This window comes from Bubalus bubalis, chromosome X (genome assembly GCF_019923935.1).
Source record: "Bubalus bubalis isolate 160015118507 breed Murrah chromosome X, NDDB_SH_1, whole genome shotgun sequence".
Lineage (NCBI taxonomy): Eukaryota > Metazoa > Chordata > Mammalia > Artiodactyla > Bovidae > Bubalus > Bubalus bubalis.
In genome coordinates this window covers 128,490,950-128,562,501 of record NC_059181.1, presented here as the reverse complement: position 1 = coordinate 128,562,501, position 71,552 = coordinate 128,490,950, and the positions used below count along the sequence as shown (strand labels likewise).

General features: G+C 39.1%; 3 protein-coding genes and 1 long non-coding RNA gene across 13 annotated transcripts in view; 1 reads left to right on the top strand and 3 right to left on the bottom strand.

Moving 5' to 3' along the window:
* MCTS1 (MCTS1 re-initiation and release factor) overlaps positions 1-3,240 on the bottom strand; it is a 7,300-nt gene extending 4,060 nt beyond the window's left edge. Inside the window, exons 1-4 of one of the 5 annotated variants that reach the window (XM_044936737.2) lie at positions 2,874-3,240; positions 2,226-2,330; positions 1,525-1,716; positions 890-987 (exon numbers count right to left, since the gene is read on the bottom strand). In XM_044936737.2, coding sequence (XP_044792672.1) covers positions 890-987; positions 1,525-1,716; positions 2,226-2,239 — 304 coding nt within the window. In that variant the 5' untranslated portion in view covers positions 2,240-2,330; positions 2,874-3,240. The remainder of the gene's footprint in view (positions 1-889; positions 988-1,524; positions 1,717-2,225; positions 2,331-2,873) is intronic. The other 4 variants (XM_044936738.2, XM_006048807.4, XM_044936739.2 and 1 more) reach the window with 4 other exon arrangements.
* A 14,952-nt stretch (positions 3,241-18,192) lies between these two features.
* On the bottom strand, positions 18,193-19,043 carry LOC102395693 (insulin-like growth factor-binding protein 3 receptor). Its single transcript, XM_044937526.2, has one exon. The coding sequence runs from the start codon at positions 19,026-19,028 to the stop codon at positions 18,309-18,311; it is 720 nt and encodes a 239-aa protein (XP_044793461.1). The 5' UTR covers positions 19,029-19,043; the 3' UTR covers positions 18,193-18,308.
* Positions 18,430-70,554, top strand: CUL4B (cullin 4B). 6 transcript variants are annotated; one of them, XM_045164436.1, is made up of 22 exons: positions 18,430-18,447; positions 23,489-23,583; positions 38,743-39,285; positions 41,346-41,461; positions 50,578-50,681; positions 51,336-51,405; positions 52,141-52,214; positions 53,020-53,182; positions 53,464-53,553; positions 53,794-53,876; positions 54,497-54,564; positions 56,008-56,126; positions 56,727-56,919; positions 57,980-58,084; positions 58,609-58,719; positions 59,177-59,268; positions 61,017-61,124; positions 61,913-62,026; positions 62,746-62,851; positions 63,820-63,992; positions 66,056-66,208; positions 68,160-70,554. In XM_045164436.1, the coding sequence occupies exons 2-22, from the start codon at positions 23,505-23,507 to the stop codon at positions 68,253-68,255; spliced, it is 2,760 nt and encodes a 919-aa protein (XP_045020371.1). In that variant the 5' UTR covers positions 18,430-18,447; positions 23,489-23,504; the 3' UTR covers positions 68,256-70,554. The 6 variants fall into 6 exon arrangements, with proteins under 6 accessions (XP_045020371.1, XP_044793459.1, XP_006048866.1 ...); XM_044937524.2 differs by lacking the exon at positions 18,430-18,447 and adding an exon at positions 23,037-23,151; XM_006048804.4 differs by lacking the exon at positions 18,430-18,447 and adding an exon at positions 23,047-23,198 and having other exon boundaries at positions 59,177-59,262.
* Positions 36,987-38,044, bottom strand: LOC123332035. The gene is made up of 2 exons (XR_006548875.2): positions 37,937-38,044; positions 36,987-37,433 (listed from the first exon to the last, which is right to left on the bottom strand). It is a non-coding gene; the product is annotated as an uncharacterized LOC123332035 (long non-coding RNA).
* Positions 70,555-71,552: the final 998 nt, after the last annotated feature.

Here is a 71,552-nt window from a genome sequence, read left to right as displayed (position 1 = left end):
ATGCACTGGAGAAGGAAATGGCAGCCCACTCCAGTGTTCTTGCCTGGAGAACCCCAGGGACAGGGGAGCCTGGTGGGCTGCCATCTATGGAATCAAGAGTCGGACACGACTGAAGTGACTTAGCAGCAGCAGCAGCAACAAACATTATTTTGTTTCTTAACACCTGGCCTTGACAGTACTAAGAACTGGGACTCCATGCTTTCCCTTATATAGAATTCTCTATGAAGCAAATCTGGATGCAGATGTAAAAGAAAATGTTTACAGCACTTATTACACAGTTTGTGAATATATATGTGTGTAATTATCTAACTGTTGTCTATTCTCCTCACTAGACTGTTAGCTTCCTAGGGACAGGGACCATGTCTATCTTTGCTTCCTATCACATTCTCAATACCTTGCTCAGTGCCTGGCACAGAATAAGTTCAAAAACTATAAATATTTTTTAAATGAATGAATGAATGCTCTTTCTTGGGCTTTCGGAATGCATAATGAGAGAATATGCATTTTTCAGATTTACCACAAGATGGAGAAGAGGAAATCTTTTTAGTTTTATATTCCATATAACCTAGTTCTAGTAAGTTAACTGTGGGAGTCCCTGGTGGCTCAGAGTGTAAAGAGTTTGCCAGCAATGCAGGAGACCTGAGTTCGATCCCTGGGTCGGGAAGATCCCCTGGAGAAGAAAATGGCAACCCACTCCAGTATTCTTGTCTGGAAAATCCCATGGACAGAGGAGCCTGGCGGGCTACAGTCCATAGGGTTGCAGAGAGTCAGACACGATTCAGTGACTTCATTTTCACTTTTCTTTCAATAAGTTAACTACCAGAAGTCACTTTCAACTCCTTTTGTGTCTTTTCATATCCCCAAATACATATTTTCTAACAAGACTTACATTTGTGAAGTAATCTTAGGGTTGGATAAAAAGGCCCTTCTCTTTGTCTAAAAAATAGTAACTCTCCATTTACTGTCAGGATTTCTATATGTTCATGGCTGTAAAACAAACATCACAAAGTACCAAGTTAGATATTTTCTTTCAAAAATGAATATGCCAAACATCCTTTAAACAATGTATAATATGAAGTATGCATATATAGAAATACAGTAAGGTTTAAAAAAAATTTTTCAGTAAAGATCCAGGCCCCAAAAAAACCCCACAAAACACTATTTAAATTAACACCAGTCCAGTAGAGAAAAATATGATCTGCTACAATTTTATTTCACATTTTATTACATATTTTAATTTCCTTGGTAGATAATTAATAAAACAAATCTCTAAAGCACAAGCTGAAATAAATCTGACTCTGAATAAAAACATTTAATTAAGTCTTTAATAAAACAATCAGTACACAATGCCACATTTTTCACATAGAAAAGCATGTGAAAATATAAATATTGATGTTTTAGGGTTACTCATTTAGAGTAGATAAATAGTTAATATAAAGATAATCACAGTTATTATGAGTGCAGTCTAATCATATTATATTCAGCTTCTCTGAGTTTTACATGGAAAAAAAAACAAAGACTTACCAGCGCACTATTTTGACAGGATCTTTCTTAGGCATGATTTGATTAAGCCATGGTTCAATACCTGGAAACTGTTCTATCAATTGATTCTTAATACCCTTTATAACTGAGGTTTTCAACTGGATGCAATTGGACACATTTTCTTTTTCGTCAAATCTGCCAAATGATTTTTGCAAAGAAAAACAAAAAGCATTTCTAAAAAGACATAACAGAATAGCTAAAGGTATTTTTTAAATTATTTACCTATTCCCAAGCAAATATTTAGATGTCTAAAATAATTATGGAAGAAATTGCTTTTTAAAATACAATTTCCCTTTTATTCTGTCCAGCACAAAACCAGTGTCTTAATACAATATTAAACTGTCATATACACACAATTAGCTGGAGAGGGGCAGGGAAGGGGAAAGGATATGAGGCATATATAACACAATAAACTGTAATCAGCTACACAAATGCCTTTCCTGGAAAATCTTACTCAGTTCTACCCAGAAAGAAACAGATTCCCACCTATAACAAAATCTGTGAAAAACAAAACAAAATGAAAATACCCTCAAGCATTAGGATACAAATGACCAACCCAAACATTAACACAGAAAAGCAGCCCCTCCTATGCTATGTAATCTGTTGAGATTTTTTTGAAGTAATAATGACGGTATTTAACATCCTTAATTATTTTTGCTCAAAATGTCATGCACAAAACCCACCTTCCTTTGCCCATGTTCCCCCTTTGCTTTTTGCGTCTACCAAATCTGCAAGGCAAAGCCACTAGGTGCGTTGCAAAGAATTTTTTTCTTCCTCAACTGAATAGCCTATGGAGCAATCACGTTATTTTCAAGACAAGGTTAATCTGGCAGCTAGGCAATAGGTATGACAGTCCGCTAGCTTCCTGTCACCCAGACTCCTTCACTCCCATGACCCAGGAAGTCAAGCCTTCCCTTGTTCAGTTCCTAACTAGTAACCACATGGCAGAGAGCGCAGGGCTGTCCTCTTGCTAAAGAGGGTATGTCCCTAAATCACAGTGCAAGGATGTGATTGGTAGAATCCTAGGAATGGAGCTAGGACTGGGAAAGGGGGCAAATGAGAAAGACGGGTAACGAGATAGAAAATGAGAGTGGGAGGACCCAACCTGATTGAGGATTAGGGGCGAAAAGCTTAAAAAAATGTTGCAAGCATAGTACTGAGACATACAGAGACATATAGTGTTGAAAGCATGGTACTACAGAAAAACCTTAAAGAGTAAGGATGGCAGGGGTGGGGGAGAGAGAAAGAGAATCTTTGCTCTTGTCCTCTTCCCCACCACCCACCCCCACCACCTTCGTGAGCAGCCGAGGGGGGCCACGGCATGTCCTTACTTCTTGAACATGATCCAAGGTGAAGGGGGCGACGATAGGGAAGGGCCCGGAATGGGGAAGAAAAACTGAATTAGCAAGGGTCCGGCAGATCCCCTTACGGAGGAAGGCCGGCACTGAGTCGGAACTGTTGTCTTTATCCGGAAAGGGAGACAGCCAACTGCACTGTACGGTGTTCAGAGACATTTGACTACTTCCGCTCCTCTAAACACGTCGGCGCTTTTGCTGGCCCTTTCTGGGTCACCGATCCCCATCCAGAGCCGGTAGCTGAAAGGGCGGGACTAGAGAAGGAAGACGAGATAGAGCCATCATTCCAGTAGCAGAAAGAGAAGAACGGAGCACATGGGGCAATCAATCAAAGCCGTGGTTAAGGCCGGTGTGTCACTACGGGTTCCTCAAAGGGTCAAGATTCTTCCGAGTTTCATTGCTACCTGCTGTTTACTTTTTAGTGGGAAGGGGTTTTGTTCCCTGAAACAACCGAATGGATTGGTGCTTACTGACCAGCTTGAACCCGGGCAAAACGCTTGACATTGTGTTAACGTACTCGTGGCCTTGCCAAATTTAGCAAATAAAAATACAGGACGCCCTGTACAGGACATTTGGATTTCAGATAAACGATGAATACATTTTGGTTGGGGTTTTGTTTTTTTTTGTTTTTGTTTTTTTGTTTTTTGAGGTTTAGCTATACCTCATCCATATTTAACACTAAAAAAAAAAAAAAAAAAACAAACCTTGCTATCTGAATTTAATTTGGCGTCCTGTATTTTAATCTGGCAACCGTGTTCACTGACCACAGTGAGGTGCCCCCAAAGAATTGTTCACGAGGTTACTGTCCCCTGCCTCACCCTCATAGGAGTTGAGCTATAAACCTAAAGAGGTACCTCCCTTGAATGGTAGAATGGCCTCTAGGCGATCAATACTAGACTAATCTGATTGAAGAGATAACAGATAAACACGTTTTACCTGTAATTTTAAAAAGGAGAGCAAATCAAGGGTTTTGATCAGCAGAGAAAGCATGCGTGCGTTAGCCACTCAGCCGAGTCTGCGACCCCATGGACTGTAGCCCTCGGGGCTTCTCTTCCACGGAATTCTTCAAGCAAGAATACGGGAGTGGGTTGCCATTTTCTTCTCCAAGAGAAAGCATAGAAAAATACAAAACCTGAATAAGCACTACCCAGGCGGTGGGGTAGGGTGCATTGATCTGTAAAACAAATATAGCAGTCTCTTCCAGGAGCAAATACTCTGCTGGGGAAATGGACGCTTGGAGCAATCACAGCAAATAGCATTATGTGTTTGAATTGTACAACTAACAACTCACCTTGCCTTGATTCTATGGTAGCAACAATCTTCTGATTATAATTTAGCTTCCCATGAAGCTCTGCCCAGAAGGAACTCTGTTTTCAAATCATATCCGCATGAACAACTGTAAATTAATAAATTGTCATTCGGTTTATACCTCAGTTTCTTGTAAATGTCTTTAGCATTAATCTGCTTTCCCAGCATTAGTCGACTCTCTAACATTGAAAATAATTGTTTAGGAACATGCAAAACTGAAGCCCAGACCCCAACTGTGGTTAGTGCTATACTGCTAAGACTTCTTACAAAGCAGGAGAATATTACTGGCAACTCTCACATCATCCTAGAAGCCTGCCATGGAACAGCTAATACATCATAACAGCCATACACAGTTATTATTAAGCAGTTTGAGGTGGGAGAAAACAGATATTTTGCATCCAATCTAAACATGGTAACACCATAGTAATAACAATGTATTTCGCTAGCAAATAAATTTTAACTTGATGAACTCCCAAACTAAAAACTTCCCAGGTGGTGTTAGTGGTAAAGAACCCGCCTGCTAATGCAGATTAGACATAAGAGACACCAGTTCCAACCATGGGTCGGGAAGATCGCCTGGAGGAGGGCATGGCAAACCACTCCAGTATACTTGCCTGGAGAATCCCATGGACAGAGAAGCCTGGCGGGCTACAGTCCATGGGGTCACACAGAGTCGGACAGGACTGAAGCCACTTAGTACACAGCACAAACTAGTAACACCTTGATGAAGTTCCTAATTTCTTGAACTTCTTAATTTCTTTTAATTTTACTTTTTGGCTGCTGCACAGCTGTTCCTGAACCATTGGTGGAACCCGTGCCCCCCGCCTTGGAAGTTCAGAGTCTTAACCACTGGACAGCCAGAAACTAATTTTAGACTTATTAAAAAGTATTATGCTGAGTATTTGCAGTGCTAGAAATAATAGCCAACGTTTAATTCTATAAAAATTATACATACTCTAGGGGACTTCTCCTGGTGGTCCAGCTGTTAAGATTCAGAGTTTCCACTGCAGGGGGTTGCAGGTCCGATTTCTGGTTAGGGAACTAAGATCCTGCTTGCCGCCAGTCACAGCCAGAAAGTAAAAAAGGAAAAAGAAATTATACATACTCTAAATTATAACAAATCCCACATGCATGCAATAGACATATAGCTATATGTGCATACATATTTTAATCCACTTTCATATACTCTGATAATCACAGAGACCGAATCTGAAGTATTAATATGACAAACGCCAAGTTAGGTCATTAGTATTAATGAGGGAGGTATTTAGTTCTGTGTGCGTGCATGAACACCTTTATTCATAACCCACCTACACAGATACATAAGCAGGGTCCACTTTTCACTGCAGTGTGTTTCTGGTTTTGCGTTGTTCAGAGGATCATTGTAAAGTGGCTTCTGTTTTTCCAAGACTACAATTGGGGGTTTACTCCTGACAGAACTCATCTTCAAAATAAATCACTGCTACAACAAACAGCGTGTCATAAAAGAAGAAATATCTCAAAATAAACCTCTTCAGAAACCGAAACAATGAACTTCATTTATTCACACAATAGTTGTAAAGGACCTTAATGTTTTAGACATATATGCTGTCTCTACTATATTTGATGCAGAAATGTTCTACGCAGTTTATTTTACAAGAGACCTCAATGTACATGCAGCACAGGACACAGAAAACCCAACTCTAGCATACATTTTACTAAAACAAGTAACCTAGCTATAATAAGCTTTAAACATTGCACGATTGTATTTGTCGTCTTAGAATTTTGAAAGAATTTTGTAGGGTCATCTTGACATGAGGCTCAAAAATGCTGCCCAAGGAAGCTTACAGCAAGGCCTTCTTTTCTTCTTCAACTTCCTCAAGCAACAAGCAAGGCACCAAAACCCTTCAGTGAGTGCAAGTCACTCAGTCGTGTCTGATTCTTTGCGACCCCATGATGGTCTGTACAGTCCATGAAATTTTCCAGGCCAGAATACTGGAGTGGGTAGCCTATCCCTTCTCAAGGGGATCTTCCCAACCCAGGGTTCGAACCCAGGTCTCCCGCATTGCAGGTGGATTCTTTACCAGCCGAGTCACCAGGAAACCCTTCAGAATGTCCAGTAAAAAATGGTTTCTTTAGGAGGTGGGCCATAGATTTAAACACTGTGGGAGGTACTTTCAATGCAAGAAAGAATTGGGCCACTGGATCTCTCATCTCAGAAACTACAGCCTGTGTAGTCTTCCCTTAAGGTCACTTTTCCCACAAACTGCCCCTCAGCCTTATACTTTAGAGCCCCCTGCAGCCTGGCTTTATATCCCCCACAAGATCAAGACATACCTAAGAATCACACCACTACCCCCACCTGTCAATCACTCTGCAGACCACAAGTGAGAAAATACACTGGCCCAGCCACTGTCTGGATCTTTCCATACAGAACAATATAAGGAACACCAACAAAACAGCCTCTCCTACCTCCAGTCCCAAATACAGTTAAATCTGGGGAGAGCTGAGAGACCCCTGTTTATCAGAACTGTCAGAACTAATCATCTTGCCAAATTTATAGTAAGCCAAACCCACTGTGCCTCACTCACATCCCTTATCTCTTTTGTCATTGTCCAAGGGGCTTCCCTGATAGCTCAGTTGGTAAAGAATTCGCCTGCACTACAGGAGATTTCAGTTTGATTCCTGGGTGGGGAAGATCTGCTGGAGAAGGGAAAGGCTACCCACTCCAGTAGTCTGGCCTGGAAAATTCCATGGACTGTATAGTCCATGGGTTTGCAAAGAGTCGGACACAACTGAGCAACTTTCACTTTCACTTTCAATATGTAAGCACCCAGTTCAGTCTATTTGCTATGTGATCTTGGGCAAGTGGCTGGAACTCTTGTGCCTTTCTTCTCAGCTGCAAAATAAAGGCTCTACTTTCTGAGGCTGTTATGAGGATTAAATGAGAGAATCCATGCAAAGCATTGTTAAATTATTTGTATTGTAGTTATTAAACTACTGTTGTTGTTATTCTGCTTCTCTAACTTCATTCCTACATTCCTCTGTGCTTCTCCTCCTGCCACCTGAGCTCTCATTTCTACCTTAACTTCCAGGTGCTTCCGACGCCTCCCTGGAACACCATCCCAAGATTAACAAACTCTCCTACCCATCCTCCAACTCATCCCTGAGTGTCCACTGATATTCCTGGCTTTCCCCTGAGGTTGGAAATTCCCTTTCAGCCCTTTCCAGTGAAAGTGATTCTCATCAAGACACTGCATTTACTGGGGAGTCAGGAGGTGACCTGGCATCCTCTTCCAGCCACACTACAACTTCCAGACGATTCCTCCTTCACCCTCAGGTAAAACACACAACACAACCCTGATTCTGCTTCCTCTAAGCTTCAGACCATTTGGTTACATCTCGACTTCCTCTGTGTTGTCCTCTACTCACGGTTCGTTGAGGGCTTCTCCTGTGCCTCAGCCGTAAAGAATCCGCCTGCAATGCAGGAGATGAAGGTCCAATCCCTGGGTCAGGAAGTTCCCCTGGAGGAGTGCATGGCAGCCCACTCCAGTATTTTTGCCTGGAGAATCCCCATGGACAGAGGAGCCTGGCAGGCTAGAGTCCATAGGATCGTAAAGAGTCAGACACGACTGAAGCAACTGAGCATACACACACGCATTCGTTCATTGAAGATCCTGGTTCATTTCATTTTCTACTACTCTTAATCTTCTACTCTACTACTCTTAAGTCTCTTAAGTCTCCTTCTCTTAATCTTCCCCAATTACACTGACCACCATGCTATTTTCCAACACACCACATCCTAGGGTTTTTGCATTGTTTGCTCACATGTTAGGTCTTCTCACTGGTTGGTCCTTCCACCTGGAAGCTGTCTGTGTCTGCATGCATGCTCTGTCATGTCTGACTCTATGCAACCCTATGAACTGAAGCCCACCCAGTTCCTCATTTCCTCCTCCAGGGGATTATCCCAACTCAGGGATCAAACTCACATCTCCTGTGTCTGCTGCATGGCAGGCGGAGTCTTTACTGCTGAGCCATCTGGTCTACCTGGAAAATTCAACCTCAGATCACCATATAATCCTCACCTCCTTCAGACTTTGGCTCAAATGTTACCTTCTCAGTAAAGTATTTCCCTAATCTTTACATTTAAAAATGTCATCCACTCACCCCCCATCCCTTTCCTTAGTTCAATTTTTCCATAGCATGTCTCACTTTCTAACATACTATAAAACTAATTATATTATTATATATTATGTTCTCTGCTAAATTGTAAGCTCCACAAAGACAAGGATTTGTCTATTTTTTTGTTCACTTTTATATCCAAGTTCTTGGCACAAGGTAGACATTCAATAAATACTCATTGAATAAGCAAATGAAATGCCACTCTGGCTACCATGAAATTTCACTGTTCCTCATTATGGCAACAATCTTTGATTAAGTTGCCTCTACTCACCATCTCTAATTCATCTCCTCCTATTTTTTCCTGAGCCTGCTCCACTCAGGCTTTTGTCACCACTATGCCACTGAAACACCTCTCATAGATCAAGGTTACCAATGACCTCTATCTTGCCAAAACCACACATCATTCCCAGTTCTGATTTTGCCCAAACTCTCAGTAGTACTTGAGTTGACTATGATCTCCTTTTTGAAACAGTTTGGTACCTTAACTTCCTTAACACAACCCTCTCCTGATTCTATTTATCCCACAATGGTTCAGTTCAGTCGCTCAGTCCTGACTCTTTGCAACCCCAAGAACTGCAGCACACCAAGCCTCCCTGTCCATCACCAACTCCCGGAGTTCACTCAAACTCATCTCCATTGAGTTGGTGATGCCATCCAACCATCATCCACTGTAGTCCCCTTCTCCTCCTGCCCTCAATCTTTCCCAGCATCAGGGTCTTTTCAAATGAGTCAGCTCTTCGAATCAGGTGGCCAAAGTATTGGAGTTTCAGCTTCAGCATTAGTCCTTACAATGAACATTCAGGACTGATTTCCTTTAGAATGGACTGGTTGGATCTCCTTGCAGTCCAAGGGACTCTCAAGAGTCTTCCCCAACACCACAGTTCAAAAGCATCAAATCTTCGGTGCTCAGATTTCTTTATAGTCCAAATCTCACATCCATACATGACTACTGAAAAAACCATAGCCTTGACTAGATGAACCTTTGTTGGCAAAGGAATGTCTCTGCTTTTTAATATGCTGTCTGGGTTGGTCATAACTTTCCTTCTAAGGAGTAACCCTTGTTTTATTTCATGGCTGCAATCACCATCTGCAGTGATTTTGGAGCCCCCAAAAATAAAGTCTGTCACTGTTTCCACTGTTTCTCTATCTATTTGCCATGAAATGATGGAACCGGATACCATGATCTTTGTTTTCTGAATGTTGAGCTTTAAGCCAACTTTTTCCCTCTCCTCTTTCACTTTCATCAAGAGGTTCTTTAGTTCTTCTTCCCTTTCTGCCATAAGGGTGGTGTCATCTGCATATCTGAGGTTATTGGTATTTCTCCTGGCAATCTTGATTCCAGCCTGTGCTTCATCCAGCCCACCATTTCTCATGATGTACTCTTCATATAAATTAAATAAGCAGGGTGACAATATACAGCCTTGAGGTACTCCTTTTCCTATTTGGAACCAGTCTGTTGTTCCATGTCCAGTTCTAACTGTTGCTTCCTGACCTGCATACAGATTTCTCAAGAGGCAGGTCAGGTGGTCTGGTATTCTCATCTCTTTAAGAATTTTCCAGTTTATTGTGATCCACACAGTCAAAGGCTTTGCCATAGTCAATAAAGCAGAAGTAGATGTTTTTCTGGAACTCTCTTGCTTTTTTGATGATCCAGCGGATGTTGGCAATTTGATCTCTGGTTCCTCCGCCTTTTCTAAAACCAGCTTGAACATCTGGAAGTACATGGTACACGTATTGTTGAAGCCTGGCTTGGAGAATTTTGAGCATTACTTTACTAGTGTGTGAGATGGGTGCAGTTGTGCAGTAGTTTGAGCATTCTTTGGCATTGCCTTTTTTAGGGACTGGAATGAAAACTGACCTTTTCCAGTCCTGTGGCCACTGCTGAGTTTTCCAAATTTGCTGGCATACTGAGTGCAGCACTTTCACAGCATCATCTTTTAGGATTTGAAATAGCTCAACTAGAATTTCATCACCTCCACTAGCTTTGTTCGTAGTGATGCTTCCTAAGGCCCACTTGACTTCACATTCCAGGATGTCTGGCTCTAGGTCAGTGATCACACCATTGTGATTATCTGGGTCGTGAAGATCTTTTTTGTACAGTTCTTCTGTGTATTCTTGCCACCTCTTCTTAATATCTTCTGCTTCTGTTAGGTCCATACCATTTCTGTCCTTTATCTAGCCCATCTTTGCATGAAATGTTCCCTTGGTATCTCTAATTTTCTTGAAGAGATCTCTAGTCTTTCCCATTCTATTGTTTTCCTCTATTTCTTTGCATTGATCGCTGAGGAAGGCTTTCTTATCTCTCCTTGCTATTCTTTGGAACTCTGTATTCAAATGGGTAGATCTTTCCTTTTCTCCTTTGCTTTTCACTTCTCTTCTTTTCACAGCTATTTGTAAGGCCTCCCCAGACAGCCATTTTGCTTTTTTGCATTTCTTTTTCTTGGGGATGGTCTTGCTCTCTGTCTCCTGTACAATGTCATTAACCTCTGTCCATAGTTCATCAGGCACTCTTTATATCAGATATAGTCCCTTAAGTCTATTTCTCACTTCCACTGTATAATCATCAGGGATTTGATTTAGGTCATACCTGAATGGTCCAGTGGTTTTCCCTACCTTCTTCAATTTCAGTCTGAATTTGGCAATAAGGAGTTCATGGTCTGAACCACAGTCAGTGCCTGGTCTTGTTTTTGCTGACTGTATAGAGCTTCTCCATCTTTGGCTGCAAAGAATATAATCAATTTGATTTCAGTGTTGACCATCTGGTGATGTCCATGTGTAGAGTCTTCTCTTGTGTTGTTGGAAGAGGGTGTTTGCTATGACCAGTGCGTTCTCTTGGCAAAACTCTTTTAGCCTTTGCCCTGCTTCATTCCGTATTCCAAGGCCAAATTTTCCTGTTACTCCAGGTGTTTCTTGACTCCTTACTTTTGCATTCCAGTCCCCTATAGTGAAAAGGACATCTTTTTGGTTGTTAATTCTTCTCCTCTATTCAGCATTTTCTTATTGGATTGCTCTAGGACTCAGTCAGTGACTCTCTTGTCCATGTTTTTTCCCTTGGTTACACTAAAAGCCAGTTTCATACCTATAAATACCATCTGTATACCTTTTATGTCCAGTTTTAAATCTCCAATCTGGAAATCTCCTCTACACTTCAGACTATCCGAAGTTAATATCTCCACTTGAATAACAGACGTTGGAAAACAATTCATATCCAAAATAGAATTCTTAATTTCAGCCCCTTCCCCAACATGCAGTCATCCTCATCTCAATAAATGGGAGTTCTATCCATATATTTTCTTGTGTCAAATATCCAGGAAGCCCTCTCTTTCTCACACATCCTTCACTTAGTCCATCACAAAATACTATCTCTATCAAATATTTCTACTTTCAAAATATATCCAAAATCTGATCACTTCTCACATACCTCCAACAGTATGACTTTAGTCAAAATCACTGTCGTCTGTCACCTTGCCTATCATACTTGTCTCTTACTTGTTTTGCCTTTTTGCTTTCATTTCTCATGCCTGCCCCCTTACAATCTATTTTTTACACAGTAGGTAGGATGAACCTTTTAAAACATAAGTCAGATCCTCTGACTCTCTTGCTCAAAACCTCCAGTGGCTTCCCATCTCAGTTATAACAAGATCCAAGGTCCTCCTGCCCTGAAAGCCGTACACAGTTCAGCCCCCTCCACCCCTCCATCTACTATTACTCTCCCCTTCCCTCCCTCTGCTCCAGCCACACTGGTTTTTTTGCTACTTCACAAGTATGCCAAGTATGGTCCCTTGCTTCTCAGAGTCTTATTTTTTTTCCATTGGGCTTTGGATGAATAGAAATAAATTAATCATAATCATTTATTGATGGCACATTCTCTTATTTTTTTAATATAAATTTATTTTTTTTAACTGGAGGTTAATTACTTTACAATATTGTATTGGTTTTGTCATACATCAACATGAATCCGCCACAGGTATACACGTGTTCCCCATCCTGAACCCCCTCCCTCCACCCTCCCCGTAACATCCCTCTGGGTCATCCCAGTGCACCAGCCCCAAGCATCCAGTATCATGCATGGAACCTGGACTGGCAACTCGTTTCATATATGATATTATACATGTTTCAATGCCATTCTCCCAAATCATCCCACCCTCTCCCTCTCCCACAGAGTCCAAAAGACTGTTCTATATTTCTGTGTCTCTTTTGCTGTCTCGCTTACATTCTCTTATTAATCCAAGCATATTCACTTTTAGTTAGTTGTTTTTAATAATGTAACAAGCATCCTTGAACTTAATAACTAAATCTGACTGTATGGCCCCCAATCGCATTTGTCTGCCTCCCCTCAGCCCCTGGCAAAGGATCATCATCCTGAATCTTGTGTTCATCATTTTGTGGTGCTCTATTTAATACAGTTTTACTTTATACATACATGTTGTTGTTGTTTAGTCGCTAAGTTCTGTCTGACTCTTTGTGACCCCATGGACTGTAGCCTGCCAGGCTCCCCTGTCCATGGGATTCTCCAGACAAGAATACTGGAGTGGGTTGCCATTCCCTTTTCCAGGAGATCTTCCCTACCCAGGGATCAAACCTGCATCTTCTGCACTGCAGGCGTATTCTTTACCACTGAGCCAGGGAAGCCCACACATATATTCACACACATATATGATATATATATATATATATGCATATATATAAAACATAAATATATGTTATATATGTGTGTGTATACATACATATGTGGATATGAGTCTTTCTTTCTTAAAGTATATATATATACTTTATATATACAAGTATATATTTTTATATTATATATATTTATATATATATAAGTATATATATATATAAGTATATATATATATATATAAATTTTTGGTGGCATGGTACAGCATGTGAAATCTTAGTTCCCCCACCAGGGATTGAATCTGAGCCCTCTGTGTTGGAAGTGCACAAACTTAACCATTGGACCTCCAGGGAAGCTCATCTTAAAGTATATTATTTATTATAACTTATTTTAACTTTATAGAAAGGTTATTAGGTTGTAGCTGTATGTACTCTTTCAGAACCTAATTTTTCCTCCTTAATATTTACTTTTCTAAGATTCATCTGTGTATCTTTGCATATTACTATAGTTCATTCATTTTGATTGATGTATAATATTTCATTGTGTGAATAACACTTTGGGGTCTTGCCACTTTTCCCCTTTGCCTAGAATGACTTCTCTTAGATATCTACTTGTCTCTCTCCCTACCTTCACTCATGCCATTATTCAAAGGCCACCTCATCCTGGTCCTGCTGCTGCTAAGTCGCTTCAGTCGTGTCCGACTCTGTGCAACCCCATAGACGGCAGCCTGCCAGGCTCCGCCGTCCCTGGGGTTCTCCAGGCAAGAACACTGGAGTGGGTTGCCATTTCCTTCTCCAATGCATGAGAGTGAAAAGTGAAAGTGAAGTCGCTCAGTCGTGTCCGACTCTTTGCGATCCCATGGACTGCAGCCTACCAGGCTCCTCCGTCCATGGGATTTTCCAAGCAAGGGTACTGGAGTGAGGTGCCATTGCCTTCTCCGCACCTCATCCTAACACTATCTAAAAGAGTGCCCCATTTTACACTCTCTCTTTTACTCTTCTTTACCTTTCCCCATAGTACTATCACCCCTTCCCTGAATATTCTTGCTTTGCCTATCCGTATCCACTTTCCCCCTTTCCACCCTGCTCTGTGCCCTGCAGTAGATTTTAATGATTAAATCCTTATCAATCCTTCATTTTAAATGTACCTCTCTTTTCTGCCAGTACCCTGACTGACAGGACTGCCTGATGTTACTTATCTATCTTTTTGTTGATTGTTTCCCCCACTAAATGGTAAACGCCAAGAATCCCTGCTATATTACCAAGGCCTAGATTGGTGCTGAACTCATAATCAGCGTGCAATAAATATTTAAGTGAATTGCTCATACACAGAATATCACATTTTAAATGCTTACACACAAAAATTGCCTGCATATATCCCTTTCAAACAAATGCCAATATTTCTTTGAGCTATATACCTAGTAGAATAGTAAAGTTGAGGCCTAAGTGGATATTTAATTTAGTAGATAGCACCAAATTGTCTCCGTTCTCCAATAGAAGGAGCCAGGGCTCCGTGGAAAAATGGCTGACTCTAAGACTGGGGCAGGGAAAATATAAAATGAGCCAAGAGCAGGAGCACTGTAAATTTTTTTTATTATATAAAACTGAACAAGCAGATAAACAAAAAAAAACCCCTTTATAGACGTATGTCAAAGGGATACAGGAGGCAACTGAAAGAGCTTTCAATGGCCAAATTTGAAACAATTTGAGTAACAAAATTAAATATCATTGGATTATAATTCAAAGTATAGAATAAATATTAACAAATCCATACTGATATTAACAAATGATCAAATAAATAAATAAAAGGAGAGTAGATAAATCTCCTGTACAGAAGAATTCCAAATAATTTATGTAGATACTTTCTCAAGCCGGGGAGCATAACTGCCCACTCCTTAAGTGTAGGATGTGCATAATAACTTCCTTATAAATAGTGGAGTTTGGAAAAAGAGAAAAAGAGGAGTGTTGCAATAGAAAAACAAGCCAAACACTGCCTCAGCCATGCACTCAAGGTTCACTCATGAATGATAAGTCATGTTGAGAACATGTACCCTTGCTGTGATGTATAATTATGGAAAATGCATTAGACAAACATAAACTGAAGGATATTCTACAAAATATCTGACCAGACTCCTTAGAACTGTCAAGGTCGTCAAAAACAAGGAAGGTCTAAGAAATGGTCACAGCCAAGAACAGCCGTAAGTGATATGATCACTAAAGATAATGTGGATTTTGGGTGGGGTCCTGAAAGAGAAAAGGAGGCATTTTGGTAAAAACTAAGGAAAACTGAAAAAAAATATGGACATATAGTTAATAATAGTGTATTAATATTAGCTCATTATTGGACGGCATCACTGACTCAATGGACATGAGTTTGAGCAAACTCCGGGAGATGGTGAAGGACAGGGAGGCCTGGTGTGCTGCAGTCCATGGGGTCACAAAGTGTCAGACATGACTGAGCAAGTGAACAACAACATGAGTTAACAAGTTGTGATAAATGTATCATAGTAATATTAACAATAGAAAAAACTGGATACAGGGTATATATATGAGCTCTCTGCAATATTCTTATGTCTTTTCTGTCAATCTGAAACTATACTAAAAAAGTTTGTTAAATGTTTAGAAAATACCCTATCAGGATGGCTATAATTAAAAATACAAAAAATATCATGTGTTGGCAAGGATATGGAGACACTGGCACCCTCACACATCACTGTGGGGAGACAAAATAGTACAACTTTGGAAAACAATTTAGCTGTTCCACGTAGTGTTAATTAGTTAAAAAGTGTTAGTCGCTCAGTCGTGTCCAACTCTTTATGACCCCATGGACCATAGCCTGCCAGGCTCCTCTGTCCATGGCATTCTCTAAGGAAGAACACTGGAGTGGGTTGCCATTCCCTTCTCCAGGGGAGCTTCCCCACCCAGGGATCAAACCTGGGTCTCCTGCACTTGAGGCAGATTCTTTATCATCTGAGCCACCATGGAAGCCCAATGTTAACTATGGAGTTACCAAATGGTCCAGCAATTCCACTCCTAGGCATCTACCCAAGAAATGAAAACATAGCCCCACACAAAAGCTTGTACATGAATGTTCATAGCAACATTATTCATAATAGCTAAAAAGTAGAAACAACCCAAATATCCTTCAGCTGGTGAAATAAACAAATCTGACTTACCCATACAATGGAATATGATTCAGCCATAAAAAGGAAGAATTCTGAGACATGTTACTACATGGATGAGCTTTGAAAATATTAGGCTAAGTAAGAGAAGCCAATCACAAAAGCCACATATTATATAGCTCCATTATATGAAATGTCCAGAATAGGCAAGTACATAGAGACAGAAAGTAGATCAGTGGTTGCCAGGGTATGGGGAAAGGTGGAAATAGGATGTGTCAGCTAATGCATACAGGAGTCTTTTTTTTGCCTGCAGCAAAGAGCTCAGTTTTTTATTAAACATGTTACCAAAAAGGTTTAGTCAAAAAAGCCAAAGCCCGTGTCATCAAGAGACTCTTCCGATTCTTCTTTCTTTGCTTCTACTTTTTTCTCCTCAGCTGGGGCAACAGTGGGGGAGGGGACAAGACCTCCTGCCACGGCAGATCCACCAGCCCCCACATTGCAGATGAGGCTTCAGATGTTGACATTGGCCAAAGCCTTTGCAAACAAGCCTGGGCAGAAAAGCTCAACATTTACACCGGCTGCTTTAATGAGGGCATCGATCTTATCCTCCGGGACTGTCACTTCACTGCTGAGCAGGATGAAGGCCAAGCAGATGCAGGTGAGCTCAGAGGCCATGCTGCAGGTGAATGCTAAGCAGGGGCTGCCTGAAATGGTTATAGTGGCTGGATGAAGTCAGGGCCTCACCTCAACACTGCCTTAGCTTCCTCAGAAGGACCGATCACTTTAGAGGCAGCTGAGGAAAGGGACAGGATGTCTTTATGGGGTGGTGACTGTGTTCTAAAATTAGAATGTGACAATGGTTGCACAACTCTGTAAATACACTAAAACCATTGAATTGTCCGCTTTAAAAGGGTGAATTTTATGGCCTATAAATTCTATCTGGAGAAAGCTGTTATCCAAGGGACTTGAACCAGAAAAGAATTCTAAAGTGTGTTAATTCAGGGGGCCCTTTTTCTGTTTTTAATTTCTAATGTTATTGTACTGTGATCAGAGAATGTCATTCCTATGATTTCTGAATTTTTGCAGACTAATAAATGAGTTATTTCTGAAAATGTTCTTATGGGTATTTGCAAAAATAAATGCATTTTATATTTGTACAAGGTAATCTCATATATTGTGGAAAATTCTGAAAGAGATGGAAATATCAGACCACCTGACCTGCCTAAACTGAACTGAACTGAACTGAATCTCATATATATATATATATATACACACATATATATACTCAACCTTGTTAAGTAGTGGTATAAGCTTCTCTATATCCTTACTTATTCACATGATCTGATGATTTCTTAGAGAAATACCTCATTTCAAATATGTCTCAATGTCTGCCCAGCAACCCCAGTACTTATGTCTTATTAAGTTATTCTGAACTATTTCAAACCTTCTCCATGTTTCTCAAAGTTTTGCCACCCTTCCCCTAACCATCACATCCTACTTTATATATAAGATACAAAGGAAGATTGGATTGCCTTCATCTGCCTGGTACCAAACATACAACTTACAACTGTCTACCCTCATCCCGTTCCATTTAACCTTTTTTTTTTTTACTGTTTCTTTGCTCACCGCTATTTCTATTTCACATCATCCTCTTTTTCAGATTCATTTATTTCATTTTACTGTAATTGGGCTTCCGTGTTGGCTCAGACAGTAAAGAATCTGCCTTCAGTGCAGGAGACACAAGTTCAATCCCTGGGTGGGGAAGAGTCTCTGGAGAAGGGAATGGCAACCCACTCTAGTATTCTTGCCAGGAGAATCCCATGGACAGAGGGGCCTGGTGGGCTACAGTCCATGGGGTTGCAAAGTGTCGGACACGACTCAGCGACTAACACTTTCACTTGCTATAATACTTACCTGAGTAATTCATAAAGGTTCTGAATATGCCTACAATGTGTTCTGAATATATCAAAAAATTAGAATCTGCAAATTGGAGCTTTGTTCCTTGTATTACTTCACTCCTCATCCTTCCCCACTCAGGGACAGTCATTCTATTTTTTATTTATTTATTTATTTTTTGAGCAAAAATGTCTTTTATTTCCTCCCACATTCCAGCTCTTCACTTTTTGTAACATCTCTTCCAACTCAGAATCAAGGCCCAAGAAGTTGATCCACACCTGAGAGTGAGACGGGAACTAGGCCAGAGCCCTCAGAGCCGGGTTCTAGACCAGTGGGACTCCCGGTGCGGATGGAAGCACGCTGCAGTGAGACAGCAGAGGCCACAGAATAGAATCAGGGAGAAGCCCAAAACCAACAGCCGAGAGCCACACAGAATCAGCTCCTCCGAGGTAAGCAACTTGATGAGCACGAGACCTTCGTGGCTCCAGACACTGACACACTCCTCAGCCATTCTAGGGCTCAGGGTGGCATTTCCTGCTCCCTCCTCTGAGCAGGGTATCGGTGGCTGGCTGGAGGGCAGGATTTCTGGAGTAGCACTAAAATACAGGCAGATTCCTGGGGTCCTTTCTGTGGTCACCCTGGCCATAACGAGCACCAGCTTTCCTGCAAAAGATCCTTTCAATCCCATCCGGCTACCCTGGACCTGGGCTTGGAATTTCTGGGTCTTGTTCCTGTCTGGACCATCTCCAAAGTTCAAGGTGGCCAGTAAGCCCACAACATGAGACCCACGGCCCTTCTTTGTGACTGTCCCATTCACCGGGCACAGGGCCAGCTGGCCAAAAGATCTCAAGAAGGAGACCCAGTCCTGGGAGATGTCAGGGCTGTGCAGGTCAGTTCTGTGGGTGAGGAGGAAGCCACCAAGACCCAGGCCAGAAAGGCCAAGAAGCAGCAGGATCAAAGTGGCACAGACCAGAGGTGGGTGGTGGGCCAGGCAGAGATGCAGGTAGTGCCCTGCCTGGCAGATGCCCATGGAGAGCAGAGGGGTCTGAGCCTTCAGAGCCTGCGCTTGCAGCCGGTCTGAGGCCGGTGCCCCCCGAGACATCACGCGTGGAGTCGCGAAGGGGCGGGGTCTGTGCTCCCACCCAGTCGCCCCACCCAGCCTCTCAGTCATTCTATTTATAGTCATCCCTCAGGATCCACAGAGGATTGGTTCCAGGACCCCAGTGGATGCCAAAATCCTCAGATGCTCAACTCTCCTATAAAATGGCATGGTATTTGCATATAACCTATGCACATCCTTCCCTGTACTTTATTATTATATTTTGGAGTGTATTTATTTTTATTGAGGTAATGTTGATTTATAATATTAAATAAGCTTCATATGTATATTATATTTCTACTTCTGTATACCCTACAACATGCTCACCACCAAAAATTTAGTTTCCATCCATAACCTTACAGTTGATCTCCATTTCATCCTCCCCACCTTCTTCTGGTAACCACTAGTCTATTCTCTGTGTCTATGTCTTTGTTTTGGTTTGATTTGTTCATTTATATTGTTGCAATGGAATATACTCAGCCATAAAAGAGAAATCTTGCCATTTTGCAACAACATGGATGAACTTTGAGGTTTTTATGCTAAGTGAAACAAGTTAAATGGGAGAAAGACAAATACTGTATGATTCGTACTCATGTGCAGAATATAAAAAACAAATAAACAAAAATCAAAAAAAAATAAACTTAAAAAAAAACTGAAGCATGGTTGATTTACAGTATTATATGTTACAGGTATACAATACAGTGATTCACATTTTTAAAGGTTATATACCATTTAGAGTTATTATTAAAACTCCCATGATACTTTAAATCATCTCTGGTTACTGATAATACCTAATACATGTCAATGCTATGTAAATAGTTGTAAATACAATGTAAATGCTATATATATAGTTGCCAGCTCTGCAAATTCATGTTTTGCTTTTTAGAACTTTCTGGATTATTTTCTATCGAAGGCCTTGGTTCTTCTTTTTATGTTGTCTGTGCATATTAGTGAATAAGGGACAAATTGATTAGCAAAGGTAGGTTGCCTGGGTTCCCTCTGCAGCTGTGTGTCTCTGTCCCCTCTCCTTAGCAGAAGGACTTTGTATAAGTGGGTTGTGTATGTTGAACTGTCAGGCTCCCCTTTAAGGTAAGTGCTTCTGCCAGAGTCAGAAAGGGCCATTCTCCTTACTCCCTGCAAATTGCCAAAACAGTTTTACTCTGGCAGTGGAGAACTGTAGTGTATTTCTCTCCTGTCCAAAGTTGCTTCTCTCTTTTTGTTTTTCCATATATCTTGTGGAAGTCCAGATTACACCAAGGTCTGCTCTGTTGTTTTTTTTTTTTTTTCCTGCTGCTGCTGCTAAGTCGCTTCAGTCGTGTCTGAGTCTGTGCAACCCCATAGACGGCAGCCCACCAGGCTCCTCTGTCCCTGGGATTCTCCAGGCAAGAACACTGGAGTGGGTTGCCATTTCCTTCTCCAATGCATGAAAGTGAAAAGTGAAAGTTAAGTCGTTCAGTCGTGCCCAACTCTTAGAGACCCCATGGACTGGAGCCTACCAGGCTCCTCCGTCCATGGGATTTTCCACTAGCAAATTTTTGGAAGCAAATAGCTTACTTTCTTTAGTGTGAAATTTTAGGCTTTAACCTTGGAATGGGTTGGGGAAGGGGGTGTAGGACTGATCACAAGGGGGCCCAACTGATCCTTCTTTCCTGAATGCAATTCTTTAATTGACAGGAGAGCCTCCCCTCCTCTTTGCATTTATTCATTCTGAAATTTTATTTTCTCTGGATTTAATCCAGTAATTTTCCCTTGCAGGTTTTGAACTGGACTCCTCCTTCTCTTTTATCACTATGATCATATTCAATTTCTATCCTCAAGGGATCTTCACAATTTCTGAACTGCTGATGGAACAGTTTGCTTTAATTATACCAGTCTTTGTCCTTTTGCTATTCTGATGTTTTAAGAGATTTGGAGAAGAGAGGATGGAGAGAAAGTTACAAGCACTTAGGCCGCCATCTTGATCTAATCTGAACAAAGTCATTTTCTTCTGTCAATTTGACTGAGGCAATGATAGTGGCTCACTCTGAGAGACCAGGGGAAAAGGCCTGTTCCAGTTCTGGCTTCTGATTAGTCAAGACTTCTAATAAGGGTGCATTAAGATTGAGAAATCCAGTTATCTGCATGTCAGTGCTTCTGAGAGTACCAAGGTGACAAATAGCAGGCATGATCTCAGAGAAACTGTACACAAAAAAAGTGCCCCCTTTCGGTGAGCTGATTAGAAAAAGGCACTCCTTTGGGTTGTTGTTGTTGTTTAGTCTATAAGTCATGTCTGACTCTTTGCGACCCCATGGACTATAGACTTCCAGGCTCCTCCTGGGATTTTCCAGGCAAGGATACTAGATTGGGTTGCCATTTCCTTCTTCAGGGAATCTTCCCACCCACAGGATGCAGAGGTAGAGGGGACAATACCTTAAGGGTATGAGGTGTCTTTCATGGGTTTCAGAAATGTTCTGAAACTGACTAGTAATGGTTACATGTATGTGGAATTCGCTAAAATCATTGAATTTTACACCTTGAAGGTGTAAATTGTACGGTATGTGCATGCCTGCTCAGCTGCATCTGACTCTTTTGTGACCTGATAGGCTGTAGCCCACCAAGCTCCTCTGTCTACGGAATTCTCCAGGAAAGAATACTGGAGTGGGTTGCCATTTCCTCCTCCAGGGGATCTTCCCACCACAAGGATAGAAACCAAGTCTTTTTTGTCTCCTGCATCAGCAGGCAGGTTCTTTACCATTAGCATCGCCTGGGAAACCCTTTAAACACATAGAAAAGTGTAATGAATTTCACAATAAACACCAATATACTCCCCAGGTAGATTGTACAATTAACATTCTATTATTATATTCCAATAGCTTTATTGTATTCTAACAGTACTAGAAATAGAAACAGGAAAAAGAAGTATCCCATTCACAATAGTGGAAAAGGTATGTGTTAAACATCAACCAGCAAGACAAATAAGGACTCCCCAAATTCAGCTGTCCCTAGACAAAGGATCAGGAAAGGAGCAACCTAGCAAGACAGAACATTTTAGGAAAACTGATGTACTCTAGCCAAATGCCACAGAAAAACTGCGTCCCAGCCCTCAACCATGCCACCCTGGGCAGGCTACCTTGAGGCTGCCATCTCATTTCTTCCACCCGACGCTCAGTGGAGACCATGTGAAGAGCCTGCCGCCCCTCCCTCTCCACTGGGATGGTGTGCAAGGAGACCCTGAGGGGAGTCAGAACTTTCCCACTCATTAGTGTTAGTTCAGGAAGTGCACTGGTCTTGAAATAGAGCAACTTTGGTTGACCTGCCAATGTCCCATAGGTATTATTATAAAAGTGAATAACTCAGACTTTGGGAAATAAACATATCCATCGACAGTAGATCTTTTGAGGTGTTCCTTTTTTGGCGCTCACTAGCCAAGAGGGGTTTCCCCTGAAGGGATAGGTCAGATTTGTTGTCAATTATCCTTGAAACCCAATAAGTCCACGGGAAATCCAACCTTGGTAGGCAGGACTTAACTCGAAGGTTGGGCACTTGCCGCTTAGCGCGACCTTGTGAGCCCTGAGGTTTTGAGATAGAAGTAGACAAAACAACAAACAACAACCAATCCTGTACGTGCCCCTAGGACAGTGAGTGAAGTGACTCCTTTGAGATTGGGTAACGCGGGGAGGGTTTCATGTCTGAATGTACTGACATGGACCTACTTTTTCGGCCAAGAGACCCTAAGTGGTGCCACATCTTTGGTCAAGTTTTCAATTATTCTATATGTTGTTCTTTCGTTCGTTACTCTCAAACTTTTAGAAGAGGGAGATTATAGAGTTACAGCTTTTATTAACATGCAGGATGGAGAATTAAAGGCAAAGTATGTTAGAAAGTATCTGTTAGAAAACTGCCTCCCATAGGTCGGTAGCCCTGATGAGGTCACAATAGACTCTTTAGAGACCTGGCTCAAATCACTAGTGAGCTCACAGTTTGGAGAGCCCTCAAGAGAGATGCCGGGACAGTTGGAGAGGAGCCTAGTCCTATACATTCAAGCCAGCGGGGGCTCAAGCCATAGGGAAAAAAGGTTTTTTTTTTTACCTTCCCGCTTTCACTAAGCCGTCGTAATTTGAGGTAGGATTTGAAGGGCTACGTCAGACTTCCAGTTGAAGATGTTTGAACAGATGTGTTTTTTCTCCCCCAAACTAGCTTTCAATGAATGAAGAGAAATAAGAATAGATCCATAGCCATAGGGAATCACAAGGGAAGGGTATGAATAGTGGGTGGAAATTGTGAGGATTTTCTTGAAGATAGGAAACGAATATGGTAAAATTAGTTGGGAAGCCAGAGTCATTGAATCCATAAAGCCATAGAGATATGGGAGAGGGCAGCTGTAAAACTGAATTCTCTGTTCTTTAACCTAGCTCCGAAGTATAGACGATGTCTCAGTCACCTGGATCATTGGATGAAAGTGACGATGAAGCCGTCCCAGAAGGCAGTAAAGGTGAAGCATTTACTGGTGAGTAAATGAACTTGTAACACTTTAAGTCCAAATAATTGTTAAGAATATGTCTAGGAAGCTTGAGTCAATTACCAAGTTATTCCTGAGAAGATCAAGTATAATGAAACCTTTAATAAAAAATTATTATTTTTTTATTAAAGGTGGAAATTAGTTTCCCCTAGAGGGATCAGGGGAGAAGGCAATGGCACCCCACTCCAGTACTCTTGCCTGGAAAATCCCATGGACGGAGAAGCCTGGAGGGCTGCAGTCCATGGGGTCGCTAAGAGTCAGACAGGACTGAGCGACTTCACTTTCACTTTTCCCTTTCCTGCATTGGAGAAGGAAATGGCAACCCACTCCAGTGTTCTTGCCTGGAGAATCTCAGGGACGGGGGAGCCTGGTGGGCTGCTGTCTATGGGGTCGCATAGAGTCGGACACGACATAAGCGACTTAGCAGTAGCAGCAGCAGCAGAGGGATCAGGTGGGGAAGGCAATGGCAACCCACTCCAGTACTCTTGCCTAGAAAATCCCATGGATGGAGGAGCCTGGTAGGCTGCAGCCCATGGGGATGCACAGAGTCGGACACGACTGAAGCGACTTAGCAGCAGCAGCGGGATCAGGGGATGGTGATCAAGTGGGCATTTCTGGTTTTACTTTGTTGTGGTTGTTTTAGTGAGAATGAACTCATGTAATTTTACAAAAACTTTATAATAAAGTTTGATCATATTTAGTGTTGCTAATGCTGTGCACAATCAGTGGTCATTCTGATGGTGGCTGTGTATCTGCAACATTCCTTAACACTAATATAGCTGTCTATCAAAATTTAAATATACCTTTTGTCTGACCCAATTCTATTTCTAATATATCCTCAGAAATACTTCTACACAGACACAAAGGTCTGTGTTACAAGATATTCATTGTTTGTTGTAGCAACAATTGGAAGTAACCAAATGTTCCAAAATAGGGGAATGGTTACATAAAATGTGGTATGTTTTTATTACAAAATAGCACGCAGCCCTTAAAAAGAATTAGATAGACCTTCATGTACTGTCATGAAAAGATCTCCAGTGTATATGAGGCTTAAAAAGCAAATTGTAGAGCTATACATATAGTAATGATACCATTTTAAAAAAACACTAAAGCTTTCTATTTGTATAAATATATATATATATATATATATATACACATAAATACTGAGGAAAGCTATACACAACACTTAGTGAACAGACACTTCCACTTTTTATCCTATATTCTTCTATACTTTGTATTTACAAAATGTGTGTCATTTGTATAAATAAACAAAACTGAAAGATAAGCATCAATAGAATAGAAATAGTTCATAGAACTTCCCAACCACTAATAGCTAAAAAAAAAAAAGGAAAAAGGAAATTCAGTCAGTCCAGCAAAAGTAAGGAAAGGGGAAAAAGAAACAATGAAGTGTGATGATTAGAATTTTTTTCTTAAATGACAGGAATATGTACATCCATAAACAGTTGTGCCTTGGTATCCACTGGGGATTGGTTCCACGATCCTGTCTCTGCACCCCCTCCCTCCCCTACCCACTACCTCTGGAATCCCCAGATGTTCAAGTCTCTTATTAAAATTGTGTAAGTCTCATGTAAAATGTTGTAGTACAGTCTGAACTCCACATATGCTAATGTGAACTGGCAGATACGGAGGGCTGAATGTACTACGCTGCCCATAAAAAGGGTAAGGTGAATTCTATGAGTACTGACACAAAAAATGTCCATGGTGTAATATTAAGTGACATAAATAGTCACAGAACAATTCACACAGTGTGATCTATTTTTTTAAAAAGTAAAAACTCTGTAAATAGCTAAATATATCGAAAAAGATATTTAATTAGAAAACCGTTAACTGAAGTTACCTTTGGGGATTGGAAGAAGGTGTCACCTTTTTTTGTAGTCAAAGATTGTTGAGACTTGGACATCTCTAAATGTACAACTGATCGTATTACTCTCTTCCCTGCTTGAAGCCCTTCAGTGGGTTACCCATGACCTAATGGATTGAATCCAAATCCTGGAGCATGATGTACAAAGTTCACCGTAATCCGAACCCTACCTGATTGTCTTCATCTCCTACCATCCTATTGCATGCCAGTTGCACAGCATGTCATGCTTGCATTTGCTTAAATGCACCATGCTTTTCCTCATACTTCCATGTCTTTGTACGCATTGTTGCCTTTTTCAGTTAACCTGTAGGTTTCTAGATGGTTTCTAGATGTGCCATCCTGATATCACAAATTAAGTGCAGATTTGTATAATAACAATTCCAAGTCCCCATCTTGTGGACTATGGAAAGTCTATTCTTCCAGCAGGTTGGAGGGCAATTCCTCAAGCTCTGGAGTAATTTTGGGGAATTTGCCAGTAATGCATAAATATTAAAAAAATCAGTCCTAGTTGTCATTTGCCATCTCTGCCAGGTATTCATTCTCTAAACTGCTATGCTAGCATTCAACTGATCACCGCTTGCTGTCTTTATACTTTTTAAAACTTTTTATATATAATTTTAATATATACAAAAGAATATGTGTGACATGTAATTTATGGAGTGTAATAAAACAAACATCCAAGAACCCATCATCAGCTTAAGAACTAGAACACTACCACTGCTTTTTTTTTTTAAACAGGACTTTTTTTAAAATAAATATTTATTTTTGGCTGTGCTGGGTCTTTGTTGCTGAGTCTGGGTTTTCTCTAGTTGAGGAGAACTGGGGCTACTTTCTAGTTGAGGGGCATGGGCTTCTCACCACAGTGGCTTCTCTTGTTGCAGGGCACAGGCTCTAGGGCCCTCGGGTTTCAGTAGTTGTGGCTTGGGGACTCCAGACCAGACTCAGTAATTGTGGAAATCTTAACCACTAGACAGCCTGGGAAGTTCTTACTAGAACATTACCAATGCTTTTGAATCTACCTAGATTCTCCGCCCTCTTGCTTCCCCTAAAGCAATCCCCTATCATGGATTTTATGTTTATTATTTCCTTTCCATATTTTATTTTTATCAATTATATATCCATGAGTTTTCTTATTTTTGAACTTTAAAAAAAGGATCAAATTGTATGTATGTGATTTGCTTCTTTTCGTGTAACATTCCTGTGATTTATGGATGTAGCTACAATTTATTTTTTAACACTGTAGTATTTTCTTGTGTGAATATACCACATTTAGTCACTTTCTTGAAGAATATTCCCTTGCCATTCTTTGAAATCTGTGTCACAGGTGATACAGACTAGGAACAGAAAATCCTTAGCATGTTTTAAATCATTTTGTTCTTTGTGCCACCACTAAACATTCTCCATATGCCTCTTTTTTAGTACTTAGCATATTTAGGAGCAAGGGTCAGCAATTTTTTTTTTCTGTAAAGGACTAGGTAGGAAATATTTCAGGCTCTGCGGGCCATATGGTCTGTTGCAGCTACTGAACTCTGTAGTTTTAGCATAAAAGCAGCCACAGAAAATATGTAGATGAATGAGTATGGCAGTGTTCCAATAAAACGTTCTTTATAAAGACAGGCAGCTGGCTGAGTTTGGTCCACTGGCCATCATTTCCCAAACCCTGCTCAAGTTCATCTGAATTCCTGTAGCATTGTCCACTATCAGGTCATAATGTGCATCTGTATCATCTCATTTCTTTTTCATTATCTTATTTCCCATGCCACATCACACCCTCATCCTGCCCTTTGTGATTCTGAGCTCCTGTAGCTAATGATTAGGCCAACTTTTAAGTCCAATTCCAAAATGAGTGTGACTCAAAGCAAGAATTATTATCAATAGCCACAGCTGCAACAGCAAGTAGGGTACAGAAGTAAGGTCCAGTACTAAGAAGCCTAGGAATTGCTATACCAAATCTGAGGCTGGGATGCTGCCTTGATTTCTCTCCTGAGCATTCTGGGGTTTCCAGTTAGGACTAAAGCTATTCCCTGAAAACTAGTTTCCTTGCAATTTCCTGAATATGCCTTATTCTCTCTCACCTTCAGGATTTAAAGTGAAAGTGAAAGTTGCTCAGTTGTGTCTGACTCTTTGCCATCCCATGGACTATCCATGGAATTCTTCAGGCCAGAATGCAGAAGTGGGTAGCCTTTCCCTTCTCCAGGGGATCTTCCCAACCCAGGGATCGAACTCAGGTCTCCTGCATTGCAGGCAGATTCTTTACCAGCTGAGCCATGAGGGAAGCCCAGTGTGCTCCCTATTTTCCTTCTCTATGCCCCCTGCTCATTCACACTCCCCTTTCCTGGCTAATTCCCACTTCCCTCTGAGATTTACTTTCTCTGAAAGCTATTCTTAACTCCCCAGCCCAACCCTTTCTCCACCCCACCACACCCTACCTTCCTAAGCTGTGCAGAGGTCTCTCCTCTGTGTTCCTATTCCAGTTCAGTCCCTCAGTCATGTCCAAAACTTTGCGACCCCATGGACTGCAGCACACCAGGCTTCTGTGTCCATCACCAACTCCTGGAGTTTGCTCAAACTCATGTCCATCGAGTTGGTGATGCCATCCAACCATATCATCCTCTGTCGCCCCCCTCTCCTCTTGCCTTCAATCTTTCCCAGCATCAGGGTCTCTTCCAGTGAGTCAATTCTTCACATCAGGTGGCCAAAGTACTGGAGCTTCAGCTTCTGCAGCAGTTCTTCCAATGAATAATCCGGATTGATTTCCTTTAGAGTGACTACTTTGATCCCCTTGCTGTCGAAGGGACTCTGAAGAGTCTTCTCCAACACCACAGTTCAAAAGCATCAATTCTTCGGCACTCAGCTTTCTTTACTGTCCAACTCTCACTTCCGTATGTGACTACTAGAAAAACCATAGCTTTGACTAGGTGGACCTCTCTCAGCAAAGTAACTTCTCTGCTGTATAATATGCTATCTAGGTTGGTCATAGCTTTTCTTCCAAAGAGGAAGCGTCTTTTCATTTCATGGCTGCAGTCACCATCTGCAGTGATTTTGGGAGCTCAAGAAAATGAAGTATGTCACTGTTTCCATTGTTGCCCCATCTATTTGCCATGAAGTGATGGGACCAGATGCCATGATCTTTGTTTTTTGAATGTTGAATTTTAAGCCAGCTGTTTCACTCTCCTCTTTCACTTTCATCAAGAGGCCCTTTCGTCCCTCTTTGTTTTCTACCATAAGGGTGGTATCATCTGCATATCTGAGGTTATTGATATTTCTCCTGGCAGTCTTTATTCCAGCTTGTGCTTCATCCAGTCCAGCGTTTCTCATGATGTACTCTGCATACAAGTTAAATAAGCAAGGTGATAATATACGTCCTTGACGTACTCCTTTCCTAATTTGGAACCAGTCCGTTGTTCCATGCCCAGTTCTAACTGTTGCTTCTTGACCTCATACAGATTTCTCAGAAGGCAGGTCAGTTGGTCTGGTATTCCCATCTCTTTAAGAATTTTCCAGTTTGTTGTGATCCACCCAGTCAAAGGCTTTAACATAGTCAATAAAGGAGAAGTAGATGTTTTTCTGGAATTCTCTTGCTTTTTCTCTGATCCAATGGATGTTGGCAATTTGATCTCTGGTTCTTCTGCCTTTTCTAAAACCAGCTTGAACATCTGGAAGTTCTTGGTTCATGTACTGGTGAAGCCTAGATTGGAGAATTCTGAGCATTACCTTGCTAGAGTGTTCGATGAATGCAGTTGTGCAGTAGTTTGAACATTCTTTGGCATTGCCTTTCTTTGGGATTGGAATGAACACTGATGTTTTCCAGTCCTGTGGCCAATGCTGAATTTTCCAAATTTTGCTGGCATATTGAGTGCAGCACTTTAACAGTATCATCTTTTGCTCATCTCACTTTTCACTTTCATGCATTGGAGAAGAAAATGGCAACCCACTCCAGTGTTCTTGTCTGGAGAATCCCAGGGACGGGGGAGCCTGGTGGGTTGCTGTCTCTGGGGTTGCACAGATTCAGACACAACTGAAGCGACTTAGCAGCAGCAGCTCAGCTGGAATTCCATCACCTCCACTAGCTTTGTTTGCAGTGATGCTTTCTAAGGCCCACTTGACTTCACATTCCAGGATGTCTGGCTCTAGGTGAGTGATCACACCATCGTGGTTATCTGGGTCATGAAGATCTTTATTGTACAATTCTTCTGTGTATTCTTGCCACCTCTTCTTAATATCTTCTGCTTCTGTTAGGTCCATATCATTTCTGTCCTTTATTGTGCCCATGTTTGCATGAAATGTTCCCTTGGTATCTCTAATTTTCTTGAAGAGATCTCTAGTCTTTCCCAATCTATTGTTTCCCTCTGTTTCTTTGCATTGATCACTTAGGAAGGCTTTCTTATCTCTCCTTGCTATTCTTTGGAACTCTGCATTCAGATGGATATATCTTTCCTTTTCTCCTTGCCTTTTGCTTCTCTTGTTTTCTCAGCTATTTGTAAGGCCTCCTCAGACAACCATTTTGCCTTTTTGCATTTCTTTTTCTTGGGGATGGTTTTGATCACTGCCTCCTGTACAGTGTCACAAACCTCCGTCCATATTTTTTCAGGGACTCTATCAGATCTAATCCCTTGAATTTTTGTCACTTCCACTGTATAATTGTACGGGACTGTGTTCCTATTACCAGCCTTTATCCACTCTGTCCTATAATCATCTTCCTCACCCACTAGGGCAGTTGAGAACTGTTTGAGGGCAAGGGTTGTCTTTGTATACTCAGTGACTGGATCATAACCGGTCCTGAGACAAGGTTTGTTCAGTGTTTGCCTGGATTTGACTAGGAGAAGGAGCCAGATTCACCCTCCAGTGAAGATCACCACTGGCTGAGGGTCCAGACAGGGGATGGACTGACTTTCTACAGCCAAATTGCCACTCTCTCCTTGAATGTGCACTGCTTGCTGCTGTGTCCTGTGTACTTGATGATAGCCTGCACTAAATCCAAGAAGCTTGTTCTCCTTTTGGATTTGGCTCATCTCAGTAAAGGCGTTGTTTCATTACTCCTCATTTTTTTCTCCTGGTGAGTGGGGCTCTGGACATTTTCTCCTAACTTGTCTATACTTGAAACAATTTTACGGCATATCTCCTTACTAAATTGTAAACTATGGGAAGTACTGTATTTGGAGTTAGAGAAAAGCTGGATTTGGTTAAGTCTATGCTTTTTTGGGCTTCCCTGGTGGCTCAGATGGTAAAGAAGCCACCTGCAGTACGGGAGACCTGGGTTGGATCCCTGGGTTGAGAAGATCAGCTGGAGAAGAGAATGGTTCCCACTCCAGTATTCTTGCCTGGAGAATTCCATGGACAGAGGAACCTGGTAGGCTATAGTCCATGGGGTCACAAAGAGTCACACATGACTGAGAGACTTAAATGTCAGTATTCAAATGTTTGTGACTTTGGCAAGTCATTTTAACCTCCTTCCACAAGCCTGTTTCTCATCTGTAAAATTCGGATGGCACTTGACCTATCTCACAGTGTGGTTATGAGGATAAAATAAGATTGTGTGTGAAAGTGCTTTGGAAAACTGTAAAATCAACTGCAAATGGAATTTTGTATTAGTTCTGTATTCCCTTCTGACATCTAGCACCATGCCTTGCCCAGAGTAGTTTGCTCAATACATTTTTGTTGAATGACCAAATGAATTGGCAAGAGAGATGATGCTATCTGTGGGAATAAAGGACATTTAATAGAATCAGGGAAAACAGATCATTTGGCAATAGAAACATCCATATGGTGAGTGATAATTCAGAAGTTGGGCATTTATGGATAGCTCCAAACCCACATTCCCAATGTCTGCTCTTTGTTTTGCTTATTTAAAAAAGATGAATTTTCTTCTAACAAGACTTTGGCAGCTGAGATAAGCTGTTAATTTTCACTTGACGCTAAATATGCAGTCCTTTCAAAGCAGGGTTGGCCCCAGGCAATACTGTGAGGTCAGCAAAATGTACTCTCAGAAATCTTTCCTCCCTTGATGGTAACTTTTCCTCCTACTCACACTGCAGGGCCTGGACAAAGTTCTGTTTACCTCCAAGCACTGAAGACTTTTGTATTATCCTTTGTTTCTAAGAAGCATTCACCTAAAAGGGTCAGGAAAGAAGTCTCTCTGGTTAATTTGCATTTGAAAGAAGGATTCCTAGAGATGGCGACTATTTTTATCAAAAGGAATGAATAAATAGTTGTGAAATTTCAGGCATTAAAAGAAATATAAAGGGTTATCAGCCTCATTCAGATCACCATGGTACTTATTTCACCTACTGCTGTGGTCTCAATCCTGGAGTTACTCAGAATCACCCAGAGAACTTCTTTTGTGTGTGTGTGTGTATGTGTGTGTGTGTGTGTGTTTTCCATTGTCCTGCTGTTTTATTTTTAAAAATACTAATAATTGAGATTTAATTCCATTGGACTAGGTTCAGTCAGTCCAGTTGCTCAGTTGTGTCTGACTCTTTGCAACCCCATGGATTGTAGCACACCAGGCCTCCCTGTCCATCACCAACTCCCAGAACTTGCTCAAACTCATGTCCATTGAGTCAGCAATGCCAACCAACCATCTCATTGTCTGTGGTCCCCTTCTCCTCCTGCTTTCAATCTTTCCCAGCTTCAGGGTCTTTTCCAGTGAGTCACTTTTTCACATCACGTAGCCAAAGTATTGGAGCTTCAGCTTCAGCATCAGTCCTTCCAATGAAATTTCAGGATTGATTGCCTTTAGGATTGACTGGTTTGATCTCCTTGCAGTCCAATGGACTCTCAAGAGTCTTCTCCAACACCACAGTTCAAAAGCATCAATTCTTCTGCACTCAGCTTTCTTTATGGTCCAACTCTCACATCCAAACATGAAAAGTGAAAGTGAAAGTCACTCAGTTGTGTCCGACTCTTTGCAACCCCATGGACTACACAGTCCATGGAATTCTCCAGGCCAGAATACTGGACTGGGTAGCCTTTCCTTTCTCCAGGGGATCTTCCCAACCCAGGGATCGAACCCAGGTCTCCCGCATTGCAGGCGGATTCTTTACCAGCTGAGCCACCACATGACTACTGGAAAAATCATAGCTTTGATTAGACAGACCTTTGTCAGCAAAGGAATGTCTCTGCTTTTTAATATGCTATCTAGGTTGGTCATAGCTTTTCTTCCAAGGAGCAAGCGTCTTTTCATTTCATGGCTGCAGTCACCATCTGCAGTGATTTTGGAGCCCAAGAAAATAAAGTATGTCACTGTTTTCCATTGTTGCCCCATCTATTTGCCATGAAGTGATGGGACCAGATGCCATATCTTCGTTTTTTGAATGTTGAATTTTAAGCCAGCTGTTTCACTCTCCTCTTTCACTTTCATCAAGAGGCCCTTTTGTCCCTCTTTGTTTTCTACCATAAGGGTGGTATCATCTGCATATCTGAGGTTATTGATATTTCTCCTGGCAGTCTTGATTCCAGCTTGTGCTTCATCCAGCCTGGCATTTTGCATGATGTACTCTGCATACAAGTTAAATAAGCAGGGTGACAATATACAGCCTCGATGTACTGCTTTCCCAATTTGGAGCCAGTCCATTGTTCCATGTCCAGTTCTAACTGTTGCTTCTTGACCTCATACAGATGTATCAGGAGGCAGGTCAGGTGGTCTGGTATGCCCATCTCTTTCAGAATTTTCCACAGTTTGTTGTGATCCACACAGTCAAAGGCTTTAACATAGTCAATAAAGCAGAAGTAGATGTTTGTCTGGAATTCTCTTGCTTTTTCAAAGATCCAATGGATGTTTGCAATTTGATCTCTGGTTCCTCTGCCTTTTCTAAATCCAGCTTGAACATCTGGAATTTCTTGGTTCACATACTGTTAAAGCCTGTCTTGGAGAATTTTGAGCATTACTTTGCTAGCATGTGAGATAAGTGTAATTGTGCAGTAGTTTGAACATTCTTTGGCATTGCCTTTCTTTGGGATTTGAATGAAAACTGACCTTTTTCAGTCCTGTGGCCATTGCTGAGTTTTCCAAATTTACTGGCATATTGAGTACTGCACTTTAACAGCATCATCTTTTAGGATTTTCAATAGCTCAGCTGGAGTTCCATCAACTCCACTAACTTTGTTCATAGTGATGCTTCCTAAGGACTAGGTTCAGACCTGGGCATAGGTGTTTTTTGGGAACCTCTGATTTAAACCTAAATTGGCCCTGCTTTTGAGAGAAGGAAAAGCTGAATGCCATTGGAAGATTAAACCTTAAAGTAGGATGGAGGTAGAAAGACTCAACTCCATAATAAGCAAGTGTCTGGTAGCATCAGAGGAAGAAGTAGTCTGTGACTGATTTTCCCCCACTCCCAAACCCCCAGGGGAAACTGCCTGGCCCTGTTAGTCCTTAAATCTGCTTTCCAGATGGTTCACAGGTAGGACAGTACATAAAATTTCTGAAACAAGGGGATAAATACTCTAATGGTTGCTATACCCAAGTCAGTAAATCTTCAGTTGATAACTTTAGAAATGATATAACATAGAAATGATCTTGTTTTTAAAAATGAGATCTGTGTCATTTATTTACATTTTACTGGACATCATAGATTCAGCATTTGTAATTAAGTTCCTTGCTTTATAAAGCAATTTCAGGATGGGCAAAGGGTGAATACACAATGTATAGTTGGAGCATCATTGCTTAAGCTTTGGCCTCCTCAGTCATCCCCCAGCAGTCCCTTGTTCCTGATAGCATAACAAAGCCCTTATTATGAGAAAATTTTTACTGTGTCACCACTGCTTGGTTTGACGCATTTCTATTTCTCTCCTTCAAAGATCGTCCTTCAGAAAAATAGATAGAGAACATGCACCACCTTTTCCCCAGAAGTTGTCTTTTCTGGACACATTCTTAAACAAGGCTTGCTGCAGAAACATGTTTCTGAGCAAGCACTGTCTGCTGTTTTTAAGGAAAATCCCATCCATGAATAACAAGGCTTCAAAGAGTGACTATTCACTGACAAGCCCCTCCTCAGAGATGTCTAGAGAAGAACCAAACCAAGCACCCTGGGGAATCCCCATGATCAAAAAAGGAAAACTGCTTACACTCTGCCTTTTTAGAGAGATGCCTACAGAGAAAGAGGGATGGACATTAGATAGTCCTGTCTTTATTTGTATCTCTTCCTTTATGCATATATTTACCTTTATAAATAGCTACAGATTTATTTATTTACTTGATTAAAAGAAGGCCAGTAATAACTATACTTCATCTGGCGGTATTAAGTTTAATTAATGTTTCTAAGGTATGAGCTGAACTCACAAGTTGAAAGATTCTGTGAATGGAATATGTGTACAGTGCCCACTTGGGTTTAATCTGATAATGCCATAAATGTATGGTGTCTACATTGCACAACTTTATTATTGTGGTTTCATTGAGTTAACCATGAAAAATGTATTTTACTGCTGAGAATGTCTTTAATATTTGTTGACAAACATTTCAGTAGACACCCAGGTGGCGCTAGAGGTAAAGAATCCACCTGCCAATACAGGTGACACAGGTGACAAGGGTTTGAGCCCTGGGTCGGGAAGATCCCCTGGAGGAGGAAATGGCAACGCACTCCAGTATTCTTGCTTGGGAAGTCCCATGGACAGAGGAGCCTGGTGGGCTGCAGTCCATTAGAGTCACAAAGAGTTGGACACGACTGAACATGCACGCATGATTGTATGTTTTGGTTAGCCCCAATTAGTTGATTCTTGACGTCAAAGATGTTTACAAAGCAACGTGGGTTTTTCTTCCTTTTAAATTGGTCCAAAGTTCCAAAAAGACACAAAGTTCTAGTCTTCATACATTACATAGTAATATCTAAGTTGGTTTGTGCCACAAAATGTAAATGTTAAATTTTTAAAATTACATAGATTACATATCCATAATAAGATGTGCTAAATATGTAAGAATTGACCTGGACAAAATAAATTAAGGTTGTAAAATGTCAAAAGGAAGATTTTTATTAATCAAAAAGAAAAAATATTTTCTTCTAAATCTCACTTAAAGATATTTCACAGAAAACTTAACTAGTAGGTTAGCTACTGGGTCATTCAAAGTGAGCCTAGAGCTCAAGAGCCAAGTATCTGTGCTTTTAGAGCTAACATGTAACACGGAAGACTGAAGGGCTTAGAAAACCACATCAGATTGGGAGCTATTATTACAGCCACATAGTTGAATATTAACAGGACTCAGCTATCCTGTATGTTAGCATAAAAGTTTATCTTTGTATGGCACTAAGATTTGTAATTTTTTAAATAGCTAGCACTTCCATACATCCTTCTAAGGAATATAATTACATGAATTGGAACATAGCCTATTTTTTTTTTTTTTTGGTTTTGAAAGGTCCCTGGTTAAACTGCAAATCCTCCTAGAAAGGGTACTACTTTGAGCTATTATCAGTTGGCCCATCCATATAACCTTCTAAGGAATATAACTACATAAATGAGAATGACCTTTATCATTAAGTCCTGAAAATTGGCCAGTTAATCTTCCCTTATGAAGACATGGTGTTATTTTATTCTCATTCAATGAAATATTCAACTCAATAAGTATTTACTCTGCGTTTACAGTTGTTCATCACCGTGTGAAATGTGAGACACAATAAGGGAGGGTTTAATATTTTGGGACACCTTCCCTGGCCTTAAGAGCTTACAAGTCTCATATTGGGCAAGAAGAACAACATGGCACATTCAAAACAAATAGGAGCCCATCTTTCCCCTTTGAGGCCTCTTATCTCTCTTCTCTGTGGCCCTGGGCCCTAAGTTCCATTAGAGCCTTGCTTTCAGCCTGTTGTCATCAAACCGCACATAGCTGGATAGTGGCCCAAGGTGGTACCTTTTCTAGGAGGATTTGCTTTTTAATGAAGGACTTTTTAAGACAATAAATAAAAAGTGGAACTGTGTAAACAAAATTAGAAAACTGATTTATTCTTAGGATTCTGATTTGTCTATCTCACACTATACAATACAAACTGCTTTTATTCCTCACAATCCCGTTACTACCCTGCTTTTAAAAGCCCAGTTTGGTCTCCATACTGTCTACTTTGGCCTGCAGGGTAGACTCCAAAATTTACTTCACCTGCCAGGCATCCTTGAGCCTCATCTTTCTTACTTCCAACCAGACATACTACTTTCCAGCCTCACTGCATTTTTCATATTTCCATAAACAGGCCAGGTCCTTTCACAACTGCCTGCTTTGCCCGTTTCCACTGCCCAGGGTGCCTTTCAGTCCTCTCCCCTCGTCTTTTTGGCAACTCCCTCTTTGAGACCCAGCATAAACTTCAATTCCTCTGTGAAGCTCAAACTATTCTCGACTTGTCTCAAATGTCTTTCACCTGTTCCCACAGAACTTTGTCCGTTGGTTATAGTACTGTTATAGAAACTAATTTTGAAACTCTTCTCCCACTGCTTCTCAGTGACAGGACCTGGTATTGTGTCTGGCATACAAAGTGTTTCAGCACACGCTCCTTGAATGTTTCTGCGGTTAGGAAGAGCAACAGGTTGGCAAATTTAGTTTTGTTTGCCAGGTTCTCCTACCTCCCCTTCCGCAATACTCTCGGGTTAAATAAAAACTTCCAACAGGGGATTTACATGGCTTATTGTTGTTAATGTAACCAAATTTAAAGGTTTGTTTTTAGGATTAATGTTTTAAAATTTGGGTTTGTGTACTATATTGGTAGAAAACATTGACTTTTACCGATATTGTTCTCTTAAAATGTCTGGAGAAATAACATGAACCAGGATTTCATAAAAAGAAGTGGCTTTGTTTAGTCTGTAAATTACCGGGTTAACGGCTGATGGGAGTTGGAGCTGGGATTGGCCCTAGGAATTGTGCTAGAGGGACGTGTTAGTTACCTTCCTGTTTCTTGGCCTTAGAATGCACCCTTTTTAACTCTAGCCAGCCATCTTAGAGAATGCTTCCGGCAGGAAGGTAACAGGATTTGCATCTAGGTTACTGAGAAAAGTATCAAAACTCAGTATTGAGTCAGCGCTGTCCTTGACATGAAAGAGAAACAATGAATAGCTCAACTGAATGAAAAACTCATTTGTCTTCTTTGTATCTAAGCTCTTTTCCTGTCCTATCTTAACATCATACCATCCTCCCTAGCATCAGGCATAATGGCATGACTATGTTTTCCTCCATTTCGAGTTACTCCTCTCGCCTTGCAACCCCTCCTTATTCCTTTATCTCTTTCAAAGTTTCTATTCTCCGTTCCTTTACTTTTACTCCCTCCCTCCCTCTTATTTTCCCAGCAAGCTCACCCCGCCCCTCACCGTCACCACCTTCCCTCCCCTGCAGACTCCTTCCCGCTCCTTCTCCCGCCACCACCCCTCCCTGCCCGCCTCGCATTCAGGAAGCTCCAATCCGGAGCTCCGAAGGTGTCTCGAAGGCCCGCCCCCTCCTTCCTTTCCCCTTCTCTGCCCCCCCTTCTCCGCCCCCCCCCAAGTCCTGCAGACCTGGGGGCTTCGGGATCTGGGCGCTATGAAAAGTGTCTGCCCAGTCACTTCCGGTAAGGGCGTTGCGGTGCGAAGCTTCCCGCGGGACCTTTTAGGAGAGGGTGGGAGTTATCGGTGGGCCGGAGGAGGAGAGTGCTGCCTAGGAAGGGGAGCTGGAGAGGGAGGGGTAGGGAGAGCGAGCGCGAGGGCAGAAGCGCGAGCGTCTCCGGCGTCTCAGTGGCCCCTTTCCCACCGCCTCCCCCGACTCCAGCTCCCCCGCCCCGCGGAAGACTGCAGTGTTGCTCTCCACCCCCCCTTTCGCAGACTGACGCCGCTCCTCCCTCGGCGCCGCGTGACCGGAAGTGGCGCCATCTTTAGCCTCCTGTGCTATTGACAATAACAAGCTCCGGTTCTCTCCCCCTCCCCCCCTCCCCTCAAGCACTGCATCTCCCCTCCCAGAGAGAGGGAGAAAAGGAGGAGGAGCTGCAGCCTCTCAGACTTACTGAGTCGCTCCTGCAGAAAGGGGGGAGAGAGACTGAAAACCAGGGGAGGGGGACGGCACGGCCGTTTACCTGTCTGCCTCCTCATTCGCTCTCCCCCCTTGTTCTGCTCACTCCTGGTGTCAGCCTATCCTCCTTCCCAAACCCTCCCATTCCCCGGGTGGAGCCCCCCCTTCACTTTCCTTCTCGTCCTCTGTGTTTCTCCTCTCTTTATTCCCTTCCCCCTCTAGCATTGCCACCTTCTCTCCTACACGCACGCAGGCATATAAACGTAGGTTTTTGATGCTCGTCTGCCTGTTGACCCCGCTATTTTCATGTTTCCAACAGGTTTTTCTTCCCCCAATCCCTCAGCTGCTGCTGCTGCTCAAGAGGTCAGATCAGCCACTGATGGTAATACCAGCACCACTCCGCCCACCTCTGCCAAGAAGAGAAAGTTAAACAGCAGCAGCAGTAGCGGCAGTAACAGTAGTAACGAGAGAGAAGACTTTGATTCCACCTCTTCCTCCTCTTCCACTCCTCCTTTACAACCCAGGGATTCGGCATCCCCTTCAACCTCGTCCTTCTCGTGCCTGGGGGTCCCAGTGACTGCTCCCAGCCACGTACCGATACAGAAGAAGCTACGTTTTGAAGAAAACCTGGAGTTTGTAGGGTTTGATGCGAAGATGGCTGAGGAATCTTCGTCCTCGTCCTCATCTTCACCAACTGCTGCAACATCTCAGCAGCAGCAACTTAAAAATAAGAGTATATTAATCTCTACTGTGGCTTCGGTGCATCACGCAAACGGCCTGGCCAAATCTTCCACTACCGTCTCTAGCTTTGCTAACAGCAAGCCTGGCTCTGCTAAGAAGTTAGTGATCAAGAACTTTAAAGGTAACCAGGGCTAAAATCCATGATCACGTACTCAGGATTTGACACTTGAGTGGTCACGTGCTCTATTTATGCTAATATGTTAAACAGTATAGAGGTGGCCTAATGTTTTATGCATAATCAATGAGGAGGAGGGAGGTCCTTTTTGGGTGGAGGGTTCATTTTCCGGGGGTGGTTAGTATCCTTCTGCTGAAGCATACGCCAGGTATTTCTGTGCAGTATTTTGAGGTCTGTCTCAGCCTATTGTATCTGATCTGTTATTCTTCATAACATTGACAATCGGTATGATTGATCCGGATTTTACAGGTGAGAAATTTGTACTCTAAAAATGTTTAATTATTTCAGGTGCATACTGAACCTTGGCACTGCTGGGATTTTTATTTTTATGCTTCAGTAGGCCATATTATCTAGTCCCTAGAAATTCAGGTAGCAATAGTGATCTTTCCATGTTTCAAGAAGACTTTTGGTTAGATGTATAATGTTGAATACTACATTCTTGAAACTCATGGAAGCAGTAGTTGGAGAAAAGTATTTATGATCTGTGCATTTCTTTCCAAAGGTAGGGTTTGGAAGTGAAAAATAATGTATATACACAGAAGTAGTAATTCTAGTAGTAACTTACCTATTTTTTTTTTATCACTGAAATGGGTTTTAAAGTACTGACCTGCAGCTTTTAAGAGAATTTGTTCAAGTTTTTGAGGTATGTGATTGAGAGTATTGTGAATGCATTGATGCAAATATAAAATCAGCAATTTTGCATAATGTAATTGAGCTGAGTTACTTTTTAATCTATTGAGTGTGTTTCGGTTTCTCTGCCTGACTTTTTCAACACCCTAACTGGCAACTAATGGTAAAATGTTTATTAAGTGGAGAAGTCAAATGAATGAACTAAAGCAATATTGACCAGATCAGTGCCTTGTGACTAAATATTAGTATTGAGAAATTTAGATTCCCCATGCTTGTATTTTCACCATTAGTGTAGAAATCAGGAATATGCTCTATTTTGTCTCAAGCAGAGGGTTGTTTATTTTTAACCTTTTCTTTTCCTCACTCCACTCCCACCTCCAGGCTCTCAAGTGTTGTAATCTTTCTGATTCAATAGTAGACCTTTCTGAAGTAAATATGAATTGTAATTGACTAGTTTGTTCACTGTTTTACTTTAAATGTATCAATTTAATAGCCAAGGATTTTTAAAGAGATGAGCTATGACCCTAATTGTATTTGTATACTGGTTTCAGAGATTTTGCTTGGGTTTTTGTTTCTCCCCCTCCTAAAATGGAAACACATTATTAAGGTATCTAGATGTTCTAATAAAAAAAACAATTGCTGGTCAAGGAAGTTTAAATTAAAGCCTGGATTAAGATGTTCCTGTTCATTCTGAAAGTGCTACATAGGTTCTGGAGTTATAAGGATGTTTTGATTTTTTTATATTTCATTCTGCTCATAAATGTAGTTTAAATTAAAACATGAATTAAGATGTTTCTCTCCACTTCTGTAGATGGTACATAAATATGGGAGTCAAACAGACCTGAATTAGAATCCCAGTTTTGCCATTGACCATCTGTGGTGACCTTGGGCAAACTTTAGTAAATGAGTCTTCCAGCCTCAGTTTCTTTAGTTGCAAAATAAGGATAATAATACCATCCTTAGGACATTATTAGGAAGATTAAGATGTTTATAAAGTACTTTGTATATAGCAAGCACTCAGTATTTTAAATCTCAGGTACAAAATTCATGTTGACTTAGGTTTTACACATGATAGAATAGGATCAGGATTAGTTTTATCTGTCATTTTCAGATTTTTATCTTTTGAAGCAATTCAGACAATAGAAAAAACTCTCACCTTCAGTTTTAGTAGGTGAGATAAAATGACTTACACAGTGTTCTGGCATTTGAAATTTTATTACTAAGCCTAAATATAATGGTTACTTTAATAATTAGGTATGATAATTATAAACACCACAATTAACATTTGGATAGCAATAATACTAGTAGTTTAAGGATCCTTTTGTTAGTATATCTTGCATGTTATTCTGATTATCAACCTTTTATATATCATCTAGATAAGCCTAAATTACCAGAGAACTACACAGATGAAACATGGCAGAAGCTGAAAGAAGCAGTGGAAGCTATCCAGAATAGTACTTCGATTAAGTACAATTTAGAAGAACTCTATCAGGTATGTATACATGTGGATAACCAGATTTGGTTAGCGTAAATTGAGGTGCAGTGCATATGGAGTTTATTTTCCGAAATGGGTGCTTATGTAGATTTTTGGTTCCCTTGATTAATTATTAATGCATTATCTTGATTAATGCATGCACTGTTTTATACACAGACCATATATTCCTGCATCAACTGTGGCTACAGTCTGATTGGTATAAATTGGGCTTATCTTGGACCCTTCTAATTAGGATTTACAGTTAAGAGTACCTTGGTATAGTAAGTTTTACCTGTAATAGAAACCCATAGCTTTGATCCCAAAAATAATTTCTGGTGACATTTTCTGTTGTGATACTAAATGCTAAGTGGTGTTACCTATAGGAAAGGCCTCAAGAAATGCCGTATACTTTATTCTACCTCTTTCCTGTTAACATGCTTTTGTCATTTGTTTCTCTTCTTCATGTTTGTCTTATCTCTTGGCCTACAGGACACACCTTAGCCCCAAAAATGAGCAGCAGGTTATTCATCAACTTGGTCTGAGGTTCAGATTTGTTTCTTTTGCTTAACAAATGGATCTGTCATTGAAATGTTTAACTTAAAAATACAGTTACTGATTTAGACTTCTTGTTACCAAGATACTTTGCCCTACTGTATTTTTGCCACAACCAATTCAAGAAGTTACTTTCCATTCTAGTGTCAACAGTTTCATATTTTTAAAAAGTGCTGCACAGTCCAATGGCTTGCGTTTTTGTATTGATGAGTATACCTTGTAAGAAATTATGTTGGTCCAGTTTATCAAAATTTGTAGTTTTCATCTATTCATTTTAGTTGTAGAAGTAGTATGGTGATGGACAAATAGTGGATCAGGAGTCAAAAGACAAAGGGATCTAGTTTTGGCTGTATTAGCCTGCGATCTTGGGCAAGGTATTAAACCTCTCTCAGCTTCTGTTTCCTCCTATGTAAACAGGGGGAAGAACTGCTGCATCTATTTCACCAAGTTGCCCATAAGACTCAAATAAGATGTTTGTGAAAAATACCATGAAGCACTATGATAGAAATATAAGTTGATGTTATCACTAGTTATTTCATAAGCCACAGTATGATTTTTTTACTTACAGTGTGTCAATTGAGATCACCAGTTTCTGTTGCTATTTAAATAAAATATATCAGTACATGCCAAACTCTCAGAATGGTGCCCACTGCATAGTAATAATGCTGAATGGTACACACAAGTGTCAGGTAATAGTAGTAGTACTAAGGTATTACTAAGGATAAGCCCACCTCATTTGGCTGTGTTGGTACATTATACATGTAGATCCTGAGTTGTACAATAATAAAGGTAGAATTGCAGTTAGACTTGAAGCAGTTAATGTGGTCCAGTGTCTTTTCTTCATATAGTGTCTGTAATAGCCTACCAAGTAGGGTTATCTCGTTTAAGCATTATAGAAATACTTTGTGAACTAGATAAGGTAGTAGTTATTATCCCCACTCGATGAGGTGGAGAGCATATTGGCAGAGCAGGGGACTTAAACTGAGATGCCCAAATTTTTAGTCCAGTGCATGCACTCCACATGCCTCTGTAGTGCAGTGTTTGAAGCAAATAAATAGTCTTACTTTAGGGGAAAAAAACTCTGTCATCAGAGAAGGTAATTTTTGTTCATACATGCATGTATATGGTGTTTCTTTGGATATGCTGGCATACAGCTTTAATGTCAGTAATGTGTTATATATTTCATGTTTATAACATTTAGTTTCTAGTTTTTTAATTTTATTTTTTAATTGGTGGAAAATTGCTTTACAGGGTCGTGTTGGTTTTTGCTGTACAGCACAAATCAGTCATAATTATATGTCCATGTGTATATACACAGAAGCCCAGACAGGGCTCACCGTATTATGTAGTAACTTCCCACTATCTGTCTGTTTTACACATGATAGTGTACATATGTCAGTGCTACTTTCCCAGTTCATCCTGCCCTCGCCTTCCCCTGCTGTGTCCACAGGTCCTTCTCTGCTAGGTTCATCCACTACCATTTTTCTAGGTTCTACATAAGTGCCTTAATATACAATGCTTGTTTTTATCTTTGTGATGATTGTAGTTGTTAATGAACTCTATTTACTTTACTTTGAATATTTTTCTGCAGCTTGTGGGTTAAAAACTATTTTTCCTGATAATTTCTTTTTTGGCCATGCAATGTGGTTTGTGGGATCTTAGTTCCCTGACTAGGGATCAAACCTGCACCCCCTACAGTGGAAGCATGGAGTCTTAACCCCTGGACTGCCATGGAAGTCCCTTTTCCTGATAAATTGTTTCTGTTAAATCTCTTTATGTTTCAGGAGCTCATAGCTCACATTTTTTTGTGTTTTTCCTTTCTTATACTTCAGAATTTCTATCTGGTGTTGTTCAGTTGCATTTCTTTAGACTAAAATCAGTTACAACTTTTCACTATTAGCATTTTTAATAATACTTTACTACTTCTGCTATAATAAATTTAAAAGCATTTGTTTTTAGCTCTTTTGTTGTTTTCCATCTTAATTTTGTAAATGCTCCTTTGGATTGTTCTCAGATTATATTGAGATGTTCAAGTTCAAAAAAGAGGATAAAAAAGTTAAATTATTTCATACCATCTGGATTTCAGGTGCTTGTTTGATTTTTTAGTGGTTGAAATGTAATTTAAAAGTACTCTCCTAAAATTGGAACAATATAGAAATATGTAACATACCAAACAAAAGTTCTCCACACTCATTCCCCACCTCTCTCTCTATCCTTGATGTAAATACTTATTTGGCATATGTCTATGCAGAACTTTTTTCTATGAATGAAAAACCATTTTGCTTTAAAGCTTAAGCATGGAAGTCTTCCCTAGTGTAGATTGCATATACTTCCTCTTAAGTTTTTAATTTCTAGAAAAGAACTTGCTGTTCTGAGTATATTTGCAATAAGTAAATGTCATCCTTTAAAAGGGATTCAAAGTGAGACTTATCTTTCCTCCACAACCTTGAAATCCTGTAAGAGTGAGGCAGTGGTTCATGTTGTTTTGGTTTGGATATTTTTGTTTGTTTGCTTGTTTACTTTTTAATATTTATTTATTCTTCATTGTGACATGTGAACTCTTAGTTGTGGCATATGAGATATAATTCCCTTACCAGGTATTAAATTTGGGCCCTCTGTATTGGAAACACGAAGTCTTAGCCACTGGACCACCAGGGAAGTCTCTGCTTGTTTATTTTTGATTGACGACAGATAGGAGTATGGTTAAATGCACTGACTTTTGAGTTGATCAGCCTGCCTTAGATTAGAGATCTGCAATTTACGATAACTTTGGGTCAGTTACTTCTCTAAGCCTTGGTTTTCTCATTTGCAAAACAGGGAGACTAACACTACCTGTATGGCATGGTTGTAAATAAATACTGCGAGAAAGTACTTAACTGCACAGCCTGCTATATGTCTGTGTCATCGATGATGATAATGATAATAAATAGTATTTGAGTCTTTTAAAAAAAGATATCTTTATTTTGAGATTTCATTTTATTATATAGCTCTAAAGCCACACATTTTTAAATTCTAAATTCACACTAGGCCAGAACAGTTGGCTGATAAATAGATTACATTCCAAAGGTACATCAGAAAACCTCATTAGCCAAACTGAAAAAATAATAGAAAAAGAGAAGAACTGTCTAGGAACAGTGTCCCTCTGCACTTCTCAAGAATGTGTCTTGTTTTTACATGTGGTATCTTAATAGCTGGAATCTTGGTTTTAGTGTGTGACTTTTTTTACTAAGTAATATTTTAAGTAATGGGATTATTTTCCTCATATTCTCAGACTTGCGTGAGTAGCTGTGTAGTGTTGTTGGTTTTTTTTTTTTTTTTTTGATCATTTTATTTATTTATTTGTTTTTGGCTGTGCTGGGTCTTCATTGCTGTGCTGGTGTTTCTCTAGTTGGGGCGAGCAGGGGCTTCTCTCTAGTTGCAGTGCTCAGGCTTCACAATTGGTGGCTTCTCTTGTGGAGGACATGCTCAGTGGTTGTGGCGCATGGGCTTAGTTGCTCCATGGCATGTGGAATATTCCTGAATCCGGGATGGAAGCTGTGTCTCCTGCTTTGACGGGCAAATTCTTTACCACTGAGCCACCAGGGCAGCCCCTGTGTAGTGTTTTTAAATCAGCTGCCTTTTTTGGAGCTGGTTGGTTATTTTTGGTTATTTCTATATGAAAGTGTTACATTTATTCTTAATATAAATGTCTAGTTCTTATCTTTGAAGATAAGTTTAGTTCCTACTTCAGATCTGATGAAAATAATTCATTAATAATGGAAACTCTTATTTGGTTTGCTTCTTGTGAAATAAATATTAAATAACGAGCCAATTAGTGATTGTAAATGAATCAGTTAGTGATTTATTAATCTAGTGGATGGCCACAATACTAGAAAGAAATAGTGCATCCATCCAAGTATAGTTTATTTCCCATTGTAAAATGGGTTTCTTAAACAGTCATTGGATGTGGGAGACTAGGTAGAGTCTTAGCAGAGGTCATTATTCTGTGTTGATCACTAGCTATTGTGTTCTGTAAGTTTAACTGTTGATATTTTAAAGCTTCGTCTGTCACACTACTATTACTCCTGTTTTTTACTGAATTGTTAATACTATCCCTGCTATTTATCCCAATTACAAATTTTTAGTCCTTGATAATTTGTCTTATTTAAGGTGTTTTTACTGGATGTAAAAAGAAAAATAATTTAGGTTTTATTATTTGGCTTCCTTCCTGCAATTCTCAGTTTTTGATATATTTTGATCATTTTATTTTAGCCATTTTTACTAGACATAAAAAGACATAATTTGGGTTTTATTGCTATATCAGTTGAAAAGTTTTGTGATGTGCTTTTTCTTTCTCTATTTAAGCATATGGTTTGAAAAATAAGCCCCAACTCATTAGATTAGTGACCAGAGTTCAGCACCCTGGAGGGAATTGAATCTTTCTTAAGTGTCTCTTGTTGCTGAATCAGAAAATTTTCTATAGATTTCCTCCCTTACCATTAATTTTTGCATTCTTTGTATTTTTTATCCTTGTTTTAATCCTCACTTTTTAAATTCTAGTCTTCTTACCCTCATTTCCACTCTGCATCCTAAATGAGAGCTTATGTGCCTTTGCTGTTTCTTAAATCTTGTATTCCATAAAGCATCAAATTTCAGGAACTATAGTTTTGCATTTCATTTGCTACACATTTATATTTTCTTTGGAGTTTTGTTTGTTTGTTTTTCTTCAGATAAACTTGTTTCTGATGCAACTTGGAAGAGGCTGGGATTTGGAACAATAAAAGTTAAAACCTTATTAAAATGTTCTTATTTTATAGCTGACACCTGCAAAAAGGATTTAAGGCAGCATATTTAGTGATTGGGAGCTTAAATAAAAAGATAGGTTTATTTAAGAGTCTTATAGAATTATCTAGATTGTTTAATATAAATAGTTACCTGTGCAATGAGGTTATATTAGTAATAATTATACCAGATCAAACTTCCAAAGATTTCCAGAGTGTTTAGTGAAGTGTAAAATAATACATTTCTAAAATTCCTTTTCAAAGATCTGGAATAAAATAGTTTACCTCAAACTCCTAAGTGGTGATTTAACTCTTATTCGTATTTCTGTCCCAGCACCTAACAGGATAGAGTTCTTAGTAAACACCCTATTCTTCTTGAGTCAGTGACTGTTTACTATGTGCAAAGCTAGACAAATGCCATGGACATATAGAGATCACTTAGTCCTTGCCGCTGAGGTCTTTATATTCTAGTAGGCTCATGAAGTTAGTAGTTCATGACCAGCATTTTTTTTTAAAGAAGTAAAATAGAAAATATCGGAGTAGGTCACATATAGTAATGTGTAGTAACTATAGTAATATAGTGCAGGTTCATGAAGATATTGTTTACATAAATTTATTTTATGTGCAATGGATTGTGACATAAAATGTATTTCTTACTGTGGCTTGTCAAAAACTTTTGGAAGCCACTGTTTTAGGCACACATGATTGTTCCAAACAAACCTTGCTTGAAAGTGAGTAAAGCAGAGTATTGAGATCACGGCGTGTATGGAAGATTATAAACAGACATGAGAGTAAATGATGGTAATACTGAACCTTGAATTCCATGTTAGAAAGTATGATGGTGGGAAAGATAGTGTTTTATTGGGGGAGGCAAGTACTTAAATTTTTTGAATATTTTATGTATTCATCTGGCTCAAAACCCAAAAAAATATTAGAGAGCATGTAGTGAAAAGTTCACTTCCCACTCCAACCTCACTCCCCCAGCAAACAAATGTTATTAGGGGTATCATTCCAGAAATGTTTCATATGTGCAAAAACAGCTGTGTGGAGGTTTTCTCAATTTTCTTTTTTATATATATATAAATGACAGTAGACCACCATTCAGCACCACACCATTCAGTCCTTTGTATTTTTTTATACCTGTTAGGGAATTTCTCCATAACAGTACCTGAAGAGCTTGATGGAAAAGTTCTTAAAGACGGAAAATTACTGGATCTGGTCTATATGTTAAGCAGTCAAGGCTAAATTAGAGACTAGCAAGGGGTTCTGTTCCATCTTTACCTTCAAAACTCACCTTAGATCCTCCTGCCTTTGCCTTACCTTCTTTTATTGCTTCTAATAACTTAATCCTGGTGACAGAGGATGAGATGGTTGAATAGCTTCACCAATGCAATGGATGTGAACTTGGGCAAACTCCGGGAGATGGTGAGGGACAGGGAAGCCTGGTGTGCTGCAGTCCATGGGGTTGCAAAGAATCGGACACGACTTGGTGACTGAACAACAAGGAACAATCTTAAACCACTCTCCAGCTAAGCACACGTGAAGCCATATGCATATAATGTGCGTGCACATGCACTTAATTGCTCAGTTGTGTCCAATTGTTTGCAACTCCATGGACTGTAGCCTGCCAGGCTCCTCTGTCCATTGAGTTCTTCAGGCAGGAGTACTGGAGCGGGTTGCCATTTCCTACTCCAGGGTATCTTCCCAACTCAGGGATCAAACCTGCATCTCTTGCATCTCCTACATTGGCAGGTGGATTCTTTACCATTGCTCTACCTGGGCCCAATTCTCTGTTTCTCACTATTGCCATAAGCTCTTTATCCATGTCCCTCTGGGTCTTTGAACTCCACCTCATTACTGCTGCTCAGCAAACCTGTCCTGACTTTTCCCTGCCATAAAGATTGAGTTAGAGACCTCACCTCTATGTTTATCCCCATCATAGCACCTAATAGTGTGCTGTAATTACATATCTTCTGACCAGTTTTCGCTTTGTGCTATAAGCCCCTTCTGTGTGTAGGACACATTGCTAGTTATAAGTACATTAGTTTTTTGAATATTTATTATATTCATCTGGTTTAGAGCCCCAAAAGTATTAAAGAACATACAGGTACATGAGCCCCTGGTCTGGTCTCTTTCTGTCATTAAGGAGAGTTGGGGGCCAACTCTCCTTAAAAGATATAGTGTTGATTCAGTGACAAGTCAGTATGGTATGATTGTTGATAGTGCCATACGAGTCATTGGTAGCTGAGACAGTTAAGGAAGGCTTATTGGAAGAAGTGGAACCTAGCTGAGTAGTAAGGGAATGTGGTATCCTATATGAGAAGATAAACAGGTGGGATGAGAACTAATGTATGGAAGAAAGTATCACAGCAGAAGGGAATGATAGAAGTAGGACTTGGAAAAGTACTTGAAGTGGGAAATGTGAAGAAGATGCAGTACAAAGACAATTTAAGCAGGGAAAGAAGAAATGCTGAGAAAATCATTCAAAAGGAACACCAAGTTACAATGAGAAGACTACTAAAGGAGGAAGAGAGAGAGTCCATAGGGGATCATTGTGAATCAGTCAGGGACATGAAATAAACGCACTCTTAGACATTTGTGGCCTGACCCAAGGCCCCATCGTAAGTGGTGGCCAGCAGGAACTTAGCTTCCTTATTCTTCTTTGGCTGCTGGATCTAAGTGGTCTGCTATTTCCTGGTAAGGTGTAGCACCTTTCCTCCTTTAGTATAAGTGGTTTCACTTAAGCTTTCTTTTCATTTATGAGTTTATTTGCTGGACCTGCATGCTGGGAATATGACTTCCAACTACGTATTTATAAAATTCCAATCCAACCAACAGGACTTGGATGGTCCCTTAGAGTCAATTTTAATGGAATTTTTGCCTTCTGTTGTGGTGAGAAAGAAATCCTGGTGTTATACTTAAGTCATTACTAGTTGGAATTATAGATTATTTCAGAGTTCTACCATGCTTGTTGTATTAAATTTGAAAGTCTTTTGATACACCTAAGAAGAAACTCAGTGAAATCTCAGTTTTGTCCTTTTGGGATCTGACTATAAAAGACCAGTCCAACAATTGAGAAGAAATAAAAATTCAGTATTTCTTTCGTAATTAATATTTATTCCATTGTGCAAAATTTAAAACATCTTTATTTAAATATTCTTAAGCTGCAATGCTGGAGACAAATCCTTGTATAATTATTTCATTCTTATAATACTGCTTGCAACAAATTCTGCATTGCTCTGTTTAGGAAAACCAAAGAAAGTATAAATAAACTTCAATTCAGTGGTAGTTGGACTGCCCAGTGAAAGTGAAAGTCACTCAGTCGTGTCCGACTCCTTGCAACCCCATGGACTATACAGTCCATGGAATTCTCTAGGCCAGAATACTGGAGTAGGTAGCCTTTCCCTTCTCCGAAACCCATCTAATAAACAATTGGTGAAATTATTTTTCAAACTCAAAATGGAATTCTGCTTATGAAAACAACATTTTTATGAATAAGACAATTTATATGTAGCAGTTGTTATAAATTCATTGTCTTTACAAGTGGAAAATTTAGCTTGATTCCCCCCATACTTAAACTGTACTGCCAGAATAAACAGATTTGGGGAGGGGTGGTATACTGCACTGGTTATGAAAAAAGTTCACTAATTGCATTGATATTTGGTTGTTTTACCTTGTGTTTTAAATGGATGAATAATCCTTTTTAATAAGTTGACATGGTAGAAATAACAAATAATAGGAATTAGATGTAAATAATCAAGAAATATATATACACAGACACACACATTCACTCCTTAAGAAAGTATGTGTTTAATTTTGCAGGCTGTGGAAAATCTCTGTTCTTACAAGATTTCTGCGAACTTGTACAAACAGTTGAGACAGATTTGTGAAGATCACATCAAAGCACAGATTCATCAGTTCAGAGAATATCCTTTTAAAAACAAAAAAGTATTTTTTTGTTTTATTGTATTTTCGTCGTTTCCTCCCTCTGTCCCTCACTTTTTAAACCAGCTTAAAATGGAATGCCTATGTTTTGTAGATTTGTTGTTTTTTGTTCATCTTGCCTCTAGGGAAACAAAGAAGCAAAATTTCACTTTTTACCTCTAATTAGGGTCCAAATCTACATTGTACCACTAACATAAATAAAATTTCTTTATGTCTTTACTCTTATTGTCCTAACAAATTTCCATTTGAGGAAAGATAATCAGGAAATAATAAACTGAAAACACAATGGCTCAATTATATCTAAGACTTGCTTTTTGTTGTTTTGTTTTGACCTTGTGGCATGTGGATTCTTCCTTCCCAACCATAGATTGATCAAACCCATGGCCCCTGGGGTGAAAGCAGTCTTAACCACTGGACCACCGGGGGAGTCCCTAAGACTTGTTTTTAAAGGTTTTTTTCTTTCTTAGTGGACTCTAACATGTTTTACAGTTTAAGAAGTAGCATTTTGTTCTATAAGTACTGTTTAGTTTCATTTAGTATGTAGGGCTTTCCATATTTAAGACAAATGTGCTCTTAAACATTGCATGTATTACTTGTCCTAAGCATTTTTAAAATATCCTTAACGTGTATCTCACAGACTCTTTGGATAGTGTTCTTTTTCTCAAGAAGATTGATAGATGTTGGCAGAACCATTGTAGACAGATGGTAAGATGGAAAAAAAGCATTACATTTCAGTTAAATATTGTAGTTAAAATAAGTTTCTTCAAATACAAGAATATTAGTTTTAAAAGTTTTGCAATAGGGGGACTTAAAACTAATTTTGGTTGAGTTTTCTACTTTAAAATGGCAAGTTATGGGTAAACCAGTATTTTAGAATGACTTCTACCTTAGATTCATTTTTATTTTTGTAGCACTATAAATAGGTGTTACATTTTGTGTCTTAATGGCTATCCCACCTGTTGTTTGGTTACCTAGAAAAGTGCCTGCTGGTCCTGCACTTTAGCTTATTCATATCACAACCTTTCCTTTTTCCCAATCTGGTATTATTTTAAACCTTATATTCTGCAAGTTAGAAATCTTAAAATCCATCCCACACACCCAAAATCCCACGTATACGATTTTAAGACAGTTTCACCCTGAGAACTATTGCTGAGGAAAAATTATATGCCCCTTGATTCTGTTTTGATTTTTAATTTTCAAGTTGCAAAGAGGTCATAGACCATTTTAAGTGTCTTTTTTTCCCTAGAAACTACAGCAAGAGTTAAGATTTATTAATAGTTTAATTAAAAATGGTATGGGCATATTCTCAGATGTGTTAATCTGTATGTTTGATTCTAGTAGTCTAGTATATATACAAGTAAACTGTGCAGTCTTATTTTATAAAATATTTCAGCTTCACAACATATTAAAAATTGTTTGATTTCTTTTTTTCATTGACAGATCATGATCAGGAGCATTTTTTTGTTTCTGGATAGGACTTATGTTCTTCAGAATTCAATGCTACCATCCATTTGGTAAGGATGCAAGAAAAAAAATTAAGAAAAGATTTGTTAACAAATCATAGTCAAATCTTAATTACACTAATAGAAGAGAGTAATACAGGGAATATTCTCCTAAAAACTCACATTTAGCTTCTAGACTTGTATTTATAGCAGTTTTACCTTCTTATTTATGTCTTTTCTATGCTAATATTGGAGATAGCTAACATTCCCTGAGCATATAAAAATTTATGAAGAAGTTTTTTTGTTAGTCAAAAGGATTGAAGTTTGCTCTGGACTGTTTGAATATGCATCATTTTGTTGCTGATCAAGAGTTCACTCATTATCTTTTAACATTATTAGGGAAAATTCCATGTATACACAAAAATAGAAGAGTATAATGAGCTCTTGCCCCCACCATGTGCCTAGCGTTTACCCACAGCAGTTGTCAGAGTTCACTGATTTTTGAGTACTGAAGGCAGATGACAAATGAGCAATTAAGCCTTCAGTACGAGTACAGTGAAGACCATTTTATAGCTTTGAACTAATTTTGTCTCTTGATTTGACCAAGGAAGACATCCACCAAGGGAAATAAATCAATAAAACTTAGTTATAGAGGAAGATGGGAATTCAGTTTCAGTTCTCATTAAAGACAATGAGTTTCCTGTATGCTTTAATCTAATAATATTATTTAAAATTAAATATGTGGATTTTATACTTTTACAGTTGTTGCTTCAAAGCCTAGAACCCTAATTAACATGTGGTGAGAAGTCAAGCAAGCTTCTCCAGAAGTGGTATTGTTTTAAATTAATTTAGATTTTGTGTATTTTTTTTATTTTAGGGACATGGGACTGGAGTTATTTAGGGCTCATATTATAAGTGATCAGAAAGTCCAGAATAAGACAATTGATGGCATTCTTCTTTTGATTGAGAGGGAGAGGAATGGTGAAGCAATCGATAGAAGTTTACTCCGAAGCCTTCTAAGCATGCTCTCTGATTTGCAAGTAAGTTAACTACTTCACTTACTACAGAACTGATTGCTATACCTAGTCTGATGTTTAAAAAACAAACACAATTTCCTGGCGGTCCAGTCGTTAGAACTCCATGTTCTCACTGCTGAGGGGCCTGGGTTCAATCCCTGTTCAGGGAACCCAGATCCCACAGACCCCGTGGTGTGGTCAAAAAAACTTTAAAAAAGCCAGACTCATAATGCTGTTCACATAGAGGGCATTCAGTAAACATTTATTGAATAATTGAGCTTCTTTACTTTGTTACCCCCTCCCAGATTTATCAGGATTCTTTTGAACAACGATTTTTGGAAGAAACTAACCGACTGTACGCAGCTGAAGGCCAAAAATTAATGCAGGAAAGAGAGGTATTTAAAAATCATGATGAATAAATCCACTGTGTCTCATAATAGACCCTACTTTATAGAACGTAAGCTGCCCTTTTCATTTATCTTCCAAATGTTATGCTGCTATAATTTTACATGTGATTTTACATATGATTCAACCCTGTCACATTTGACAGGGCTACTCCCAGGATCTTTTGGACTTGACATTTACTAAATGATTTATGGGGAGGAAAACAATATATAAAAAACTTATCTTTATAGGTTCCTGAATACCTTCACCATGTTAATAAACGCCTAGAAGAAGAAGCAGACAGACTTATTACTTACTTAGATCAGACCACCCAGTAAGTATTACACGCTCAGTCTAATAACCTTAACCTGTGCTGCGGAATCACTTAAGGCGCTTTGGGCATCCCCAAGTGTTAGTATTTTCAGGTAAAACTTGAGACTTTAACAGTTGTTTTCATAATGCAAACTTCAAGTTGTTATTTTCCCTACTTAATTAGTTTAGTCAAGGGTTTGATTATTGGTTGTCCATATGTGTTTAGCATGTAATTAAAGAATAGTATTAAAAGCTAATGTGATCTTTGAAATCTTCAGGCTGATTAAAATTCAGCGAGTGTTCATAGGAGAAAGTTATTTCTCTGCTTTCCTAAATATTACCAGCCAAGGAATTTCTATAAGCAGATAGATAAATACTTCCTAGTAAAAGCAGAGACGTTTAGGAAAAGCCAGCCATGGCAAGACGTTTTAAATATTTATTTTGTGACATACCAAAATTCTGAAATACACAATGTTTTCCTTCTAGGCATAAAGTAGAGTAACTCTGAGCACAATAAATTTATACAGAAGAGTAGGCATATTGAAATTAACAAAGTGAGCTAGTTAAATTTTTTATCCCCCAAGAGAGACTAAATTTTCATCAAAATCAAATGTCTAGTTCTAAACTTTTTTTTCCTTATAGGAAGTCATTAATTGCTACTGTGGAAAAACAACTTCTAGGAGAACACTTAACAGCGATTCTTCAGAAAGGTAATTGGCAATTTACAAATAAGAGATTACTTTTAAAATAATAGCAAACAAGTAGAAACATTTTTAAAGCTTGCCTTTTTAAAGGTTTGATAGCAGATTACTGCATTCCTGAGGTAGGACACAAGGCTTTGCCCCTATTCATCACAGTAAACTTTCAGGAGGTGCCTCTTTCCTTAAGTTTAAAGATACAAGAAGTGAGATGAGAGGAGTCTTAACCAACTCCAGTAAAGAAACAGTAGGAATTTGGGGATTCTTAATTTAATTTTTAAGGAATAATAATAAGGAAATAGTAAATATTAAGTATTTAATATTAAATTAAGTATATAAATATTAAGTATATTAAATAATAAGGAAATGCATTCCTTTTTGCACTAAAGTGTTTTGTTTCTAGCATATAAAACCAAGCATTTCTATTAATCCTAAGTGATATATGAGTATACCCTGAATTTTACTTTAACAGTGTTACAAATAGGCAAAAACCTTTCTCTCTAGCCATCTTTTGTATAAAATATCTTAGAACTTTAATGCAGTTATACTTTTATTTCATTCTGGAAATCAAATACTTTAGGACTTCATTTAAACTTGGCCTGCTACTGCTAAGTCACTTCAGTCATGTCCGACTCTGTGCGACCCCATAGACGGCAGCCCACCAGGCTCTGCCGTCCCTGGGATTCTCCAGGCAAGAACACTGGAGCGGGTTGCCATTTCCTTCTCCAATGCATGAAAGTGAAAAGGGAAAGTGAAGTCGCTCAGTCGTGTCCGACTCTTAGCGACCCCATGGACTGCAGCCTACCAGGCTCCTCCACCCATGGGATTTTCCAGGCAAGAGTACTGGAGTGGGGTGCCATTGCCTTTTTTATATACCACAGGCCTTATCCAATACTCTGAAATATAACTGTGTATAGTAATGCAAATATAATATGGCTATTGCACATACGAGGTATTTGTAACATGTATTTGAAAGTGAAGTGAAAGTCACTCAGTCATGTCTGACTCTTTGCAACCCCATGGACTATGCAGTCCATGGCCAGAATACTGGAGTGGGTAGCCTTTCCCTTCTCCAGGGGATCTTCCCAACCCAGGGATCAAACCTGGGTCTCCTGCATTGCAGGCGGATTCTTTACCATCTGAGCCACAAGGGAAGCCCAAGAATACCATATTTACACAGACCAATTTTTATAAGTTGGTTTATACATGTGATCTACTATGTTAAATGGTACAGACCATTATATAATTTTTGTTTTTATATAAGTTCCCTATATTTAGTTTTCACTTGGAAAGGTAATTATCTCTTTGAGTTTAATTCAAAGCACATCTCTATATTAAAATTCACAGACTAGTCATAGTTCAAACCAGTATCAGAATAATTTTAACTTCTTTTTCATTAAAATACCTGACATTTTTGTTCACTTTTTTTTAAATACCAAATGTTTCAAAAATCAGGTTTAAATAACCTCCTTGATGAAAACCGAATTCAAGATTTATCTCTCCTGTATCAGCTCTTCAGTAGAGTTCGAGGTGGCGTTCAGGTTCTCTTACAACAATGGATTGAATACATTAAGGTATTAACATTAACCATTTTTTTCCCTCTGATGGCTTATAATCTGTACACCTAGAGTACATATGAATGTTTTCTTATTTGTTAGATCCTTTTGTTTTTCAAGTAATGGGAGTTTTGAGAGCAGTCAACCTGAGAATGATAGCCATGTGGCTAATTAACAATAAAACAGTTCTCTTCTTGATGTCTGATATGATTTCTAGCTCCAGTAATTATAGTAGTGAATGTGGGAAAAGGAATAGGACTTTTTTAGGATCCAAATTTCTTGCCTTTGATCTTACACTGAAGGCATATTGCCATTTTTTAAAAATTCAAGCTGACTTTAAAAGTGGGAAAAAAAACCCCTAGAAACTTCTACAATAAGACCCCATTATGATATTTTATACCCAGTGGCTGTTCCTTACCTTGTGATTATAGATGAGTGTTATCAGTCTGGATGTTTTATCACTTTATCTTTTCTTTTCTTGATTTCTGAACCTGCTTTATTTAATTTTTTGAAATTTTAAAGTATGTGGGTATGTGTATATACTTAAAATATGATTTGGGGGATTGTTTTCATTGCAGATAATTAAATTCTAGTAAAAATACATTTTTGTTTTTTTAGGCGTTTGGTAGCACTATTGTAATTAATCCTGAAAAGGATAAAACCATGGTTCAAGAATTGCTGGATTTTAAAGATAAGGTTGACCATATAATTGATATCTGTTTCCTGAAGAATGAAAAATTTATCAATGCTATGAAAGAAGCATTTGAAACATTCATTAACAAAAGACCAAACAAGCCTGCTGAACTTATAGGTATTTTTCCAGTCCCTTTTCCCATTTAATGTTCTTCTTTCATAAGGCTTTGTATATTAGCATCTTTGTGCCATGTCTTTCAATAACAATGTAATTTATTTCTAGTTGCTTAGTTGGTGGTTTCTAAGAAGCCGGATGCAAGGAGTAGTCCTTCATGCTAAAGAATATCTCAAAGCCCACATTATCAAACATGGTCTTTCTTTGTAAGACAGTACATTGGACCCTGTTTTCTTTTTATATATAAAAAGCTTGATAGCTGTTTTACAAGCCTAGAGCAATTTAGAGGTGGGACAGGGTACTTTTTCTAGAGGCCCACACACAGGAAAGGCTAGCACAAAATTACAGTTGCCAGTGAGAAAGAATGTTCAGGATGAAAATAAACCTAGGAATCTGGGCCTATTTAGAGTAAAGAGTGTGGTGTTCTGCAGTTCTTCTCAGGTTTCCCCACCTGGGTCAGAGGAGGAGGTACCTGAGAAGATCCTTCACTAAAGGATGAAATTTTGTTGGTTTACTATTTACCCTTAAATTTTTTGCAATTTTTGCCTCCTACTCTGTAATGTATCTGATTTGTTTCAATAGAAAAGTGGTATTTCAGATTGCCTACCATCAGTGTAAAATGAACATTCCAGAAGATATGCCATGTCTTTCAGTGACTTTGACTCCTGCACAAGGCTGTAAACATGTCCACCACCATCCCCCCACCAGAGTTTCTTTATCCCATCAGTATGGTAGAAAGTACATTAGGTCTGGAGCCAGAAGACTTGGGTTTGAGTTGAAGCTCTTGTATTTTTTAACTCTGTGACACTGAACAAGTCGCTTGATCTCCCTGACTTTGGCAACTTTTTTTTTTTAATATAAATTTATTTATTTTAGTTGGAGGTTAATTACTTTACAGTATTGAAACATGTATAATATCATATATGGAAACTTTTTAAAAATGCATGTTTACATGTAAAACATGGAAATACTCAGTATATCATACTCCTGTTTGGTATTTATAGTGACCAGTACCTCATGGGTACTGATGCTCACTGAACAACAAACTTTTCCCCCATTTTAGCAAAGTATGTGGATTCAAAGCTTCGTGCAGGCAACAAAGAAGCTACTGATGAAGAACTTGAAAAAATGTTGGATAAGATTATGATTATATTTAGATTTATATATGGTACGTATTTTTGTTTTAATATTGTTCTTTTTTTTTTTTTTTTTTTTTAATATTGTTCTTTTAAAACAAAGTACTCAACAGAGAAACTGGCGAGTAAAATCAACCTGTAAGGTATATTTACTTGCGGGTTAAATACTTAAAATTCTATTAAATTCCTTGCATTTAATTTATTGGGGTACTTGAGGAATGTTGCTTAATTGCCTTGTGCTCTGACTTTTCCACTATTAATAAGAGTCTTGAATTTTGCTACTTATTTTAATCTCAGGAGTATTGATGCTAAAATTACTAGTCAACTAAAGCTTTTCTAAAGAAAAGTAAATTCAGTCTTAATTCTTTACAGCAAAGAAGTCTTGAAATGTCTGGCACAAAAATCTACCTCTAATGTTTCTTGTATTTAGCAAACTTGGATAAAATGTGTACATTTAAATGACTTGGGTTAATGGTGTGATTTATTAAGCACTTTGAGTCAATTGTGTCAAAACCTTATATTGGAATATAAGAGTTGTGTTTTATTACTTACATAGGTAAGGATGTTTTTGAGGCCTTCTATAAGAAAGATTTAGCCAAGCGCCTTTTAGTTGGGAAAAGTGCATCTGTAGATGCTGAAAAATCAATGCTGTCCAAACTTAAACATGGTATGTTTGTCATTCTCTTGGTCCTTTTCTTCTTTAATTTCTGAGAGAAAATATTAGCTTAATTTCTACTCTTTCAGTCAATTGCCTCTTTTGTCAGTCATTGTAAGTTCATATGATTAAAAACGTAAATTGAGTAAGCTCATGAGGTTTCCAACCTATTTACATATGCAGAGCTGTTGTGATTTTTTAAAAAAATAAAACATTGTTCTTGTTTTTATCATTTGTATAAAATTTCCCATTTATCTTGTGCCTAAAAAGTAGATAAAGTTACTACAGGATTAAGATTTGACTCTGATTTAGTGGGGCATACACTTTGGGGTAAGGCTTTTTTTATTCTTATGAATACTTACAGACCATATTTCATCCTAAAGTACGTTTTACATTTCATGTTTTCAATTCTAAATTCTTTGTTTTTAACCACTTTAAAATATTGTAAATGTACAAACATCTTTACTAGAATGTGGAGCTGCTTTCACCAGCAAACTTGAAGGAATGTTTAAAGACATGGAACTTTCTAAAGACATCATGATTCAGTTCAAACAGGTAAAAGTGAGTTAAACTCTTAATTCCTCCAACTTAAATGTATTTAGTTATCTTCTTATTTTGGTTTGTACTGAAGAGGATAAGTAGAAACTTGTATTTGTTATAAATACTTCATAGCAACTTAGATGATAGTCACAGTAGAAGAAAATAATCACCAATGAAATGTAAGTATATTTGACCTACTTCAAAATTTATTCTCAATATACTCCCAAAATAACACAAAAATAGAGATGAAATGTATTGAGCAGAAGAAGTCAGGACAGGAAAGGCTGTAGCTAGTGCAAACAGGGCTTCTAGCATCTTTTGATGTATCAAAAGAGGAGTCTATAGGCAAATAGATGGAAGGATGAGTGAGTGAACGGGACATGAGGAAAGATAAGTAGATGGATGGAGGAACCAGTAGATGGAAAACAAGGTTAATGATAGACAAAAGGTGAGTGGATGGGATGGTTTGTGAAAGGGTAAATAGGTTGGTGAATGGTTGCTAAGCACCAGTGAGTGGCATGTGTTGGTGGGATTTGCCTTTTTCCTTTGTGGAATAGGAGTGTGGTCTGTTGCTAGGAAAGAGGTAGAGGGAATAGGATGAGTTTGGAATAATTGATGAGTTTGGAAAAGAAATAGGGGAGGGCTTATTACGCATATGTAGAAGACTGAAACATGGAGAAGGAAATGGCAGCCTACTCCAGTACTCTTGCCTGGAAAATCCCATGGACAGAGGAGCCTGGTAGGCTGCAGTCCATGGGGTCGCTAAGAGTCGGACACGACGGAGCGACTTCACTTTCACTTTTCACTTTCATGCATTGGAGAAGGAAATGGCAGCCCACTCCAGTGTTCTTGCCTGGAGAATCCCAGAGACGGGGGAGCCTGGTGGGCTGCCGTCTATGGGGTCACACAGAGTCGGACATGACTGAAGTGACTTAGCAGCAGCAGCAGCAGCATCTAACCACTGGTGGTGAGTTGCAAGTTCAGAGCTAGTGATGGAGATGGAAGAGGTGATAGAGTGGTTGTATAAGGCCTTTTGGGGACCTTGGGAATGAAATGCTAGATCTATATATTTCGCAGATGTTGGTAGAAGCTAGTTTTGAAACATTTAAGATTATAGGTAATAGTGATAGCAAGATAGATTTTCCTCTCCTAGGGTTTTAACAGTGATTTCTTTACCACTATGTTGCTATGATGGGAGATGAGGGTGGAAGACTCGAGAAAGATCAGAGTTAGTAGGATCATGGGTCCTGTAGTAGCTACAGAATAGGGTCTACCTGTTTTGCCCTCTCCCCTTCTTCTTCCTTCCCCATTTCATGTCACTCCCTGCAAACACACAGTGGAACAAGTGAAAAACCAGACACTTGGGCTGGCTGGTGGGGTGAGGAATGAGGGGTTGCTGCCAGGTTTTCCAAGCCATGTAGGGGTCTCCAAAAATGGATACTGCAGGTGGTATGGGGAAAAGAATGGAGAAGAAATCCTGTAACAGCCCAGTCATATGTGAGAAATTATTTAAGTTGTTAATGCCTCTGAAGGAGTCACCTGATCCTTGTGTACATTGTAGCAAAATGTTACCTGGTGTATTTCTCTGGCGCTTTTAATATAGGCTTCATTTATAGTCCTTTTAATAGTTTTGCCTTTTATTTTAAAGATGGTCAGTATTCACCTGTAGTTTTGTAGTAAGGAACTTCTTGAATGGGTCATTTTTATGGCATGGAATGTATGCATTTTTATTTTTTAAGATCTCAGTGTGTGTGTTGATCTTATTGTAGTATATGCAGAACCAGAATGTACCTGGGAATATTGAATTAACTGTGAATATCCTGACAATGGGTTACTGGCCAACATATGTGCCTATGGAAGTTCATTTACCACCAGAGGTAAGAGTTACTGTTTTAAAAGTTTGTGTAAACACACCCACACCGAATGTCAACTGTTTTTAATGTTTTATTCTTTTATTTATATTACTCTTGTATCATTAGAGCATAGCTTAAGATGCCAATTCCTTAGTTTGCGGCCAGTGTCCTTGACTCTTCTTTAAGTTCCCCAGATTGTATTAGTACCCATCACTGCCCAACTGTCAAAAATTCTTGATGGTATATTACCTGGGCCAGAGGGTGGGATTGCTGAGTGATGGATACTTGAGTAAATCCCTCATTAAGAGAGAAAATGTGGAAACAAGAACAGGCCTAAGGCAGAACTTTGAAAAAGGCTCACAATTGGTAGGTGGTAGGAAGAGGTACCTATGAAGGAAACCAATGAAGAAACACTAGCGAGATAAAGGAACCAGCAAGGTGCAGAGGCACAAAAAGCATTGGAGATGAATGTTTCAGAAGAGGGGATGGGACTTCGTGGTGGTCCAGTGGCTCCCAATGCAGGGGGCCCAGGTTCGATCCCTGGTCAGGGACTATATCCCATATACTGCAACTAAGTTTATAAATAAATATTTTTTAAAAAGGAGAGGATGATAAAATGTTGCAGACAGATCAGAGAGGGTAAATCTGATAAATGCTATTAAATTTGGTGGTTATTACCTTATATCAAAGTGATCGGTGGCCCTATTGGGTATAGTCTTTAAAACTTCCATACATTTTTACACATGTAAATATAAAAAAGTAGTGAATGTAATACTGGATACAGAGCTTAAATAAAGCATTATTTGTTGTAGATGGTAAAACTTCAGGAGATTTTCAAGACATTTTACCTTGGCAAACATAGTGGCAGGAAACTTCAATGGCAATCAACTCTAGGACACTGCGTACTAAAGGCAGAGTTTAAAGAGGTAAGTAGATATTCCCCCAACTTAGTTTTCATCTTCATCTTTGATACTGAGATCATCCCTCTTAACTTGAAGGTTTTTAAGGTGTTTTATAACTTTGTCTTATATATGCGCATGGCATAGTGATAGCTTGTCACAGCTCTGTGTATATGAATGTGGTCTTTTCCACATTTGATTGGGCTCTGCTGCAAAACAAAACCAGTAACTCTTTTCTCCCACATCCTTTCCCCACCTGTGGATGCAAAATTCAAGCTGCCACTTTTGACAGGAAACTTCTTTTTTTGTTGCTGGGAGCTAGAGAAGAGAGTGGGTGTTAAGGGGAACAGTTCTCATATCTAATTTCAAAAAATCCTACAGCTTTTCATGACTAATCTGAATCAGACAAATTGAAAATGCATTGAAATAGTGATTTCTTACTGCTTGTAATAAATATCTGTAATGACACATAAAGCTGAGTTATTAATTTTCATTAGTTTGTTGTTCTGTTTTAATTATAAGGCTTAAAAAAGACCTGTAGAAAGGTCACTCAATCCTTCCTCCTATTTTAGGTAGGATCACACCTAAGCCCTCCATTGAACATACTGGCTTTTCTGGATAATGTTAACCTGTATTTTTAAATCCACTAATTGAAAAATGCTTTCCAGTAAGAGATTAGTTACTTGATTAATTTTCATGTGCTTTTTAAAAAAAATGATGGCTAAACACTGTTGTTTCTCCAACAGGGTAAAAAAGAACTCCAGGTCTCTCTTTTTCAAACACTGGTGCTGCTAATGTTTAATGAGGGAGAGGAGTTCAGTTTAGAAGAGATCAAGCAGGCTACTGGAATAGGTTTGTGTTGAATCAGTTGATTAGCAAGCATTATTCAGTGTCCACTATGTGCACCCTACTTGATTAAGTGGTCTGGGGGTCTCTAAAGAAATAATCCCTCTCCTCAGCACTTAGAACCATGGGGAAAGGGGGAAATGACACTTAAAATAATTTCACAACCAGTGAGTACCAGTCTGTGGTACTGACGGAGTGTGTTAGTTCATTGAAGCAAGAGATCACTGTGGACTGGCACAGTGGGAAATGCCTTCATGAAGGAGGTAGGGTTTGAGCTGGGCCTTCAAATTTTAGTTATGTTGCCAGAGGAAATACCATGAGAAAAGGTATGGAGAGAGGAATGAGCACACCTTGGGCAGGAGTCATTTGGGCAGCTTGCCTAGAATCAGTAGATAGTAGGGCAGCTTGGAAGTTGAAGAGGTTCCAGGCCAGAAGCTCGTGGGGTAATTCAGGCGTAAAGTGATAAAGAGCTTAGACTACAGTGAGGCCAATGAGAAGAGAGACAAGGCATCTCTAAGGAGGCAACTGCTAGATACATGGAGGATGAAGGAGAGGAAAGAGTTAAAAGATGATTCCAGAATTTCTCACCAGAGTAGGTTGGTGGCTTCATGACTAACAGTTGGAAAGAAGATGCAGTTTTATGGGGAAGATGATGACTAAAATATTGGACATACTGAAATTGATGAGCATAAAAGAGCCAGGTGGAGGTAGCCTTTAAATGTGGGACTGGGGAAAAGTAGGATGTCATTTCTGAAGGTGTGATGGTTATCCACATGGAATGATAATTGAAGCCTTTAGAGGATGACCAGGAAAAAAGCAATTGGGTGGGATAAAGAGGATGTTGTTCATGAACCTTGAGGAAAAAGGAAACAATTGTAATAGATTGGGTAGGGTAGAAGCTAGACTGAGGTTGAATGTAGCTGTCCATGTTGATGTGCTAGTTACAGATAGCTAAACCACTCTTTCTTCTTCAGAGGATGGAGAGTTAAGGAGAACATTGCAGTCATTGGCTTGTGGCAAAGCCAGAGTTCTGGCGAAAAATCCAAAGGGTAAAGATATCGAAGATGGTGACAAGTTCATTTGTAATGATGATTTCAAGCACAAACTTTTCAGGATAAAGATCAATCAAATTCAGATGAAAGAAACGGTACTTTTTTTTGCATTCTCCTCATTCTGATGTACTGGAATTATATGTGTTCACAGTAAAGATTTATAAAGAAGATTTTAGCATAGAATACCACCAGCAGCCTTAATATTATCTGGGCCTGTATCTAGCTCAGTGTATTTCAGTATTTGATTTTGCAGGGTTTTGCAGGGGGTAGGGGAGAAGGCAATGGCAGCCCACTCCAGTGTTCTTGCCTGGAGAATCCCAGGGATGGCAGAGCCTGGTGGGCTAACTTCTTAGTATTATAAATAAAACAGCAAGGTACATCTCTGTACCTAAATCTTAATCTTTCTGATCTTCCCTTATAAATTTATCACGGAGGTAGATCTTTTGGGTTCAAGAGTGTGAACATTTTAAGAGTCTTAATTTATTATGCTATTTTGTGTTCCCGAAAGACTGGACTGATTTACACTAATAGCATGAGTGCCTGTCTCACTGTGCCCTCGCCAGCACTAAAGATTATATTTTCTTTTTCTTTGTCTGCCAGCTTCCTTGGTGAAAGTGGAATGATTTAGTTAGTCTTTTTTGATCAACAGTAAATATTTTTTTTTTTGTCATTTGAGTTTGTAAGAGACTTTTATTAAGGAAACCAGCAACTGCAGCGTTTCCTGAAACCAGTTGGTTTCAATCCCAACAAGGTTTAATGTAGTACTGGAGAAAAAGTTCTAATATGGGGTAGAGGTCAATGTGGGCTTCCCTGATAGCTCAGTTGGTAAAGAATCCACCTGCAATGCAGGATACCCTGGTTCAATTCCTGGGTTGGGAAGATCTGCTGGACGAAGGGATAGGCAATCCACTCCAGTATTCTTGGGCTTCCCTTGTGGCTTAGCTAGTAAAGAATGCACCTGCAATGCGGGAGACCTGGGTCCGATCCCTGGGTCGGGAAGATGCCCTGGAGAAGGGAAAGGCTACCCACTCTAGTATTCTGGCCTGGAGAATTCCATGGACTGTATAGTCCATGGGGTCACAAAGAGTCAGACATGACTGAATGACCTTCACTTTGACTTTCAGAGGTCTATGTTAAGCTTCCCAGGTGGCACTAGTGATAACCCACCTGCCAATGCAGGAGACATGAGAGACACAGGTTAATCACTGGGTCAGGAAGATCCCCTGGAGGAGGGCATGGCAACCCACTCCAGTGTTCTTGCCTGGAGAATCCCATGGACAGAGGAGCCTAGTAGGCTGTAGTCCATAGGGTCGCAAAGAGCTGGACACGACTGAAGTGGTTTAGCAAAGCACAAAGGTCAGTGTTGCAGACAAGTTCCTGTCTTGTTAACATTCACATCAAAGGTGTGATGTTCCCTTAAATTACCGTGTCATTTTAAAACATGTATGCTGTATCAGAAAGAAGATGACTACAAAATGCCCGAACTAGGGACTTCCCTGGCAGTCCAGTGGTTAAGACTGTGCTTCCACTTCAAGGGGCATGGATTCGATCCCTGGTCGGGGAATTTACAAACTGCACTGTGTGGCAAAAAATAAAAAAGCCCACACTACTCTTAATTTAAGTACTAAAGAGGAACATGCTAGCTGTAACATTAAAATTGGTTAACTGGCTTTTTAAACTGTGCATTTCTGATTTATGTATTACAAAATAAATTTTAAAGTTTGAAGTTTGACTCTAATTAGCTTAGCTGGGTGGTACCATATTTTGTTTGAGTCAGATGTCAGTGTCAGTCACTTTTACAGATAAGCTAATGTTATACAGAAATCTGGTCAGCAACTGCTTGTGACACATTAAGATTACGAGAACAGAGTAAAAGGAAATGATACATTCTTCATCAGCTGTCTCTCTAGAAAAACCAAGATGGTATTTTTCTATTAACTAATACTGGCATTACTTCAATGATACAGGACACTAGGACAAACAGGAATTATGTTTGTAGGGGGGTTTTTTTGTCATTATCTGTATTTATGAGGTTTCTTTTGATAATTCAGCATATTTAAAGTGTTAATTGTGTCATGGCCCTAAAACATACAGTTTGTGTAAGTAATCAGGTTTCACTTCAGGTACAGTTTCTAAGTTTAAAACTTTTTTTTATTAGGTTGAAGAACAAGCTAGTACCACAGAAAGAGTATTTCAAGATAGACAGTATCAAATTGATGCTGCAATTGTTCGAATTATGAAGATGAGAAAGACACTTAGCCACAATCTCCTTGTTTCAGAAGTGTACAACCAGTTGAAATTTCCAGTCAAGGTAGGTACTTAAGTATTTTGTTACTAAGCTGCTTATATATAAAAATTATATTGTTTTATATGTATATAAATTAGATTTTATAGATACAAATCTTACAAACATTGACTAAAACCTGAAGACCATTTGGAGGGACAAAAGTTTTCATTTCTCATGCTCATATATATGATTAAAAAAAAACAACAACCTTTGTTGGCATATGTGGGCAGCTGTGACAAAAGGGGAAAACAATTTATAAAAGCTCTTATACCTGAAACTTGAAATTTTCAAGTTTATTCACTTTTTTTTTTTTAGCTTCTTTGTTACTTAAAAAGTTTTTTTTCCCTCCTAAGAATACCTTGCTATTTGATAGATTTGGTTATTTTAATTAAGTCTTCTGTTTAAGTCTTCTGTTTAGTTAGCTTGTGTAAGGGTCCATTAAAAACCATACAGGCAATTATATTCCAATTTAATAAAACTCTATAATGTCATCATTAGGCATCTTTTTGTAAAATTTAGTGATAGTTCTGGCAAACTAAAATTAGTCATCACATGGATATGTTTCAATATAAATCCCCAGTAATAAAGCACCTTTGACAGTGTGGTGGTGTACTGGACTGTATCTCATGTTGTAGAAGATTCCCAAACTCTTGTGATGATAAATACTTGTTAGACTTTGGATAGACTCTCGGCTGTTTCACCTTTTGAGCTTATTTTCCTCTTTTGTAAAGTGGGAGATGATAATAGTACTTACCTCATAGGATTATTGTGAAGCATAAATGAGATGGTACTTGTAAAAACTTAGCACTGGGCCTGACACATAAATGCTTGTTAGCTGTCAACACTGTCTCCTCATGACCACACTCTCACCCTCATTCTATGCCTTAACAATCATTTCACCTCCAGCCAGAGAGCCCACTGATACTAGCTAGCTAAGGAAGTTATTAGGACCACTATAATAAATATGCTGATATTTTTGGTCTTTCGCCATAATTAAGAGCAAGTCATTTTGATTTTCAAACCTTGGAATTCACACTTCACTGAAATTTTGACTGCCCAATCAAACTACTTTCCCTCTTTAACTTTCTTGATCAAGTAGGCATTTTACACAATCTGAAAAGCTATTAGCAAGCAAGATTATATTCTCTTTAAGGCTAGATACAAAAGACAGTGGACTTTTGTTGCCCAACAGCTAAGAATGCAATTGAGAACAAGCTATAAGCTTTCTTAATGATTTTTCAACAAGTAGAGTTTAAAAATTCAAATCATTTTGGGCAAGTAACAGTTAAATCTTACATTAAACCTGAAATACAGAGATCTGAATTATGAGATGATAACTTCACTTATCAAGCCATTTGTTGTAGTAATCTTGTAAATAGTGATTTCCATAATATATCTGTAATCTATAAAAATGCAACCTGACTTTGAATTTGAGTAAACTCTGGGAGATAGTGGAGGACAGAGGAGCCTGGTGTGCTCCAGTCCATGGGGGTCTCAAAGAGTTGAACACAACTTGGCTACTCAACAACAGCAGCAACAAAACCTGACTTTGAGAACCAGCTTTTTTCCAAATTTAGGATCTAGTTATCTTCTCAAACTATCTTGGCAAAACTAAATAGCATTCTGTTTCCTTAAACTATAACATGTTCTTCATGTGAAGTTATGATGGTCTTTTGTATTTGTGCAGAGAATAGCTGGTTCTTAGCAGACCTCTTTAAAATAGAGAATGTACTATATAATAGGACAAGATATGACAGTATAGGTATAGTAGAAAAACATTTTTAACCTGATTTATTTTCATCATGCTTTCCTCTTTAAAATTAAGGAGATTTGAAAAAGAAAAAAAATATTAAGGAGATTAAATACATTCAGTGAGCCAAAGCTGTTGTTGTTTTTTTTTTCTTTTAAATTGAGTATTGGTAAAGGGGCTTGAACCAGTGGGTTATGAACACTGAAAAGTTGCCTTCTCTTACAGCCTGCTGATCTTAAGAAGAGAATAGAATCCCTAATTGACCGGGACTACATGGAGAGAGACAAAGAAAATCCAAACCAGTACAATTACATTGCATAAAATGTTGTTGGCTTTGAAGCAGTTGCTGTCATATACAGTAGCCAGTGGATAAACTAACCTGTTGTTGTTTGAATTATTTTATACTACCAATGACCAAATGAAGCAGTGTAATGGGAATAGTTGAGTGACTTTTCAGTGGTTAACATGCCCATTTAAAGAGTAATACTTACCTTTAAGAAGAATGTTGTTGAACTCTTTGCATGTTATTTAGTATGATGTGCAGAAAACTCTTTAAGAAAGTACCCGGTTTTCATGATTCCTATTTGGAACTGGGGAAGAGGTCCTTATGGCTATTAAAGAAGGAGGAGGAGGTTCTTATACACCATTTAATTATGAAGCAAAAGGTTTATTTGCTTAAAATGTCATTTAAAGATACTTAAACTGCATGCAAACTTTATTTACTGTACAGAGTTCTGGATGTATTTATCAAATAGAAAAACCACCCTGGACTTGATTGTTCACCTGTTTTGTGATTTCCCTTGAAGAGAAAAATACGTTGTCATAGCTCTTGATATTTTACTAAGTAATGTTCTGTTACACTGAAAGGGATGTTTTTAAAATTTTTATTTGGAAACAAGTTTTCAAGTAGAGGGACAGTTGCTTACATATTGTCTTGTATACACACATCCTAAAATGTTCCATTTATGAGATGTGTGTATATGGTTCAGCCCTGAGTTTACTGTGCTGATTAACAGGTACTTATAAAAATAGCTGAAATAGAAAATTGCTGATCATTTGTGCTAGAAGAACATGGTAGGAGAGAAAAACCCAACTGTTTCTTCATATTAAAAATGAATATAATATGAACATTGCAAAAGAGACCAAACCCACATTTTGTAACTTTTTACAAGAGCAAAAATTCACAAACTAGTTTTCAACTGCCTTTAGACTTCAAAATTGTTTGGACAGTTTTGTCTTTAACTTGGACCAATTGTAGATTGTTACAGGCTTCCTGGGATTTAGCATTCCTATTTTCTCTACCAAAGTTTTTTTTGGAAGCACCTCAACTCTCCTTTGGAGAAGGCAATGGCACCCCACTCCAGTACTCTTGCCTGGCAAATCTCATGGACAGAGGAGCCTGGTAGGCTGCAGTCCATGGGGTCGCTAGGAGTCAGACATGACTGAAGCAACTTAGCAGCAGCAGCAACTCTCCTTTTTGTTGGCATATTAGTCTTTCCTGTCATCCTTACTTTAACTTCCTTAAAGCCCTAGATAGAACTAGACCCTTCCTCATTTTCCCGACACACCCCCTCATTGGGATTTCAAGTTCTGTATTACGCTCATCTTATTCTTTGCAAAGCTGCTTGAAGGTAAAGAGTTCTCATAGCCACTGGACACCTGCTTTTCAGAGGAATGTCCTAGGATTGTTCATACATAGGAAAACAGCAAAAGTATTGTTTTTTTCAAATTGATAATGTGAGTAAAAAGCTTCTCTTTACCATCAGTGGTTTTTTGGTTTTGTATTTGGGGTTTTGTTTTGCTTCCTTGTTTGTTTTTCCTTGAAGTTTTGAAGGGAATTGATCTTGGAAGAGAAGCAGAAATTTTGTTTTGGTTTAAAAAAATCAGAACTGCTATAATGCTTTTTGCAGCAGTTTATTTCCTTGACTATTTGAAGCTATTGGGAAGAATACCTAGATCCTAACCCTCAGCTGAGAAGACTTTCAGCTCTTGTGTTTGCTATTGATTGTTTTCTTGAGTTCTCAAGGACCTGTGACCATATTTTTTTTTAAGTTGCCTGTTTTCTAATTGCATCACTTTACACACTGTTGTCGAATAATATGTGGTATTTAGAATGCCGCCTTAATTATTTTGAGCAGACATTGCCTGTATTTTCTTAGCACCTCCTTGGTTTTCTTACACGAACTCATCTGACAGGGAAATGCAGCTTTTTTGTTTGCCCTCTCTGCATACTGGACCGTCTAATCTAAGTCAGTGTTCTAACTAATCCCTGATGGTCTCTGAGCTACTGTTCTACCAAACTCAGTAGTTATGTGCTTCAGGAATTTTTCGGTAGAATTGGTCCTATTAGGAGACTCTTGGTGTCACCTTTGTTATCTTAAAAGCTGGTCCCTTCGCTGAGGCTCTTAATGTTTTGCTATTTTGATGCTATTTCAGCTGAAAAAAATTGGTAAGACTATTTTAAAAATTGAGGGAAGCCATTTAAGAAATGGAAAAGTAATCGCAAACAACATTGGGTAGTTGTGACTTTCAGTTCTGTATCAGTTGAATTTTTGTGCTCTTTTCCCTGTGTACGTGGTGGTTCTATTTTTCTCCAATAAAACTTTTTATTTAAAAAAAATTTCTGGAGAAGATCTTTAAAATTCAGATATTGTAAGAATGTTATAAAACCAGAGAACTTAAAACCTTCCTAATGATTAATGAATTCATAGTTGTCAGTTTTATTTTTTAAATTTCTCTTTATTTTTGTGGTGGTTTGATGATAATGCTATAGGAGTGTAGAGGGGAAAGGATGGTAATGGGTGATTTCCAGGAATCCTCAAGGTGAGTATTTATTCTTAACTGTCCTATTTTAGAAAAATCAAGCACAAGTATAAACGTTGTTTCATCCAAATCTTTAAAGTCAAGTAGTTTATAAAGTCAATATGAAACTAGATTAGAGTTGGAAAGTTATTTGTTGTTTTTGTCACTAAGTCGTGTTTGACTCTTTTACAACCCCATGGAGTGACTGTAGCCTACCATGCTTCTCTGTCCATGGGATTTTCCAGGCAGGAATATTGGAATGAGTTGTCACTTCCTTCTCCAGGGATCTTCCTGACGCAGAGATTGAACCTGACCACATCTCCTGCATTGTTAGGCAGGTTCTTTACCATTCAGCCACTGAGGAAGCCCCAAAGTTGAGAAAGAAAGAAAGTGAAGTTGCTCAGTCATGTCCGACTCTTTGTGACCCCATGGACTGTAGCCCACCAGGCTCCTCTGTCTATGGGATTTTCCAGGCAAGAATACTGGAGTGGGTTGCCATTTCCTTCTCAGAGATCTTCCCAACCCAGGGATTGAACCCAGGTCTCCCACATTCTAGGTAGACGCTTTACCATCTGAGCCTCCAAGGAAGTCCTCAAAGTTGAGGATTGGTGTTTTTAAATATTTACTAGAATTCACCAATGGAGCTATCTGGTCCTGGGCTTGATTTTATGGGGAATTTTTTTATTATTGATTCAATCTCTCCATTTAGCAGGGGTTTTTTTTCTGATTTTCTATTTCTTCTTGAGTTGGTTTTAGATTTTGTTGTAAAATAACTACTCTGACTTTTGTCTAGTATTTGCTTGGTATGGCTCTTCA

What these genes read in the sequence shown, in the direction of transcription:
- LOC102395693 (XM_044937526.2), bottom strand. Translation starts at nt 19,028, where the DNA reads ATGGGCATCTGCCAGGCAGGGCACTACCTGCATCTCTGCCTGGCCCAC.
- CUL4B (XM_045164436.1), top strand. Translation starts at nt 23,505, where the DNA reads ATGTCTCAGTCACCTGGATCATTGGATGAAAGTGACGATGAAGCCGTC. An exon ending in AGTGATCAAGAACTTTAAAG is followed by an intron (nt 39,286 to 41,345) that starts GTAACCAGGGCT and finishes TATATCATCTAG; the next exon opens with ATAAGCCTAAATTACCAGAG. An exon ending in CAAGCCTGCTGAACTTATAG is followed by an intron (nt 56,920 to 57,979) that starts GTATTTTTCCAG and finishes CCCCCATTTTAG; the next exon opens with CAAAGTATGTGGATTCAAAG.